The following is a 72,089-nucleotide window of genomic DNA, read 5'->3' on the forward strand; positions in this document are numbered from 1 at the left end:
CTGAGGAAATGAAGATGGGTGTACAGGTCCACATCCCCCAACAACAGCTCCACTCCGACAAACCTCCCACCGGCATAGTAGTCGAGTCAAAGGCCTCAGCCAAAGCTGAAGCAAGCACAGACATATTGTGCAAATAATTTATGGCTGATGCAGCGTTCATTTGAAATTAAGATGAAACACTAGGAGCTTCCTCACATGGAGTGGTATCTCATTAAACGGTGTGGCCCAAGCTTTGTGTACGCTGCTCATCTTGACTTGCTATTCAGAATATTCAGTCAATTTTGGCATTTTAAGGCCCTCGTATGCCATCATAAATCCCTTTTCAGACAAACAGTTTTTTTAATAAAAAGTTTAAGCAGTCCAGATATTAGAAACAGTTTGATCTGTTTACCCTGTCATGATAAGAAAAGCTCGGTTATTCCCACAGCTGCATATTTACTTCCTTTTTACGCTCCAGTAACAAATATCAACCACACTAAAGTTTGTTTGTCAGATCTAATTTAGCTTGTTCAAACACTGCATTCTGTACTTCTCAGTGTCCTTGGTTCTATATCTAATAGCTGCAGCCACTCCTTTCTCCCCCCCTCAACAAGCCCACCCTTCTTGCGTCGACACATCAAGAGGAGGCAGCTTGATCAACCCTAATAGGGCCTGGTAATTAGAGTCTTTGCATGGAACCTGTCTGTGCGCAGCTACTAAGCAGGTTGGGGAAGGACTGCCATGCACTTGACAGCGTGGAAAAAACAATGTAATGTTCGGTATATGGACCAAATTAGCCTGGCAGCGGTAAACACATTCCACTTCTAAAACAATGGTGACACTAATTAGGGAACCAATGTTTCATTTCAGAGTTCAAGTTTTGCCGTTGTGTGTAACACTTGCAGATCGTTAGAGAGCCATCTTGAGGTTTTGTGAATGCAAATTTAACAGACTGTCCTGAATAATGGCTGCAGGCTGTAGAGAAATAAGACTGCAAAATGAAATCTTGAAGATCACCTAGGAGCATTCAATAAGCTATGAAATAAAATCGACACCACTTAATATAGCCTAAACCGACGTGCTTTTTGACATTTTTGTTGCCTCAGCATGGACTCCACACTTCAGTTTACAAAAAATTTACACATATTTGGAATCATTATTGCATTATAGATCTAGTATGATTCAGAAAGAAGAAGCTAGTTTTAGGAGGAGTTTGTTTCATACTTTGTTTTCACATAAAATTGTATTATTGCAAAAAGTCAAATTTTAAAACCAGTCTCTAAGAAGAAAAAGCCAGATGCATCCATAAAAAATTATCTTAAAATAGTCATTCCTATCCATTGGGGCAAACACTGAAATTTATACCCATTCTTCTTCACAAAACAGCTCAATCTTGGATAATATCTGTGAATATACATTTTGAAGATGTGTTACAAATTCTCATTTGGATTTAGGTTTGCTTCGATTGATTGACTTTGACAGATCAATATTTTATCTAAACAGTTAGTTGTAAGGGATATTGCAAGCCATGTATCACTTTCATTCAATTCAATTCAAATTAAATAAAAAAAAATACTGTATTAATCCTAGAGGGAAAATAAACATAGCAGTCAATATTACAGTGAATCTGAAGAAGTCTCTGACTGAAGACTCTTGTTATATAGTGTTCTCGGACAGAGGATGCTCGGGAGTGTCTGTAATTTTCTTGATTTCACAAAGAATCCACAAACACATTCACGACACTGAGAGACCACTTAAGATGAGAGGGAATCAGAATAAAATATATTTGTGTAAGATGCTATTATATAGTATGGTAGTAAACAGTTATTCATTTTTATCTAATCTATAAACATTTTTATTTAATAAAAATATTTGAAGCAAATTCATGTAACAAAGGTTCTAGCTGACCCCCCACAAGGCAGACAAACAGAACTGTCGATCACCACTAATAAATTTGTTTCCCTTCTTTGTAGGCAAGTGATGAAAACCCTATCTTAGTTTGTATCCATTAACAGTCTGATTTGAGAGGATTCAGAACATAGAGAGGTCTCAGTTTCAACGGATAAATACTTGTTGGGGCTTAAATTATTTTTTGGGAAGCTTTCATCCCGTACTTCTGTCTCCACTCCTTGCTGTGCTTGTGTTTGTCTTTGTAGGGAGCTCCCCTGGTGACATCAGTGGGAAAAACACTATGACACGGGAATTGAGTTATCAAGCTGTGGCCAAAACATCATAACTGATTGGCAGACACTTTTAAGATGAAATCAAGCCATCATGAAGAGCAACTTGCGCAATATCTGAACATTGTTTGCGTTTCAAGCTGTGCATTTTAGACAGACAAATCAAGTGTCTTCAGCTAATGATGACACTGTGCTTAACCACATGGGGTTGGTAGACATCACTGGGATTCATTCCAAGATTAAAATAAAATTTGATCAAATCAAGTTTATCCATGCTTTATGAATGACAATAGACATACAGGGCAGAGCGCTTGCCTCCTTTGGTTTCAAGGAACACAATAAAGTGAAGGATTTATTCTGCAAGTTTCAAATAATCACAGTGTAAATGGAAAATAGATGTCCTCATGGTTGTGCATATCAAGTCTTCCAACAGTCACAATGCTGTTAAAAGTCATCATTTGTTCATTTGTCTTTGGCTTCTCTGAAGCAAGCTTTTCTTAAAATATTTTTAATTATCTTGTGCAAAATATCTTCCTTTTTTTTGGACATTAGTCAATGTTAGTTTTTAGCAGACAAATGCATTTATTAAACCTGTTTACACTGATTTGTAAATCGTTTAGATCTCCTGGGCTCTAAAACTCATATTATCATAAGAAACAAACTATTCAAAAAATTTTTTTAGCCAAAAACATTATTGTATGTATCCATAGTGGAATATTTTAAAATATAATAAAATAACTGGTGTGAAATGTTATTATTTATTTTCATTGTAGTCTTTAAAATATCAGAATTTCCAACTAACTTAATATTTTTAGGTCTGATGATATCATTGTAAAATATTGAATCAGATGTTACTTTTAGCTACTCAATACTTAAGTGCAGAATAATGCAGAATAATGTTTTACTCTTACCTGAGTATTGTCTTTGATGGCTACTTTTCATTTATTTATTTATTTTTTTTACCATTTTCCTTTATTTTAGTGAAGATATGGTGAAATAGTGATAGTTTTACTTGTTAAAGTCTGGTAGGTACTATAAACTAAATGAGTTTACACCAATGTTTTAGAAAGTCATAAATGGATGTCACAATGAAACATTGCAGAGACTTTTTGTGTTTGTAGGAAATTTCATACACTTGAAGAGGTTTCACCTCTCATCTAAAACCCTATTCATTTCAAAACATATGTTGAGGTATTAGGTTGATATGATATAATCAGAACAAACAATATGGCTATTCAGGTTGCATATATGGCTGCCAAAATCCCATGACTCACTGGGCATACAATCCCTTTGAATCAGTCTTTGACTAATTGTCACTTAATGACCCAAACATGTCACCGAATTATGTCAAGTGAATTGTTTCAATCATGTCTCAAAGTCTGATTGAGTCGACTGGGAATATTAATGAAGGCGTAGGTGTTAGAAAGATGAACCCATAACTCACATCCTCTGTTTATTGTCCAAGCAAATTGCTGGCCCTCAAATGTTTTAATATCTAGTACTACATAAGTAAATACTGCTTCATACTTTCACACAAAAAGTGACTTTAAACTGATTAAATTAGATTGTAAATAGAATAGAATAGAATAGAATAGAATAGAATTACTTTATTCATCCCAGCAGGGAAATTATTTCGCAGTTACAGCAGCATAGAGACAAGACACACAACAACCACCACTGAGTAGCAATTGTAGACAAGATAAAATAAGAATAAAATATGACATGCGGTCAATATGAAAAGCAGCTTAGAGCAGTCCTTGCAAGGATTCAAAAATGCAGAAACAGTATGTATATGTAAATATATGTACAGCAAGTGTGCCACAGTGCAGCTGTGCGAAATTGGACTGATTAGTGCAGAACAGTGATTTAGCTTTTATTGTACAGTGAGATGGCATGTGGCAGGAAGGATTTCCTGCCACATGCCATTTTGAGTGGTAACTAGTCCGAGTGTATTTATAATAATTTAAAAACATATTACAGAAAAGATTATTATTTGCAGCTGGTTGATGGTGATTGAAATCTTTTTTTTTCTTTTTACTGACACATCATGAATAAAGATAGGCCAAATGAGAATTTTATATTGTACCCAACTAAAAGAATACAAATCAAATTATTATTATTATTATTATTATTGGAGTGATGTTTCCCCTGCGCCTGCCTGGAGGATGTGGTGATTGCTGCCTTTTGATTCGCTGCATGTGAACACACACCGACTCAGCTCCCACAATTCAACAGGCAACAAAGGAAGAAAGGAAGAGGCCGTGAGCTACAAAGAGTTAGCTGACCTAGGTTAGAAGATGTACTATCAATTATGCCGTTGTTAGCCGACAACAGTACCCGTTTGTAAAGAAAATTACAAAGTCCGTCCATGTTTGTGTTTTTGTGCTTTGTTTTGCCGCAGAAGTGAACTAGAGGGACGGCGGCGGTTATGTTTTCGACATAAAACGCTAACAAAGCTAACTGACTTAGGTAGTAAGGTAGCAGTAGCTACGCTAACGTTAGCCAACAATCGCCAAGGACCATATATTTTCTCAATGTGTTTTCACTGACGGATAACTAAACATTAATACACTGCTTTACGACAAAAATAAAGCTGGGAGCGACAAGGTAAGAAACAATGTTGTATTCTTTCTTAGATAAGTTTAAACGTATAAAACATACTTTTCACAGGTCTGCTAACAGCAGTTTCGTGTTGGCTTCCACGCAGTCTTAACATTAATGGCATAATGGGCGTCTCTGTAGGATATTTTTAGGAGAAATGTATATCTTTAAATTAAAAAGCGACTGAAGGGATTTGGAGTATTCACACTTAAAGCATATAAGTAGAATGCTAACAAACGTAGCTAACCTCCAAGCATGCTCTTGTGTCCGTAGGCCTTTCCAGGTCAGGACATACCTGGCTAATTTTAGTGTTTAGCACAAGGCGTTTATGACTTTTGCATATCTTTAGGTGCTATGTTTTTTTATAATGCCTTTTATTTTGAGTTATATTGACAGACCTTTGCATATCAACTTGCTTTTGCTCATTTCAACAGTAAATGAAAGGTGGTGGAAGTGGAATTTGACCCAACTGAGTCACCATTTTCCTGCAGATAATGGTGAGTAATCAGATTGCAGCTGTCTTGATTTTCAAACAGATCTGTTTCAGAGCTTCACGTGGTCCTGTTTTGCAAAAACGATTCTGAATGTTGAAAAAACATATAACCGTAACTTTCACATGATTTGGGAAATACTTTCTGAAAGGCTGAAATGTTTTACTGTTGAGCCATGTTAGCATGATGCAAGGTAAACATGTGTAGGTGGGGTCGAGTCTGAAGGTAAATATCAGCTGCATAACCACCCATAGAGCAATTGGCATGTTATCAGAACCTAGAACAATTTTCAACAGAATTATTTATATATATATATTTATATATGTCTACAATATTTAATGATTCAAAATTTCTAATGACTAAAGAGTTCTTTTTGGAACTATACATGAACAGATTGTAATATTTTATTGCTGAATCCAGATGATCTGATTAGAAAAGTAAAACTTGATGAATGGCATTTATTTTAATGTTTAAGCAAGACTATATTATTTTTTTATTTATGTCAAAACAAACTAGTCCTATCCATAAACACAAATGTAGGACAATCCAAACATATAGATTGATGCAATGCTGTTCAATTTATTAGGTCAATTGGTAAAACCATTTTCTAAGAAAAGTCAGCCTGTTGCATTAACATACCTAATCATTTGAAGAGTATTCAGTAAAAGGAAATGTTTTACTCACCTTCCATATACATTTTTACATGTTTAAAGCGTGGGGCGGGGGTGTTTTTGTAAAATTACGTTTTTGAGATCTATATAATTTTATTACCTCATCAAAAACATACCTGGAGTGTTTACTTTGATTCTTTCATGCTTGTTTGAGGAGTCATTGATGTCCTGTGGTAGCCATTTTGGGGTGTCTAAACATTGCTCTCACAAAGCGTCGCCTGTTTACGCAAAGCTCCCTTTCTGAACTGCGGTTCCCAGCAAAGATTTAGCTTCACAGAGCAAAACTACCAACGCTTTCCCCACTCGGTTCCTCCAGACTAGCGACAGCAGCAATTGGCAAACACCTGGTGGAAGTGCTGGTCTGTTGAGCTCATACCAACAACTTCTCAGTCAAGTGCTCCTATGAACAGTCGTAAACAGCATCATAAAGGAGCATTGTTCCGATGACTTGTTGAGTGTTGAAAAGAGTAGGAGCTTCTTAAAGTGGTATAGGTCATTATCAAGGCACCACATTTCTTTTAAGTCATGTTTGATATATCCAGCATTTTTATAACAACTGAAGGTAACATAGTTACTAGTTGTGGTGTAGTGACTCAGTAAGATTTTTTTTAACTCTGAGGCTTAATTACTCAATTTAAGGTCCATCTAAGTTTTTCCATTACAGTTCAGATAGGTAATGTGTGAGGCTTTTAGCAGCTCTTACCATAAATGCTTGTTTTGTGGCTCTGTGCGTTTGCAGTTGGTTACAGTCTTCCCCACTCCCTGTGGATAACCTGTTCTTTTCATCTTTAACTCTTTTCATTAGTTGTTTGTATCTAGAGTTGACTTTTATGTTGTAGTGTAGGAAATGTGCCAAATATACTTTCAGAAAGACTAAAGCTGATTTTATTTTGTGTACATAATTGGGCAGTTTCTGTGATTGTTTCTGCAAACAAATCTTCTCTAACTAGATCCACACATTTTCTGACTTTTAAAATATATAATATTTTATTATAAGGATGCTGCCTCGTTATTTTAGCAAATTGCAACCCCCGCCTTCTATTTTGCAGTCAAACTTTGATTTTAAGAAAAAAATTCCTGTTTTTATAGATTGATACCATGTTTTTTAATAATAACAGAATGTCAACACAGGCAGGGTAAAAAATCAAAATCCTGGGATTGCAGTCATTCATGCATCGATCGCCCCAATTTCCTTAATTTTGAGTGATCAGTGATCGGTTGACGCTTGCATTTTGTTCACAAATTTTATCTACCTCTGCAAAGGTCTGAAAACCAGCTCTGTTCCCTAATTTTTTCTCTAAAAAATGAAAGTTTAGATAATTTAGTGGCTTGGGCAACATTTCTCTAAGCCTTTCATTTGTATTTTAGAGTACTACCTCATGCAAGTTTGCATTGTTTCAAGAGTTTTGTTCATGGTTTTCCAATAAAATAAGATTGGAACACTGAAGGTGAATTGTGATCTTGTAACATCTGACAGTAGGGCTGGGCAATAAATGCATTTCATCTATTAATCATATTTTGTATTTCTGAACATTTATTTTTTTGGAAAATCTGGACTTTTTTTTTTTCACTAATGTACTTCTGGGTATATTAGTGCTGGGTTTTCATAGTTTGCCAGCCCACCCAGGGCCTGCCTTCTAGTTTAACGAGCGTAATTTACAGCTTATGTTTATTTGATTTTGAATGATTTTGATTCATTCCTCGCATGAGGAATGATTGAAATAAAAATAATTTTTTGAAAATATTCTCATTCATTTGTAATTTCTTTTTAAGAAAAGAAAGCTAGGGGGAAAAATTATTATAAGTGTATTTAATATGAAAAAATACATATAATTGTATTTTTACGTCTTATCGCCACTCCTTCTGACACTGTTATAGAAAAAGAGAATCTGAATTAGCCCAAATTAGAATCAACAGGTACATATTTTTTTAAGATCGGTGATTGGCCAGAAAACTGCAATCGGTGCACCCCTACTGAAAGCCTTTTAATGTTTTAATAATTTAGATAATTAACTTTTGCCTTTGTATTTTTAGTTTGGGGTAAATCAGCAGGTAAATCAGGTTGTAATAAATAAATAAATCAGGTTATGTAATGTTAAAAAACCACAGTGTGACTAGAGTGAAATGCCATATTTTTCTCCCTTTACTCTTTGTCATTATAATACTTACAATGTTGACTATTTATCATCTCACCTTCTATAATTTATTTGTGATCCAACCTTGTTTTTTGAGAGGTCATTTGATCTGTGTTGCATCAAATCTAACCACTTAATAGTGAATGCATCCTTTACAATAACAATTTGGGGGAAAAAAGTCTTTATCTCAACTACATAGACTTTATTATCAATAGTTTAAACATGATATGGATAGAAATATTCTAAAGCATTATATCACTTTGTTTTGAAAGTAACCTTATCTTGCGTAGAAAAGTATCTCTGGCAAATTATGCGAGTTCTCCAAACTTGTTTTTTGTGAACTTTGAAATGGTATTTCTTTTATTAATTATAAAACAAAAAAAATTTAACCAGAAAATGTATTATTTTAGAATCTATTATTAAGCTGACTAAGATGTGTCTATTTTTGTCTTCAGGGATTTTTGGATCCACTGTATGGATGACTTGTTTCATGTGGCCTGATGGAAGGACATTGTGGATAGTGCTTTCATCAGGATATCAGGAGAGCCGTCCCATGCCCCCACATTGGAGGGCCTGTCAGAATGAAGAAGATAAGCCTTAAGACGATCCGCAAGTCCCTCAGCATAAAGGGCAAAGAGGAGGGTGACTTTGTCATGCTCCAGCAGCCTTCAGTGACAACAGAGTTTTCTAAGGAGGAATCACTTTTTGGAGGCTGCTACACCAAAGACCTTTCAGGGTGTGATCTTGGTTGTGAGGACGAGAAAGGAGGCCAAAATAAAAGTCGATCGAAGAGTGAGGGCCTAATGGGTTCGTTAAAGAGGAGGCTGTCTGCCAAACAAAAGGCAAAAGCAAAAGGTGGCTCATCAGCTTTGTGTTCGGCAGATGACGACGACAACTTTTCGTCATCTTCTGTTCCCATCAGCAATGAAGTAAAAGCCCAGAGACCCCTCAGATCCGCATCGTTGCGGAGTCACCATTACAGCCCCTCGCCGTGGCCTCTGCGACCGGTCAACTCTGACGAGGCATGCATCAAGATGGAGGTAAAGGTTAAAGCCATGGTCCACTCTCCTTGCCCGAGTCCCACCTTAAATGGTGTTCATAAAGAATTTCATAACTTCCAGATGGAAGGGCTCTTTCAGGACCAAGCAGAGTCCATAAAGTATCTCCAACAACCACAAAACGGTGAGCTGCATCTAAACATCGACGAAAATGATGTGCCTGTGGTGCTGGGGTTGACGCCCCAGGACTATATCCAGTACACAATGCCTTCAGATGATGGAATGTACCCAGAAGGGTCCCACTCCTTTTGCCTAGATAGTTCTACTCCCATGGAGGTAGTGACAGAGGCAGACAGCAGGTCCCTCCACACGGAGCAGGGACAGGACGAGCATGAACTGGTTAATGGGATGCCTGCGGACCTCTTTATGGAAACCTCAGTTAATAGTATTCTTTTAGGTTCTGCTGGTATGGTGCTCCAAAGCTCTCGGGTGGAAGTCCCACCTCCCCTCAGCCCCCTTCTGCCACCCATGACAAGTAACGGACACATCCCTAGGACTTTTTCCAGCTTCAGCTCTACAGACAGCCAGGTAGCAGAGAGGGTAAGACACCACCTTAACTTTGACCCAAATTCAGCTCCTGGAGTCAGTCGAGTGTACGATTCAGTCCAGAGCAGTGGACCGATGGTCGTGACCAGTCTGACCGAGGAGCTTAAGAAGCTTGCAAGGCAGGGCTGGTACTGGGGTCCAATCACACGGTGGGAGGCAGAGGAGAAGCTGATCAACTTGGCCGACGGTTCGTTCCTGGTCAGAGACAGCTCAGACGACAGGTACCTGCTCAGCCTGAGCTTCCGATCGCAGAGCAAAACCCTTCACACACGCATCGAACACTCCAACGGACGCTTCAGCTTCTACGAGCAGCCTGATGTCGAGGGTCACACATCAATCGTTGATTTAATTGAACACTCCATTAGAGACTCAGAAAACGGAGCCTTTTGTTATTCCAGGTCTCGCCTTCCAGGGTCTGCAACCTATCCCGTCAGACTAACCAACCCAGTATCTCGGTTTATGCAAGTGCGTTCCCTGCAGTATCTTTGCCGCTTTGTCATTAGACAATACACAAGGATAGACCTCATCCAGAAACTGCCCTTACCCAACAAGATGAAAGATTACCTACAGGAGAAGCACTACTGAGGACACAGACAGGGCAGTGGTAGCAGTTTGCACTTTTGTGTTCATAAGATTTTTACACAAGGTTTACAGACCACAGTTTGAGACAACTGGTTCTGGTAGCTCCTGATTTATGTTTAAGTGACCCTGTCTTGTCCATTCCACTCTTCTGTGATGTTTTATTTTTCTGGTGTTCAGAAGTTCTGCATTTAGTAATACTTAATCTATTGCAAAAATGTGGCTGAAGTGAAAAGCAAAGTAAGCGTAGTTGGAAACAATGAAGAGCAGACATTTGGCAGTTTTGATGGATGTATGCTGTTTGGCTGTGAACATAAAATAGAAGTTTCTTAATTATCCACAGTAAAGTTGAGCAAGTTGGGAAAAATAAAGTTCTTCTTTGAATTGAAAATGTGTTGCATTATCAACTGGATTGTACATTACAGAAATGAATGTTTGCTACAAGTGGTTTTTCATCTCTGCAGGCTGACTTTGCACATCTTTTGCCTATCAGTTTTCTAGATGTTGAAATGTCTTTTTTACTACTTTAGGCATGATCAAATTGCAACTTAAGATTTTGGATAGAGAAACTTTGCAGTTAAAATAACAATGTTAAAGTCTGATGTACAAACATAGACAATAAATGACATTATTATGTGTCAAAAATTCTCAAGCTAACTATAGTACTAAGCCAAGGACAAACTGTGTAAAGCTGAACAGCAAAAGATGTCCAGATTTTGTCAGCCACTAGGATGCTTTCAATAGCTGGGGCTGAGAATTAGCTTTAAAGTTGTACGGCTGCATTTTATCATTATGCATTTTTCAAGCCTAATGGTACTTCTAATGCTGGATGCAGGTGCTTTTTTTTCTAGAAAAGGCATCAACTAAATGTATGGACTAAAAAAATGTAACATTAAAATGACAATTCTGCATTTGAAATCTTGCAAAATCTCCACCGCAGGTTTAAGTTTTTCACTAATGCTTGTGTTGTCTGCATGTAGTAAAGGCTTTAAGATTGTCAGACTACGTGGGAGAAGGTGTTGAACAGGGAGAAAACAATTTGGTATCAGAGGTTATTCAATGCACAACTGCATTTACCTTGGGGAGTCTGAAAGCCTTGCCCTCATTCATTCTGCAACTAAAAGACATCTCATGTGAAATCTCGACTAAGTTACCTTTAGAGATGCACCGAGAATCATCAATTTCCAATTGGTGGTTTTTCGAAAGCTTTTGTCCACTGATGCAGATTATTTGTCTAAGTACTAAAATAGAGGAAAACGTAAGAACAGCTTCTGCCATGAGGGTAATAAGTAATTTTTTTTTTTAGTAAAAGAGATGATACCACATTGTGTTTGTGAGAGAGAGTCATCTTTGTACAAAACAGGGCTTTACTAATAACTTTAAAACGGTATTATTGAGTTGAAGTTTAAATTGCCTTTAGCATGTTAGTAGAAATGAGCACAGGTAGCATAACGATCTGCATCTAGACAATGTAGGATCTTCAGAATTTTAAAAGGCTTCAATCATTTATAGATTCAACATGTTCCATGACAGACGAAAGCAAAAGTTAAAGCAGTTTTGCTGTATTTTATTCAGCCTTCCACTTGCTCTCTCTGATTTTTGGTCAACCGTTTGACATGTTCTACAGCTGACTGTTTCCTGCTAAACAACCAAAAGCATCTCTGTACTTCCTGTTGCTTCTTTTTGAACGCTTTCTTCCAACAGCAATGACTTCCACACCGATCACTGTGCTTAAGCTTAACACCATCTGGTTAAGCTTGGGTATATTTTAGCTGATCAGAAAAAAATATCTAAATTTGTGTTTCTGGCAATTTAGTTTCCAGAACCAGAATATTGGGGGATTTACTGACTTCTCGGTGCATCTCTAATCTATTTGTAGTACTAGTGGTAACATAATGCTGGAAAGAAGATATGGACCTAGGAAAGACGGTGCAGGCCTTTGGGAAATACAGATTTGGGAAACATTGGTCAAGGAGTCTTCTCCAACGTGGAAGGGATGTCAGGGTATTGGCATGTGATAAAAGTTAAATCAAACCTGCATGCCATCGTTGGTGTTCTAAAGATTTTGAAGAGTTTTTTTTTTTGTTGCCGTTTTTCATATCGTCTCGAGTCTGTCCTTTCAGAGCTGCACTACCACAAGTTATAATGAGCTGATGGCGTCAGAGTAAAGGGAAGAGCACACAGTATGCTACGCAAGTGCTTTATTTGGATAATTGACAGGGAATTGTCACCTCACAATATGAATGGTCATCTTTTTTTGACATCAGTGTCCTTAAAAGTATTGCAAAATGTCTTTGGCAACTTTGGTAGGTCTTTAGGGTATAGTTTTAGTTGTAGTTAGCTGGAGAGGTCTGAGGAAGCACAGCGGAAACTAGATAGGATCTTTAAATGGTGTTTGCATGTTTAAACACTTAGTTTTAAAGCTTTGAGTTGTATAGGAATGAAGGATTTAAGATGTGTTTTGGTTGTATAGAGAGATGTTTTGTTTTTTTTTCCTTAATGTCACAAACTGGCTGGACTTTTTTCTTTTTTTATATTACAAGAAATGTATTTTTCTTTATACTGTTTGAGTTGTTTTTATTGTCGTTTGTGACATTTGCCATCTGGGGGATGGGGCCGTACAAAAGGAATGTACGCTTGTTTGAGGTATCCTGTTATCTGCCTGCAGACCCATTTCTGAAAGCATGGGGAACATAAGGACTACAATGACACATAATTTGCACTTGAACATTCATTGAACCTCTCTTTGCCTCAAATTTTCCCTCAGATGGAGATTTATAAAGAAAAGTCACAGATTTGTCATGATGTATTCATATAACTGTAAGAGTAAAATTGTTTTTTTTGTTTTATTTTTTCTTTGGGGGGGTCATATCTGTGTGATTTAAGGGGATCACATGCCAGCATAATTTCAAAGCTATTCCTAATTGGCTGTTAAGATATGGGATCATAGCGAGAATGTGGATGTAAATTGTTTTTTTTACCCTTTTGTGTATGTGAGGATGTTTTTCAGTCAAAATGTGAAGACAAAATGTTAGTCTCTTTTTCTTATAGAGTGTTCAATCCATCTTAATTATAATTCCATTTTAATTTTGAAATAATCATTTGATTTCGACACGCAAATCCTTTTCAGACGGTATGCTTGTGCATTAAAGCCTTCATTGTTCGATTCCAGAGGTTGACGATTGTTCAGACTGCTGATTTGAATTAGTAACAGCTGTTAAGCACTTAACATACTCTTTCTTTTTTTTCTCCCTTTGTGCATCTCAGTCATTGAAGGTAATTGTTTACGACATCATGTTTGGACAAAACCTTTTCTTTTCCTCACATTAACATCTTGGTACAATTTTGAAAATTCCTTTAATGTGTTTTACACATTCGTGCTGCTTTTGGATATTATTGCCTTTCTTGTATTTAACAATGGTGGAACTAGAATGTTGCCACTCTAGATGTATGTACATGTAATGACTCGGTTGTCATCTTGGGAGAGCAAAGCAAAACTTGCAATTTGTTAATGACTGTAGTCGGTTAAAAGAGAATTAGTATTAATTAGTAGAGCCTCTGTAGAATTACCCGTTCACTCCAGTTTACATTGGTTGTCAACTTTCCAAAGTAGATAGTCTTTTTGTATTTTCTTTTGGAGAAAAAAAAAAATCAATGATTTATTGCACATTTTGGATACAGTTAAAGAGTTTTTTGTATCTGCCGATTATAAATTATAAATAAAACTATATTCTAAAAAAAAAGGACGAATTGTTGTGTGTAGTCTTAATAAAATTATTACATGTATACATCAATAACTAATATCAAAATTCATGCATACTCACATGATTTTCTTCTAACATTAACAGAAACAATTGAATTACTGTGATAACTATTCTGTTTTAAATTTAAAAACTTTCTTTTTATCTAGTTAACTGCAAGTTTAGTGGAGGGGAAAAAAGTATGATGGAAACAACACTGATATGAGATATTTGTGATGTAAGCCTCTTTGAAGAGTTTGGCTAAGAGTTTCAAGGTTTTGCCTGTGGCTTGTTACAATCATTGTGTTCAGCCATTCCTGAAGCATCTATACTGGGCAAATCAGAAACGGTAACGGACAAATGCCCAGTGGTCCACAATTAATCTTATCAAAAAAAGTGGAATTCTGCATTTCAGTAAGACAATCAAGTTTCCAGAGTCCAGAGGAAAAGTGAAGACAAAAATGGAAGTCCCCGAGGAAGCTTCCTCATTCTGGTGTTTCCCGGTGTTGACCCACTGGATTTTATTAAGTCCAAAATCAGTGCTGTGGTTTACCAGGGGAGTTTTACAGCTTTAATCTGCTGACAAACTTTTTTATGATGCTGCTTTTTGTCAGCAGAAATTGGCATCTGGCTACACTGCCAAAAGCACCAATACCTACTATTAATGACCCTGGTGTTACTGTGCTTAAATGCCCAACAAATTTGCCTGAACAAAACCCTGCAGAGTCTGAAGTATCGTCAAAAGCAAAATGCGACACACCAGACTCAGCAATTTAGATGAGCTGAACGCTGCTTTAAAGGAACCTTGCCTTCCCTAAAATCATCAGAGTGCATATACTCTGCATTAAATGGATATACTTTTCAGCAAGCTGACGTTTCTATACTGAAATACTTTTTGTGGACCTTATGTAATACCATTTTTGAGAAACATGAGTTTGGGGTTTTTATTAGCTGTAGACATAATTAACTGAAAGAAGTGCTTACAATATACATTATTAATGTGTGCGATGAATCTCCATGAGCTTAAATTTTTCAGTTGAATGACTGAAATACCCTTTTTGACAATATGCTAATTTTATTGAGATCCAACCACAATTTTACATTCAGCGGAGAGTTTAGATGGTTTGCATCAGAGCAAAGCTTGGATGCAGCAACACCCGTTAGGAGCCAAGTCATGCCTGCAGCTGTGTTAACAGGTGATATTATGGTGGTCTGAACGAGTCTATCCGCAGTAAGTACAAATTGGCAGCTAAACCTTGAGCTCTGGCTGTGTAAGTTACAGAGGCAATCTGGGTGCTCTTTAAAAACATCAGAGTGAAGCAGACACAGGGTAAAAACGAACTGCAGTGTTGCCGTGCTTTCTTTAACTTGCCTGTTGAAAGTGTGAGATCTTTGGGGAAACAGTGGAGAAGGTTTTGAGCATGGTGTCAGGATTGGACTTTGGTTTACTGAAATGTGCTTTGCATGCTGATGAGGAGGTAGACTTTGTTAACTTCTTTGTCTGACAGGCCTCTCCAGGCATCTGAGGTGAAGATGCATAACTGTTTACTCTCTCTGCCCGGTTCAGTATGATTTATTCATGGCACGCACTGGTGGTTGCATGTCATATTGAGATGCCTTCATCATCACAAAAGGACTCCTCTGTTTTTGCTGTTTACTTTTTTTCTAATTTGCAACTTTTCAAACTCTTTTTTTCTTTTTTTTTTTTTTACCGTGCGCTCAGTTTAACTGGGAAGGGTTTGCTTTCAAAGAGATGAACTTGACATGAGGTGACATGCCATCTTTTCAGTGTTGAATTTTGTCTAGATAATGTGATGTTTGTCCCCCTAACCTTGGTGCTTCTTCCACTTAATGTTGCCTCCCTTCAGTGCTTCACTTTTGTGTGGCTGTTTGGAGGACACGTTGTTGCTACGTGTGTTTCTGAGTGAAATATTGAAACAGCAGCAGAAAAATGTCAGTTATTAACATTTATTGAGGCATGTTAAATAGATAGTACATCTCATGTAACATATAGGGACAAATTAAAATTCCTTCAGCAATGTGATAGCCTGAATCCATTTTACCAAATGCAAATAATTGGTTAATACTTTGGCTTAGAGTGTATGCTGTAACATTACAAATGAGTCAGAGAGTGGATGGCCTCTGTAGGATTTTGGAGAGCACAACTGCAATTAACAAAGCTTTTTTTATAGACCCGTGTGCACTGATTGGCTCAATTACGGTTAAAGAGTTTATTAAAAGGTAAAACAAAAAAAGGGTAATTCTAGGTTTTTTTAATTTTTTAATTTTTTTGCTTGTTATGTTACACCAGCTGACCTCATCCATCATTCATTAAGAACATTAAGAACAATTTTAAAGGGGCACAGTAAGGAGGGCTTTTTATTACACTTTAATTTGAATTATTATGCATGATCCATAAAGTAAATCTACGACTACAATTCCCTTTCCTCTGTTTAAGCTTTGTTTAAATTAATTTAGTGCACCCAAAATGAACTTCAAAATGCAAACAAATATATATCTATATAGATATGCTGTATATCTATATTGTATATCTATATAGATATATATATTAAAATAAGAGTTACCTTCTGCAGGTTTAACCAAAACAAGGACAGGGTCCACTATGAAGCAATAATAGTGGTAACAGATGCTGACCGAACCACCTTCTCTAGACCTGCTTAGTTTGTACAAAGCAACATTCCTTGAATAACCACCCAGTGGATATTAGTTTGAAACAAAAGATTCATCTGCTATTCTGCAAAAATACTAGGTTTAAAAGCACTAGACTGGTAGAGAAGAAACGGTGAATTGTCAAGTCTCAAAGTTTTTAACATCACCCTAAAAAGGTTGGGAAAGTGTCAAACTCGGTGTATATCAAATTATGATTTGATATACACCAAATCATAAATTTGGTGTATATCAATTATATTCAGTCAATAAATTTAATTTGCTCCATAAGGCAATTTACATACGATCATCATGCTATATAAACTCTTCAGCTAAGAGTTAAGTTTTCATTTTATGTCATTGCTATGACTTGCTCAGATACCTGACTTATTTTTTCACAACTTCATTATTTTCTGCAAGCATTCCTAAAGTCTTAAATTTAGCAATGTTAGTTTGCAGTGATAATTTTTATATTTTTCACACCCCTTGTTTCATGCCATCTGCTGCTCCTGTGAAAAAAGACGTGTTAGTAATAAACTTATTTCGCTTGCAGTTATCTATAATTTTTTCCCCTAAAAATTAAAGCATTGGTCAAAGAGGCATCGAAAGAAAATACATTATTGTGAAATAGCTCAATATTTTTGTCACTGACAACAAAACCAAGCAAAAACCATCGGATAATTTGCGGTAGATTCATAAGAAGTGCACTGAGACTGAAATCAGCGCAACAAAACCCACTACAAACGGATTCTACACATGCACTGCAAATGTCGGACTCCTCGTGTTCAGCAAACTCACCTGACCTGAGGCCTGTAGAGAATCTATGAGGTAGGTGAGTTGAAGGCCGCTTCACGTGTCCTTAGAAATGAACATGCTTTTCAGAAGCCTGACATTTCTGCTTAAAATAAGTTTTATTGATCTTATGTAATGGCTGCACAGTGGCGCAGTTGGTAGCACTGTTGCCTTGCAGCAAGAAGGTCCTGGGTTCGATTCCCGGCCGGGGTCTTTCTGCATGGAGTTTGCATGTTCTCCCTGTGCATGCGTGTGTTCTCTCCGGGTACTCCGGCTTCCTCCCACAGTCCAAAAACATGACTGTTAGGTTAATTGGTCTATCTAAATTCTCCCTAGGGGTGAGTGTTGTGTGTGAATGGTTGTTTGTCCTGTATGTCTCTGTGTTGCCCTGCGACAGACTGGCGACCTGTCCAGGGTGTACCCCGCCTCCCGCCTGGAACGTAGCTGGAGATGGGCACCAGCAACCCTCCCGACCCCATTAGGGACAAGGGTGGACAGACAATGGATGGATGGATGGATGGATCTTATGTAATATTCTCACTACCTGGGATGCTGAGATTCTGGTTTTCATCTTCACTAAGACATAATTATCAAAAGCTGAAGAAATAAAGGCTTGAAATATTTCACTCTGTGAAACAAAGCTATATATGAGTTTCCCCATACTGAAAGGAGTTATTTTTATTGAGCTTCTTACCCAACAGTCCAACTTTTTTTTTGGACTGTTGTGTCCAAAAAAGTGACCAGGTGCAACTCACCTGGAAGTGACCTACGGTAACTGTGGAGGAACTGCAAAGCTGTGCGATTCAGGTGGAATGTACTAATATTTGTTGTTCAAGTCATTCAACTTCTGGATGCCTTTTTAAAAAATTTTACAAGGTAATTTAAATCTCAAAAGGTGAACAGCTTGAATGTGTTTATACATTTCTTTTAGTGCATAGCATGGACACAAAACTGCTGGTTTGCGAGCAAAATGTCTTCCCAGTGTGGCTCATACTCTGAAAGTGTTTCCTCTGGGGGAATCCATACATCACTCGTCTCCTGTTTCAGACTGATGAGCCATTCCTGCCATCTGCTGCGCTGTGTGATGCACCCATTTTTCACCTCCTAACAGGGAATATGTTGACAGTCTAAACTGGCCAGCAAACATGTATATTGCTTAAAACTGGCACACACAAAAAACAACAACAAGAAAATGATGCTTGAGTCTAAGCTCGTAATGCTAAAGCAAAGTTGCCTGCTGGCAACAGATGACTTTGAGGCCTGAGTAAAAGGTTCAGCTCTATTCATGCCTCTGATCTTTTGCCAGCAGTTTCAGGCACCGCTGAGTCGCCGTCCTTTTCCATCTATCATTACATTCGATTTCTCTGAATCCCAATTAGTCCCGTTAGAGATGCGACTGCCTTCATCATTAGCAGGTCCCCGCAGATGCAACACCTCGTCGTGGTAGTCATTGTGATCATCCTTCACACTTTCCCTTATGTATGTGTGAGAGAGAGTATGTTTATTGAAGTTCAGCTTTTGCAGCTATGCGGCTCACGCCATCATGCTGTACGGTGCCCAGATCAAGATGCCTTTTATCGCGGTCCATTTCCAAAAGCGGCGTCTCTCCTGCACCACGCAACAGACAGAATTTAGCAAACAAAGAGGCGGAGGCTGTAAAGACTGAGTTAGCCAGCTTCATTTGCACCGAGAGAGCAAGAAATCGAACATCCTGGAGATGCGAGCGTGGTTAATGACCAGAAAATGGCCGATCCAGATGGCCCCAGCTCCAGGGTGTCAGGAAAGACGGATTTGGCCACTTTGATATCTGACTGATAATCTGTCAAGGAAGTAACTCCTCATGTGCAAGCTTTACTTTTTTTCCCTTTTTTGTAGTACATGATTGTTTATTGTCTTATTCTATGGCAATGCAAATGGATAATGCAAATGAGATTCTTGAGTGTTACAAGACCTCTGTTTTGGAAGAATCAGCGATGGAGAGTTATGATGACATGCTAAATACAACTTTGCATTTACAAGGTTTTTAAAAAACATGTGTCAGATCATTGAATCATTAATATCAGACAAAGATGGTAGAGGGGGTTAGAACTGGATTTACCTTAGTAACCTTTTGAGAAAAAAAAGTACTTCTAGGGGTAGCTTTAATGCATCATACTTAAATTCTACACTTAAATTCAAGTAACATTACTGCTAATGTTACTTGAAGTAATGTTACTCCCTGTCCAACTCTAGTTGCTTCACTGAATGAAGAACAAACATGTTTTAACCCCAAATTCACCAGACAGACACAAAATGAAGATTGCTAAATAGACTGAAGACCAAGAGGGAGTTACAAGATGATTATTATTATATAATAATTCAAAATAGAGGCATCTGGAAATAGAGGATCATCGACTCGCCTCCCTTCTTTACCCCACTGTGACTCAAACAATAGAACATTTCCTTTGGAAAAATCTTCCCATTGCTCAAACGAGAGCAAGGTGTGTGTGCAGTGAGGTAGTGGTGGGGAAGGGGTGGAAGAAGGTGAACAGGTGGCAGCCATCAGGATATAGACAGGGGGACAGTTCTGAATAGGAACCCTGCCTCCATTCCTCACGGAGTACCTGGGTGTCTGCCCTTCACCGGTGGTCCAACAGGCACAGCGAGCATGCAAGAGAGATGACATGAGAACAGGTGGCGGCTCGTCGTTTAACCGGGAATGGAGATCCCCCTGTAGGTCTGAGGCAACATGGCCAAAAGTGATGTTATAGACCATGTTTTTCTTCTACCCTAACAACAGGATCCCTGCAGCGTGTACGTCATGATAGATCTTTGTATCTGACACAACGCAAGAGCTCTTTAATGCTAAAGCTTTACTGAAAACAGAGCATGATGTTGGGTGGAATCTGTCTGTTCATTTGAAAATGGAAAATTTCCAGGAGATAAAAAGTGCAATGCTAGAAGAACATGAAAAAGGTGTAATTAATGACATACCTGCCACCAATTTGTTATTGGTCAAGGGCCCGGCTGCTATCATTTTGCTCTTGATTGAATTGCAGTCACATTCGTCACTCTTTGAACCGCCACTGTCCCGATAGAGCTTTCCACTCCTTCTTCTGCAGGGCTACAATTGACAGTTCACCCCCCCACACAAACCCATCTAACCTGTAGCCACAGCCTGCTGAAAACACAGTGCACCTTTTCTATTTCATTCCTAAATACAACAACAATGCAGAGCTGCTACTTTGTAACATTAAAATCTCTTAACTCTTAAAATCAAACCAGTGCTTTATTTGATTTTGTCCCAAATAAAGCATTGGTTTTACCTTCTATTCTTTTACACTTCAGTGTAAAAGTGATGATTCAGTGATGATCTGATACAAATGGTTGTATCAGATCATCACAGTTAATAGAGATAAATTGGGCTTTTTTATATCATTGATTAAAAGTTTCTTTAAAGGAAAAAGAAAAAAGAAAGTAAAGATGATTGATTCAACAAAATGTTGACGGTTTTGTTTGTCTTTGCCTTTTGGTGTTCTTGGATACAGTTTCATTGAACTTACACACAAAGTAAATTTATACTCTAGATGTAAAAAAAATAATTTCATAATTATTTTTATTATTTTGTGTTGTTTTATCTCATTAACCCCCCCCCCCCCCCCCCATCCCCCTCAAAAGAAAATACACTGAAGTCTGAGATTGTGACATGACAAAGTGTGAAAAAGGTCAAGAAAAGAGAATACTTTTGCAGGAAACTGCAACTGTAACTGATGTTAGGGCAATATTTCTTATAAAAATGACAGAAAAGACATTCATGAGCTATATAAAGATATCAAATCTTTTTAGACAGACTTTCATCATTTCTGGAGAATGATTCATCAAGATTTTGATAAATGTAGACAGTCTTTTATCATCTGATATGAAATTCCCTCCATTTGAGAGTGCCTCACATCTCACTCTATCTATCTATCTATCTATCTATCTATCTATCTATCTATCTATCTATCTATCTATCTATCTATCTATCTATCTATCTATCTATCTATCTATCTATCTATCTAGTCAGCTATACATAGTTAACTAGCTATCTATCAATCAGCGTTTTGGGTTCACAAACCCTTCAAAGTGTGGTGTTTATCATCTGCATGCTCCCTCTCTTTTGCAGTGATGGAGGAGATCAGAGGAATGGGTTCTATCTCTAACATTGATATAGATCTGAACAAACAGCCGGAGTAGCCAGCTTGAAAGTGGACCTGGAGGGAAGTCTTTTAAAAAAGATCCAAACTGAAGGGAATGTGAGGGATATTGGACACCACTTACAGGAGAGTAGCATCAGTGTATCAATCTTTCTCTCAGATTTCAGGCTTGTTTGAAAGTCACGAGTCAAGAAGAAAATGGCAAATGATTATGATTAACATCAGAATGTTTAAGAACTGTGTGAATGAGTCATTTATTATCTTCATTCTTACTATATCCCCTGTTGCTTGGGACTTTCTGATAATCGTACTGGCATTGTCTCTCCAGTTTTTCCATTTTCCTTTCTTTTTCTGTCCCTGTGATCATGAAGAGAAAAAACTCTTCATGAAAATGTTCAATTCCATTAGATCATATACGAATCAAGCAAAAATATATTTATTCTGGATCTGATTTTTTTCCCTTCTTACAGAGACAAACAGCAGTGTGGGACATGTCTCTTTTGATAACACCTCCTTCCTCACCACATAAAGGACCTTAATGTAACAAAGCGTAGAAAATGAAATACTTATTCATAATTCACTGTTAATTTGTGACTCCCTGTTCTGTAGTACAGTGTTTGTCAAATTGTTTCCAGTTTGTAAATAATGTAATGCAGTTTTAAGAGTAAAAGTGGCCATGGGTCATGAAATAGTAATGAACTGAGGGAGCGGGCTTAAGCATAACTAAGGAGATATCCACAGCTGTGATTAGACACATTTCCTGCACATAAAAGAATGCATTTCTTTATTTATTAATGTGACAAACTGTTGAGTGGTCTGTAGACATTTTGCTTATCAACACAAGGAAAATACATGGTAATGTTTCAATAAAGCAGCTGTCCCTTTACTGAATATTACTGGGGTTTATGGAAAACTAGTGTAAAAATCCTTAACATAAATTAATCTTTTGTTGCTGTATTTCTGTAGCAGTGAGATTTGAAGATTGCTATGTACTTTACCATCCACTCTATCGCTATGATTGCACATATGGGCAAATTTAGGTGATTATCTTCATCTTGTTACTGTAATGTCTAACTCATGAAGATCAACACACATCTGCCTCATTTGAAAAACATGTTTTTGTGCCTTTTCCATTTTGAAGTGTGATAAAGAGAATGGGCCTCTCTGCCATGACATCTAGATCAAACAGGAGAAACAGTAAGTCATGGGTTGTTAAATAATAGTCCTTTCAACATGCTAGTAATCTTTAAATAAGTAAAGTATACACTCACAAATAATTAATTTACAGTAATTATATACAGAACCATAAACTTTAATGAGTTTTAAGATGATTTTATGTGGTAGAGCAATGCAAAGTGGTACATAACCGAAGTGGACCAAAAAGGATTTACGCTTTACAAGAATTATATAAATAAAGGTCCAAAAAGAAGCATTTGTATGTAGTCTCCTTTACTTTAACACCCATAAATAAAATCCAGCGCAACCTATTGCTTTCATCTAATTAGTTAATGAAGTCTACCTATGTGTAATTTATTCTCTGCATGAACACACCTGTTCTGTGAAGTACTCATAGTAACCACTGGTCACACGTTGCTGCTTTGTGTGATGGTGTGCTCAGCACTCTGAGTTGATGAGAAGATGGATTGAGTTCAGGACAGTCCTGCATGAAAACCTTTTTAGGCAGAAAAAGACTTGAGTCTGTAGCAGGGTTTTCATGATCAACTGAGGACAATAGATGATTTGAATCTGACATCCGTCTTTCCTGTCAATCACTTTTACAATAACTGCTTAAAGAACGAAGGAAATCTGTCCTAACCATAGCTAAAATGTATATAAAATGTTGAAAACCTTACTGTTCTCACTATAATTAGATCCTAACACTGTATGCCAGATACTGTCAGAACTGCTTTTTTCCAATCAACCAATCACAAGTAGTGCTTTCCGGCTGTTATTTAGAATGCAACAAATTGAGAAAAATAATAATGAAAACATGCAACAAAACAAACAAACAAAAAATCCCCACTTTGCCTGCATTAAGATTGTGCTGCATGTAGAAAACGTGACCTTTTTGTGTGTGTGAAACAACAGAAGTTAGCAGATTCTTTGAGGTATATTTTTAAAAAAACATTAAAAAATTACCCTATTAAACCGTTTTTAAAAACTTTTTTGAGACAAGTCTGGAAGGCCAAAGCAAGTTCTTCAATCAAAATCAAAATCAAAATCAATGCTTGTACTGATTAAAAATGATGAGGCAAATGTGTATTTCTGGGAAATAAAGTATTCTTGATGTTACCAGTTTAATGAGAGTCTGTAGAGAAATCAAGTGGTCTTTGTTGAGAGTGAAGTCATTTGTGACACATCCACCCCTGCACACACACACCTACCCCCCCCCCCCCCCCCCCCTCCCCCTCCACCCACACACAGAGAAAAATAAATTTACCTTAGAGCAGTCTCTATATATCTGCACAAGAAGCAAACAATGAAATCAATGCTGTGTACGAAATTTAATTCTATTCAAGAGATTAAAAAAAACCCCTTCATTTTCAATTTAGTGTGTCATTTCCACTAAGTAGCTTTAGTCAATGCATGTCTGCTCCTCCTTCTGAAGTGTGCCACTTAGTTCTAAGTATAAAAATCCTTCCAAATCCCCCTGAGAAAATAGCAGCTTAAGTACTGTAGGTTAATGTTTGCCATACTTGCTTCCCCCACTCTGGGCAAGATTATGTTAGAGAACATGAATGACTACCAGCAGTGAGTCATGGGGGATAGTGGGTTTGGCTATATATGTAATAAAGCAGAATGGGATTTCTTTCTTAGCTTAAATTTTATTAGTTTAAATACCATAGAATGAATCTTTAGGATTTATTTCTATTCAGCCAGCTTTTGCTGTGATAAAAACAAAAAAAGTTGGATCAGAATGTCAGTCTTTTTGATTTCCCTGCTTAATTTACCCATACTTATCATAGCATAACTTGTTACATTTTATTTACGTAGTATTTTTGTGCTACAACAGAAAGGGAGAATGTGTTTTGATTGCTGCAATATTTAATTTGATCCATAGATGTCCTCATTCAGCAAGTGGTTCTGCTGTGATTCTGTTCTAAAATTAAGCTACCTCAGTAAACCCAATCTGGGGGAAAAAAATCCCCCAAAACAAACAAAAAAAATCTCATTCCTATTTTAAAAAATGTCTGATGTTATGCCTGAAAAACAAATCTTTCATGTCACTTTTTTTTATTGTTGCATACATAGATGAACATAACGTGAGCCTCTTGTTTTATTGTCTTTAAACATCACTTCCTCTCTCATAAGTTGCTGCAGAGCTCTTGCATGTCTAAATAAAGACGTGTTCCAGAGGGAGACCTATTGGAAGCTGCAGTGCAGGCTCATCTCCTCTGTTGCCTCCATAAAGGTTTCTTTAAGTCAGCATCTGAGACACAAGTTGATCCAAGAAAGTAGAGACACGTGTCTGCAAAGAATATGATTCACACATTAAATAGACAAAAACACTGTCAGTCAAAATCTCTGGTTTCTGTTTTTGACATGACTTACCCTTGAGATAGTTTTAGTTAGTGAGTAAACTTTATCTATTCAGCACCTTTACATTTAGATAAAATAAATAACTATATCAATATATATTAAGTCTATATATTGATATAGACTTATATAATATATCTATATATTGATATAGACTTAATATAAAACAAAGACAGAAAGAACTGATAACAACAATACCACTGAACTAATAGCTTGTCTGAATAAAAGTACCTTAATCTGCTTTTTAAAGGGATCAACTGAGTCGGCCCCAAGGAGAGACGGGGAAGGACACAGCCTGGGGGTTACTATACTGAAAGGACAGGTCACCTGGAGTTTTAATCTGGGCTTTAGGGACCTTCAGAAGATCAAAGAGCACAATCTGAAGAATAAGAGATCAACATTTCTCTGAGGTATTGAAGGTGGAGCTGTCCATTAGGAGCTCAAAAAAATCAGATTCGAAGTTTGAAATAAATTCTAAATTTGACAATGTAGCCAATGTAGAGAAGATAAAACTGGTGAGATGTTTGCCTTTCTGTCAGGTTTTGTTAAGAGCCTCGCTGCATCACTCTGAACTAACCGGATATAAGTAACAGCAGATTTGCTAAAGCAAGTGAAAAGGAGTCACTATAGCCTAAATGAAAAGAAACAAAAACATGAATAATCATCTTAATCATCAGATTTTATGCAATGTCGCAGTCAATTTAGAAATACCTCTCAACTGATAAAAGTAACTTATTACCAGAAGTATCTGTCTGGAGAAACTGACTGGTCAAACAGAACACTAAGCCTGTTTGGCCCAAGAGACTTTCTGTACAGGAGCAATGATAAAGGTTTCAGAATTTAACTGAAGACTATTGGATTTAATATTGTCAGCGCATAAATGGAAAGACACTTTATTATAGCTACTGCTAATCTTATTAAGGGGGCTGATGTATAAAAGGAACAAAACAGGACCTAGGAGTGAACCCTGAGGAACACCATTCCAACAACTCATTATGTTATTTGCAAACATGGAAAAAGTTGTGTTGCTCTGATAGGAGGAAAATCACTTAAAAACACTTCCAGAATTTCTTACCTCATTCCGCAGATGGTGTAGCAAAAGTTTGTGGTCCACTATGTATACTTTTCCTAAAACTAAGATAGATCAAACTCACTTTTCATGCACAAACCTCGTATGACTTTTGATTGACAGTGCTATATACTGTATCTATACATAAGTTTTCCCTTATCAGATCCGCTATCACCTGACAACCCCTCAAGAACAGGAAAAAAAAAAAAATCTTTTTTGTTCATTTTTCAAGAGCTTTCTTTCTTGAAAGTGGATAGCATAGGCTTGTATTCAGCTGCAGCAGCTAATGGAGGAGTATTCACAGGACAGCTGCCAGACTAGTACCATTCAAAGCAAAAACTAACCAATGCTTGATGCCTATAATTTTTGCTTTTGAACAAAATTAAACGTCAGAGAGTTCAGACCTAGCAAGTCAAGTGTGACAGACTCTATAGCTTTAATTTGGACAAAAGTGATTGTTGTTATCCAATGTCTAAAGTTACCTCAAGATTCTTTAATAGTAAAAGACATTATTAAACACAAAACTTTGCAGAAACTTACTTGAAGTGCACCAGGGTCCTTTAACAGCACTATAGATATACAGTGCAGAGAAAAGGAACTGGTCCTTCTGCACATTTCTTCTGTTTTGCTTTTTTCTCACTGTTAAATATTTCAAATCATCAGTATTAATTTCAGACAAAGATAATCTCGGTACACACAAATAATTAGATTAACTGTATGTTCTCATTTAATATCAGTCACCACATGCAGACCTGATAACTGCCAGGCATTTGGAACAAAAATAATAAAAAAGACACTTAATTCTTAAAGATATTAAAAAGCAACACATCATATCATAGTAAAGAAATTCAAAACAAGCTGATGAAACACAAAAGTCTATGTGGCATGATGACAAAACGCACATTTAATCTGAACTTGATATCAAAGTTACCTTGGGATTTTAATTGGATGACTTTTGTTAATCTTTCAGCCTTGGCTTTTACCTGTCTTTCTTTATGAGTGCAAAATTTTGTATGGAATTTTTGTTATCCTGGTTGTTATATTTACCTTTTCCTCATTTAGAAGTACATCCATATTTTACACATTCTAGTCAGAACATTTATATTGTTTGCAACATGCTGTCCTTCAATTTCTGGGTTGGAATAGTGAAGAAAAAAAAATATATTAGTAAAAGACTGTCTGAGTGATACATTCTGAAGTAAACCGATCCATTAATGAGTTTTTTAAAATTGGAGCAAACACTGGTTGTTAATAAAGGTGATTTTTTTTTTTTTGTGTGTACCTTTTTTCTGTCACACATTAACCTGCGATTGACAAAAAGTGAGTGATGACCGACAACTGTGCTCCCACGCACAAATCTCTACATTCACGAGGCCTCAGCATGTTTTTCCGTGTCTGTACAAAACAAGTGGGAATGTGTCAACCAACGTATACTCATGTTAATTCTATTTTTGGGTTCATGTGACTCACTGGTTTTTAGTTACATATTCTAGCCCAACAAGGCTAAAATCAAACTTCTCAAAATGAAAGAGTTTTGAGTTATTTAGTACCAGGGATTTAAAACTGTTTTGTTCTCTTTTCTAAATGCTAGCTCATACTAGAGACACAACATTTAAACATTTTGTCAAAGATCTCAGTGATTTTGCACAGCTCTGACCTGCAAATTTTGATTTCTCTTTATGTAATATGCATGTATACCAAGCTATTTTTTTTTGTTTTGTTTTAGAGGCTCTTTACTTCTTTTCAGCTTGGTAAATCATTCATACCTTTATTTTACCTTTATTTTTTTTAAAAACTATGCTAAAATGTTTGCATTGCTGATTTTTTAAGCAGTCTTTATTGCCTGATGTTAGTGATTATCACAGGTAGCAGGATTTTGTGCAACATCTAGTCACATTATTGAAGTGCATGTATTGTTTCTGATTACGTTTCTCTATGAATAATATGTGTATATTGGGGTCAAGAGTGTGAAATTCAGGGTTCTGCTGCATCAAGCCCACTTGTTCTTGTGATGTCTATCATGTTTATTTATTTTTTATTTATTTATTTATTTATTTATTTTATGGACAGTTAATCTGACTGTCTGAGAAAAACATTCTAATGCTGTCAGTTTCAAGCATCCACCAATTCAAGCGAGTGAATAAATCTGCATAGTATAAGATAGGTAACATTACTATTACGCCATTGCTGAAAAATATTGTTAAAATATTTCAGTCACAAATGCATTAACTCTGTCGGATTGGTGCACATCTGGAATAAACATGCAATGTAAAAAAATCTTTTATTCATGTTGTGGAAATGTTCCACAAGTCCTAACGATCCATGTCAGTCTGGTTTACCAGGTGATCAGTTGTATGTATTTCAGTGTCTGTGTGTTGCTGACTGGGAAATTGATCGATAGTTCATCTCTAGTACAAACAAATGCAGACAGTATAAAATGTATTTAAAAATGCTTATTGTAGCCTTGGGATTGCTGACCATTCTTCCTCCCACCTCACTCTGCAAGGATTTACAGACTGTGGTTTTAGGTCAAACCACAGTCCGTGGCTATAACTTTCAGATCTAAATATCAGCGCAAGTGTTTATGACCCTGCAAATTAGATCGATGGGTGGATGTCCAACTTTTTTTGGGTGGCGTTAATGTTTTATATGTAAATTGTTTTTGTTTTCTCATGGGTTCCTGTCAAAAATCAGATCTTGGCAACACAACATTGGCCATAAAGAGACTCTTATGGATTGGCTTGGATTGCAGAATTGATGCCATATAATTGAGTGGACAATGAAATCAGGAGTTGCACTTCATGCAGCCTTAAGTTCTTGGATTTCTAATCATCCACCAGTAGGATCCTCACCTGCTTTTAAACCTTAGAAATAGCCTGCTCAGATTGTAAGCTACTGACAAAACCTGTCTTTTGTCAGACTACCATCTTTCCTTCCTCTTTCTTTCCTGGTCATTCCAACTAGAGCATACTGTCTCACTGAATTTGATCCATATCCTACAATCCAAGAACAATAAAAAAACCCCCTGTGTCTTAAAAGATTAAAAATAGTGAAAAAAACCCAAAACAAAACTGACTCTGTTGGTCTCAAGCTCTCACGTTTTGTCTTCTCTAGAGCCAAATGCTGACTGTGACAAAGTTGATAAAATCAAACTGAAACTGAGGGAATAATGTACTTTATAAGCTGGCGAAGAGATTACTTAGTTATGATTGTTCAGTACAGCACATTCCACACTTATTGGCAACCTTGAGAAAGATGTGTTAAAAAATCTTAAAATAATTTTAAATCTTAATGCAGGTCCTTAATTCTATGCAATTATTTAAAAAGCAAAAATAAAAAAAACAACAACTTTAATTTGTGACAGTTTGCACTGGGGAAAAAATCTCAAGCTGAAAGATTTGAGCAAAATCGTCAGTGGCACCGTAATTGTTTTTTGAATGTATATTTTACTTTTTAAGTTGATTGGGGTGTAATGGACTGTAATTAGTAAGCCACAACTTTCTGTTTGCTGGGAGTAGAAAAATATGACACATGTGCCCATTTCTTCTCAAAACGGCAGAAACAAAATAACACAGCTTTCATTTTAGGCTGATAGGTGCCATCTTAACTTAGGAATGACTGCGATTCATTTTTCAAACCTTTTTTTATGCTGCTGTAATGAAGGATGGATTTATAAACACCAGAGCATCCAAAATGTGCTGCGAGTGCTCTGACTCTTTATCAACAAAGATTAATAAATGTGATTCTGCCTGCAGTTCATAAGTAAGTCCATTAAAAATGCATTTATTAAAAAAAAAGAAAAAAAAGTATGTATTCATTCTTCTTAACAATTGTTTTGAGTTCAATATTATATTTCACCATTTTCCCGGGTGGCAGATATACACATTGAACTGAACTGGGAAGCTCCAGCAGAAAGCAGTCATGTGAAATATTGATCAAACCATTCCTGACTGGTCAAGCTGACAGTGCTGCAACAAGCCCGGGCATCCTTTGTGTCAACCAGAGGGAGTTTTCATTTTGGTTGCTGCCTTCCTCACAACAGGGCAGGTGAAGGGTCACCAATACAACATTGTCCATGGAGCTGGCTGAGGTTCAAAGTGTTTTCGGGGAAACTTCAAAAGCGCCGGGGCAAACCAGATCTTGAATCTGGGTTCACCACCCTGAGGACAGTGTCCCTGCCACCTGCTGCAGGCTATACTCATGTACTTGTTAAAATGGATAGCACATATCCTCGTAGAAATTGTATGCAGCACCTTGCAATGGTATTCATAATCCCTGGAACTTGTTAACATTTTGTCACATTGCAACTACAAACTAAAATATATTTCATTGTGTGGTTTACACATGTATTCAGCCTTCTTTAATTTGATATCTCTAAATAAATTCAATTAAAATACTTCATTGATCCTAAAGTGAATTTAATCACTTTGTAACTCATATTACTCGAGGTTCTTCAGAGTGTTGTTGATGGCTGTGGGCAGGACGGAGCTCCTGTAGTAATCTGTATTACATTTGTTCCCAAGAAGCATCTGAATGAACACAGTTTGTTGCTATAAGACAGACTCATAAAGAGGATGCTTTGGGTTGTTTGTGATTCTCTTGATTTTGTGAAGAATTTTTCTTTCTTAGAACAGAACCAGCCTTTTTGAACAGCTTGTTGAGTCTTCTTTTAGTCCTTGGCTCTGATGCTGCTACCCTAACAGATTATGTCAGAGGAGATGATACTCTCCACAACAGACTTATAGAAGATGTGCAGCATCTTGCTGTGAACATTGAAGGACCTAAGCTTCCTCAAAAATACAGTCTACTCTCTCTCATCGTGTAGATGGCTTCACTGCTGAGTGTCCTCTTCAGTCTGTCGTCTGAAGTGGACAACAGACTGAAGACTGATATTTTTTTTAGTTTTATACTCAAAAAAAAATGTGCGTTTTTTTTAGTATAAATACAGCCATCATGTGAAGACAGAAGTCTGTTAGAGGTCAATAGTAAAGCACAGCATTATGAGGACCAAGGAATACATGAGGCAGGTCAGGGATAAAGATGAGGAGAAGTTTGAAAAGAGCTAGGCCATAAAGCAAAATTCCAAGCTTTGAAAATTTAACAATTAGCCATATTATTATTAGCTGCAAACCTACAGTACATGGACATGGCTGTCCAAGGAGAAACTTTCTTGCTGGGATGCTGCCTTGGGCAACCTCTGCTTTCTGTATCATCAGAAAAGCAACAAAGAGGACAAAGAAAGTTGTTGTTTCCACAAATCTGGGCTTCAAGGAGGAATGGAAGCCAACTGTAGGAAGAAAGCTGGATGAAATCTCTAGTTAAAGAGTCGAACACATCCACATGATTGTATTGTAACACAATTACAATACTTAATCAATAATCAAAATATTGACAAGGATTACAATCTCTAAAACATGCCAGGATTGCGCTTTCCTTATTCTTGGAGGAAAATTAAGTTTGTACCAGTTGCTCTTTATAGTTCATTCAACCTTAGGGAAGAACAAATTCCTCTAAAGAGGGGATGTTCTCTGCTGTCCAGAATAGTTTTGGCCTTTTTCACCATCTGTCTGTTCCAGGTATGTGTCGAGGTACTCTGTTGAATGTCAATTCAACTATGCCAACTGTGGCAGAATCATATTCTGGGAATGTTTTTTTTTTATATATCAGAAACAGGATAGTTTCCAATATGGGATAAATATCTCAGAAAATGACCTAATTATAACTGTAGGCCCCACGTTTCAGATATTCATTTGCAAAAAAAAAAAAGAAACAATTAAAAACTACATTTCTATGTATGAATCTATGATAACATTTAACTTTAGTTACACAGTTTAGTTATGTACAAGACAAACAATTTTTGTAATATATTACAGAAATATATTTCTGTAATATATATATATACATTTCTAGTTTTTTCATGCAATTAGAATTTGACATTTTCAGTGTATTCAGACAGGAAATCTACTTTCACAATATAAGCCCTTTTTTCATACAAATTATATTTAAGCTATGTCTTAGCAAAGATTTCCTACCAACTGACTGTATCTCTGTGCCAGTATATTTACCCAGCTTGAGTCTTATGTACAGTGCTCTGCAATATTTGTTCAGGTGTGCTGATAGACATCCAAAAGGAGCAAGGGAGGGCAGAGAAAATATAATAGCCCATTCAAGCAACTGACACTGAGCCTCTTGAGAACAAGCAATGGTAACCTAATTACGGAGGGGAGACAGAAAGCCATTGTGCTGTTATACCTAAGCTCACCAAATGGAGAACATGTTCATTTACATTTTGATACAGAAAAGCAACAACTAAACAACCTCTCTATAGAATTACACAGATATGTTATGATTCTTTAAAAATTTGCAACCCAAAACAGAGTTTAGCTCATAAAAAATGTGTTTATGCCTTTCTCCTGTGGAAAATGACAGCAGTTAATTTCATATGACAGCTTTTTAGTGAAGCTTTTTAGTTGTTTCCAAACTGCCACATAATGACAAAACAGCTGAAAGCACCTCAAACAAAAATCCGACACCTTCTACCTTCCTCTTCCTTCCTGTTACTCGTCTTTGTCACTAACAGTCTTGCTAATCCTTTGACCTGTGGGGTGCTACGTCAGTCTCTTTGCAGCAAGAATCAAGGTATTCTCCATGGAACCAGCTGGTGCACCACTTGTGCCTGTTTGATCCTTTGGCAGACTCCCAATCCCGCTTCAAGTATATTTTTAGGATATTAGAAAACTGAAGAAGCGTTGTGTTCCCTGCAGTAATGTTGGGTAGATGTGTCTTTTTGCTTCCAGTAGTTGTCAAGCAACTTCTCATTAGTTTCTCATGGAATGCCAGAAAAAGCAAGCAGAATGCTTCCTCTTTTTTTGGAAGAGTCTTGTTTTGTTCTCTATGTAAAAGTGGCAAAGTCCAGCAAGGATTTTAGCAGTAACAACTAGAGGTTGTTTGTTGCACATCCAGAAACTGAATTCGGTTGACATGGTACATTATTATTAAAGGTTAATATTTTACATTCTCACAAAAAGAAAATACAGACACTTAGAAGTGTTTCTTGCGTGAGTGCTGCCCAGGATAATGTTAGCTTTCTACATCATATGTATAAATAGGTATAGAGTCGCATAAATTTAGGTTGTCCTATTGTCAAAGTAATAAAAAAAAAGCTCTCCTTGTAATTTAGTAAAGACAGTAAACACTTTTATATTTTGTAAATGAGTTTTTTCAAATCTCAAAGAGTCTTTATTTAGTGTAAAATAATTAAGTTGTGCTTTGACCAACCTAAGAATTTTACATTTTGAATTAACAATAATGTATAGAAGCACTTTGTTGCAATATTTATATTCACCACAATATGACAAGAACCTTTCATGTTCTTACGATATAATTTATATGTCGTAAGAACATGATTATTTACTATGCAAATGTCATATAACTGTTAGATTGGTATGTTTTTGTAGTTCAAACATAAAACATGTCACGTTCAGAAATTCCATGAATCTCTCCATCTATGCAAAAGGAATAGGGTTCAATTTGTCATAGAAATCAAGCTGGCACATTAACTTATTTGAAGTAATCTTTGGCCAACTCTGTTTTTAGTCAACCGTATCCAGATATAGCTTGGAGGTGGTACTCTACTTGACAATAAAACTTGCCTGAAAGTGGTTCAGGAGGAGTAGCTTGTATCCATGGAGTCCCCCGTACCCTTCCGGTTGATTAATTAGCTGCTACCTCAATCAGATCAGACTGGTTATTCCTCCTGTAACACCCTATCCCTATGTGTTTTAAGTTCCTTCTCAGCACACTCAAAATAATCACAGTACTGTCTAAGCTGCTGAATAAAAGCAAATTAAAGCAGGTAAACACACCAGTTATCTGCATTTCATCAAAGTTGCAAGGTAAATATTATATCCCAACAATAAATGCTTTCATGTTTTAATGTTAAACCGTTATTGTTATAACAATGTATTTTTAATATTCGCACAATATATTATCACATCACTGCAAAATAATATTTAACTTGGACCTCCCCTGACAGAATGCTTCCCTGAGTGGTGAACCAAATTGTGAATATAAAAAACAACCATTGCAGTCATTTTTACTTACATTTTACATATTACATAATAAATCATTGCATGTTTAACTACTAATGAGTATTTAAAAGACAGAAAAAACTACTAAAACAGTACATAATACTAATTCAAAAATAGTTAGTGCTGATTTTTAAAATCAATTTAATTAAAGACTAATATGGTTAATAAACTGTTCTAATATTCCCTCTGATCTTGTGAGTGTCGTTCAGCAATTTTAGCTATCCATACAGTTTATAACAGTATTTATAAACACCTTGTGCCATTCAGTTTCTCAACGCTGTCAGCGCTTTGAGGCAAAAATAAACTTGTATTTATACATCCTGCTTGGAAGATTGGTGTCTAAAGTGTTGGCCACTTATCAAAACTAAAATAATTTCATTATTGATCTCATTACACTGATGTGTTTTAGAAATTAAATTCTCTTTTATGGTTTTTTTCTTACAAAAAGTTTTTTTTCATTTACTTTCCAGTATCAACCTCCTCCTAGTTTTCAAGATGATTTTAGCCAAAATTTTAGTCAAAAACACCAATCTTCAGGGCGATGGTTAGAGTGGGTGTCCCATATATGTATGTCTTTTCCCCATTTTCTCTCAACCCTCCCTGTTGGATTATTGTCAAATAAAGGCCACCAGTGCCAAAAAAAAGAACACCAATCACTCATATTCTTACTTAAAAGCTCATGTTCAACCCTCATTGTGTTATATTAGCAGCTATGTTGATCTAAACGTCTGTTAATCAGAAGATATTTTTTCTTTGCTGATCATATCTGTATTTGGAAAAAAAATTCTGATTAAGTAGATGATTTAATCAATGTTAGTATATTTAAAGTGATAAATGGATTTAGACAAGGAAAATATTTGCAATAATGCCTAAATTAACAGATTTATTTCTATCCTTGCATGATCAATAAACTTTAATGAATTCCAACCTGCTCATATTTGCTAACAGTGAATAATTTTGGAGCTTGAGCATGAAAAGACAGACTTTTTACATGCAGAACAATCATGATAAGCAAGATATTGATCTGACTCTGGAAATCACACTCAAAAGCTGTGTTTTTGCACTTGACATGATCTCTTTTTGTGCACCGGTAGCAGCTTTTATTCAACAACCGATAAAACATGTTCAACCTCCTTCTTTTGTATCTGATTATCAGGAGCAATTTAAAGGAACTCTTTAAGTATTTTACATTAAAAGGTTTGACAGCAAAGATTATTAGGACACACCACTCTCTTTCTCTTTCTCATCCACTACCTTCCCCTTGTTATTTCCGCTGTGTTAAATTTTAGCTCTTTATTTCCTCCCCTGTGCCTCCGTAAGTCTCCTGGGCTTTGAATTTCTTACCGTGTTTCTGTTGTGGTACTGTGACACCTCCTTCACAGTACCTGGTGCCACAGTCTTGACTTCCATTCTCTTTGTTAATCGGCAGTAAACAACACAGCTGTCTGGGGACTCCACACTCCTTGCATGGAATGGGATTGTGTTTTTACACCCCATAAAGAAGGGGAAAAAAGAACTAAACAAGAAAACATTGCATGATTAAGAATATCTTTCACACTTTGTGTATCATAAACAGTGGGGCGGTACCCCAGTTAATTTACCGCAACTAATTGATGGTGCCTCAGATATTTAAACAGTTTTTATTTGCTAGCAGGCAGAGTTATTCTCAAAATTGTAAACTAAGTATGGGTTCTGATTTTCCAGCTTCAAACAGCACTTACCGGCAGCAGTTTGACATTTATGTGCAATGTTTGATGCCAGAAAAGATAATAGTAATTGGTCATCAAAACTATTAAACTGTACACCCCATCACTCAATAATTGTGTATACCTTCTAACTTCTGGAAAAGTAACCAGAAGAAAGTCATTGTAGAAAGAAAGTCTGGATTAAAATTTGCAAAAAGTTACCTTGAGGAAATTAAACATTTTAAAAGAATGAAGATTAATATATAGATTTTTTTCATTTGTGCTTTCATCTGTAAGGATTGTTTGGAATGCTCATGTCCTAGAGATGCTTTGGGTCAAACAGACATTTTAGCTAAATACCATCCATAAAACTGTGAAAGAATTGGTCATTTCTCCTAGATTTTAAGGGACTTTGAGTCTGCTGCACTACGCTAGGATTAAACATTACTTATATGCAAGTCTGAGTGCAGTCATTGTTTTGCTCTCTAAACACTCCCACACGATTCTTTAGAAACTGTGACATTTGTCAGTCTAATCATTTTCCGTGTCAACTAAACCTGCAGAGAAAACAAACACAAAAGCATAGAGACAGATTAGCAACCTGAAGGTTAGAGGCATTAGCATCTGAGATTTCTAATGATTCCAGGAAGAATTTCAGTCAATGTCAACAAGCAGTGATATTAGGCAAGTGGATTTAGATGGTTTGTGTGAAAGAAAAAAAAAATCAACCTGTTGGAGAATAATACAAGAATGCAAATAATTACAATTCTTCTGGATAAACCCTACATAATACCCAAATCTTACTGTGTTGGATCAAAAAGCCTCTTACCAATATGAACATATTTCTTACTAAAACAGATCTCTTTCTTTGCAACAGTGTGTATGCGTTCTCCAAGAACTCTTTTCAGCTGATTAAATATTTGAATATTTAAAAATGACAATTCTCAGCACAGCTGCATGTAGTCGGCAGGTTTGTTCCTGAGGGAACCGACAAGCTGTTCCTCCCGCATTCAGCACCACGCGCCTGCACTGCATGAGGAGTCTCCAGCGCCACTGGAGGGGACTCCATGTTATTTGTAGAATCTGATTTTCCACCATAAATACAGACCACTCGGCACGCTCCTTGCACAAAAAAAGACGGACCCAGAGGGCTGTGGAGTGGCGTGTTTTCAATTTGGCAGACCCTCCCCTTCTCTGGCTCCACCGCTTGCCTCTGTTTCATTGTGGCGAGCGTGACAGAGTGGCCGTGGCTAAAGCTGAGCTGTGATTATTTGCGGAGGAAGCCAAGGTGGTGACACGTTTGGTCTGCATGCAAATATGACCCTATCTATATGACATGGATTACAAGCTTACAGCAAATAGGTGATCATTTAGAAACTTTGGAATAATGTTCACATTAATCTCAGAAGGTCTAACGACCAACTTAATTCAAAAGCAATGATTCTGTCATCTTTTTAAACCTTCACTGACCTTTTTGCATTTCATTTGCATAAACTATTTATGGTAGCAACCGCGTCACCTGTGCCTTTGCTGTCATAACCAATTGCAAAGAGAGAAGATGGAGACCTTGCCCTGAGCACTTTGTGTTTCGCAGAAAGAACACCAAGCATTTGTCATATTACAGTATTGCAAAAAAATGACTTGGAGTTTTTAGCATTAAATGAAATAATACCAGGACACGTCTTCTGAAGTTGGCCTTGACCTTTATGTTATGCTACATCACAACTATAAACGTTAATGTGTTTTATTTGGCTATTATGTTGAAGACCAACACAAATAAGTATTTATTTATGAACTGGAAGGTAAGTTAGGCATTTCACTAATTTTCACAGCATTTCAGATAGAGTTTGAACATTTTGGTTATTCTCATTCTACTTAAATTTTTCTCTGCAAAACACAAATATTTTGCAATATTCAAAATTGATATTGTTGCCAACAAAGTAGCTGGCTTGCAGCAGCAATCTCTGACAGACAAGTTTGGTTGTTAATACCGTCCAGCCTGGACTGAACACATTTCTAAGAAACACACACTTCTTTCTCCACTAAGAAGAAATAGTTTATAATTGGTGCAATTATTAAACAAATGTTACTTTGCATTTTGAACTATCAGTGCTGCTAACTGACCTTTCGTCCTGCTTTGGTTCATGTTTGGTGGCTTTATATAGTTTTTTTATGCACCCACTTTTATTGTTCCATTGTTTTTATTGATTAGTGCTTTAGTTGTTTGTTTTACTATGTTTATAAAACCAAATTACTGCTTTGAGCGCCAATAAAAGTTTAGTGAATTAAAGTCTCTGAGCTATAGTATATGCATTTTTGTTACTGAGGAATGGTTGATACTATGAATAACAAATCTGTTTCATGTGTTCAGGCTTAATTAATTATTAAGCAGGAGTGATCTCTTATTTTATTATAGACTTGTTATACACAGTTATTTTTTATACTGTTTCTTCCACTATCATCATTTTGTGAATTGTTTGCAACTGGATTATTTGCAGCTGTTTAAAAAAAAACAAAGAAAAAATTGTTTTTCTATTTCTCCACCATGGATGCAAGAACTGTAAAATCACAAAGTTTGAAATACATAATCTATCTGCCTGTCTACCTGCATTTTTCAAACAGACAAATCAAAAATGCATGAATTAACATATAAACACCGATAGAAATGATTAACTAAGAAAACAAACGCAAAAATCAACAGCATTGGACAAGGAATAAGGAAATTAGGAAATACACTTGTGCATCTGACTAAACTACACAATAACAAATACAACATAAAAATTGAAAAAAATTGACCCCCCCCCAACAAATTAAAAAAGATAATGCAAAATACTGTAGAAATTGTACAAAAATGTTATATAGTTGTTAAGCATCTAAAACCAAAATAAGATAATGAGTGTAATAATAAACTTTAAGCCAAACTGAACAGATGTTTCCTTAGCTGTTTTGAAAGTATCCAAACTCTTGCCTTCCCTCACGTCCTCATGAAAACGGCTCCACAGGTGCGGGTCATAATACAAAATGAATGCCTATTATTTGGTTCCCTGTCTAGGTGTAAAAAAACAAAACACAAGACAAAAAAAAAAATTTTTCAAAAGACTTGAGTCTGGAGGGCAGACAGACAATCCTACGGAAAATCCAATAAAGAGGATGAACTAAATCTGGTTATAATGATGTGGCATCACCTCAAACAAACTGTTTGTGCTCAAAAAATTCATTTGAATGAAAAAACATTCTGCAAAGAAGAGTGGACTAAAATTCCTTCAAGGCTGTAATGTTAAAAGCAGAATCAGCCAGAACCCAAAACACAGCCACAACAAGAGGATGGTTAACCAAAAAGTTTTATTACAAAAGTAAATGGTGTAGAAGTGTGTGGTCACACTGGTGGGTCAGGGACAAGGAATCCACAGGGGTCAGGAGTCCAGCCGGGGGAGGGTAGGGTGAATGGGCAAGGGGAGATCTGTGGGGGTCTCAGGGGACAAACAGACGACAGGGACAAAATCCACCAACCAGAGGCTGAGTCGTGAAATGGTTCAGGGTCATGCACGGGAGGATCTCAGGCAATGAAAATCCAGAATCCAGAAGGCAGGGTCAGAAACAGGCAGGGTTCAGCAACAGAACTTTCAACAGCAGAAGGATTAGGCAAAAATCTGTGGTCAAAAACAGGCAGGATCAGAAACCAGAAAACTCTTTGAAACATGAGACAACAAGGCTTGAAAGCTGTGACAGTGGCAACAGACAATCTTGCACTGAGCTTCTTCTTCTTCTTCTTTTCCTTTTTTATGGCGGTTGGCAAACAACTTTTAGATGTGCATTACCGCCATCTACTGGAATGGAGTGTGGATCGGGACGCTAACTATATACACCCCCCTCAAAACAAAACAAAACAAACAAAACAATAAAATAAAAAATGAAAATAAATAAATAATAAAATAAAAAAATAAAAAATAATAATAATAAAATAACAACACTTAAAACTTTTCTATCAATTTTGTTTTCTTAAGATAATTAATTAAATAACTTATATCTTTAGAATTAGAAATTTTTCCCAAAATATCTTGTAAATTTAACTGTAATTTATTTTCTTGTAACCGGCCAACTAATTTCCTTCTCTCAACAGAATATTTGGTACAGAACAACAAAACATGTTTTACTGTCTCTTCTTGACCACAAAAATCACAACTTCCAGTTCGATGTTTTCCTATTTTAAATAAATTACTGTTTAACCTTGTATGTCCAAAACGCAACCTAGATATAACTGTTTCCTCTTTTCTATTTCGTCCCGTTCTCCTCATTGCACCAACTTTTCTTTGAATACTGTACAGCCATCTACCAGTTCTATCTTCCTCCCACTGTCTCTGCCATCTTTCCTTAACCTTTTGTTTAATAATAGATTTGATTTCTTCTCTACTAAATGGAACTAATATATCAATATCACTATATTTTGAAGCTTGTTTCGCATATTTATCAGCCAACTCATTCCCTCTTATTCCTATATGTGATGGTATCCATGTAAATATAACTAATAACCCCATTGCTTGAATTCTATATGTTATTAACTGAATTTCTAATAAAAGATCCGGTCTACTATTAGCATGATTATTTTTTAATGAATATAATGAAGCACTTGAATCAGAGCATACTATGCTTCTTAATGGACGGACTTCCTCAATCCATCCTAAAGCTAAAATAATTCCCATCATCTCTCCAGTATAAACTGATACTCCATCAGTAATTCTTTTACAGTTTTTAACTTTGAATTCTGGAACAATGAAAGATACCCCATTACTGCTATTTGAGTTTTTAGATGCATCTGTAAAAACTTGGACATATCCATAGTACTTACTGTCTAAATATGATTGAACCAAATATGGATCTGAAATGTTTTCTCCTTTCCTTTTCTCCAACAAAGTTAAATCAACAACATTATTATGAAATAGAGATGGATAAACTGGTGAAAGAGGAACTGTTTGACTAATGTTTATATCAGATAAACCAAAATCTTTTACAACATTTTCTATCTCCCATCCAAAAGAATTTAATTTCTTCTTTTCTTTTTCCCAACTAGATTTTAAAATGTCTTGACATGGATGATTTCCATCATGGCCCTTTAAATTACACCAATAATTGGACTTTAACTGTAATCTTCTGAGATTAAGTGGCATCTCTCCCATTTCTATTAGCAAAGCTGACGTTGGAGTTGTTCTAACTGCTCCTGTACATAACCTCAAGGCTTGATACTGAATACTATCTAATTTTTTTAATAGTGTTTCTGATGCTGACCCAAATACAATACTTCCATAATCAAATACAGACCTTATTAACCCAGTATATATTGATTTCAATGCCTTCCTCTCAGCACCCCATTCACTTCCCACCAAACACCTCATTACATTTAAAACTCTCTTACATTTATTCACTACTTTTTGAATATGATTTTTCCAAGTAAGTTTTTCATCCAACCATAAACCCAAAAACTTAAATTCCCTTACCCTTTCTAATTCATGATTATATATTTGCAGTTTTAAATTTTCAGACACTTTCTTCCTTGTAAAAAATAAAGTCTTTGTTTTGTCTATAGAAATTTTAAATCCCCATTTAAATGACCAGTCTTCTATAATACTAATTGCTTCTTGTATCTTTTTAACAATAAACTTTGCACTGAGCTGGTGACGAGCAGCTGTTTAAGTAGGGACCAGCTCAGTGCAGGAGAGGGCAATGAGCAATCAGCACAGCCAAGGCAGAGCTGAAGGGCTGGAATCATGACAAAGGCAATGAAAGACTCACCACTTGTTATAACAAAAGTCTGATTGCAATTACATATTTAGAGAGTCAGGAAGGGCAGCTAATTTTTCTTCATAAATTAAACAACAATTTGAAAACTGCCTTTGGATTTAATCAGGTTAGCACTGTTGGGTATTAAAACTTTTTCAAAAATCTGAAATATTTGTGAGAAGAAAATGAAAAAAAAAACAACCCAAAGAAATATCATGCAATAGCACTGCAGGGAACATAAAAGCTGAAGGTGTCACAGTTCACAGATTATTTCTCAAAGAAAACACAGTTTGAAACTCACAAACAGCAGGTCAATATTTGTAATACAGACTTGTCCAGCACTACAGATTTTTTTTAACAAGCACTAAAATCCATTCCCTGCGGTTTTACAGTTCAGTTTGCATGCACCGTCTGTCTACATATTGTGAAAGACAAAAAGACATGTGATTCAGACCATTGCTAAGACAGCACAACCCTTTGCCCCACCCCCAAAATATTTGCCAAAGGTAGAAAAAGAAAAAACATGGGAAGAAAGCTGCAGCAAATAATTGCTGTAGATATTGTGCCAGAAATCATACCGATGGATTAATTGATCCACACTATCATAACAATTCATCCATCCATTCATTATCTTACACGCTTCCCTATTGTGGTTGCGAGGGGTTCTGGTATTTATCTCCAGTGGTCAATGGGCAAGAGGTGGAGTGCGCCCTGGACAGGTCGCAAGACCATTGCAGCAGTCATAACTAAATGTCCACAAAAATAAGAACATCCATTTACTTTTCTAGCTAATTCTGTTGAGCTTCAAGGGTAACCATCGCATGTAACCAGGTATCAGATGACAGAAACCCTAGATCTGTTGCCAGTCTAAAAGCCAAGGTGAGACAGAAAACCACAATGCCAATTTATAGGGCAACAAAGATAGATATTGTGATGGTGATTCTTAAAGAGACAGTGTATCTTTATTCCATAGTACCTATAAAGAGACATCAAAGATGGAGGATGCAGAACTTGCTCAAATTATGTTTTGACCATCCAGATCACTTAGGGGACAGTACGAACTGATAGTAAGCAGTAAGAATTGTAAAAGTAAAAAAAAACAAAAACATACAAACTTAGATCAACACAAAGAAGCAGGTTACTGGATAATTTGTTGGTTTTAGCAAACACTATGTTCGAAAAGCCACTATAGACAGATTCCGACATAAATTCTAGGGCATTTTCACCAAGTCAAATGATTTATTTCACTGACATATACAACCTGATTAGTGAGGGCTGCAAGGACAATGATAATGATTGTCTTTGGAATGTAAACTGGAAAAACTCTTTTTAAATTCCCAGTGAAGTTTTTTGTCTGATTACCTGCTTCATGCAGGCAACACCAAATTCACTGAGTGTCACCTCAGCTAGTTATGTGACATGCCAATAGAGCAGTCTAGCAAATCACACAAATTCAACATAATATGTAAAAATGATCCTGATCACAGCATAAACACAGTCGAGGACTTAATTGTGTGACTTTTGCATAACTTAATCAGATTCTTGGCGATCATTCATGGCAGTGTTACGACCCGGCTCGGCTAGGGAAAAGGGAAGCAACATTAAAGAAACCTAGATGGTAAGGTTTAACAGTTTATAGGTTTATTGTTTGGGTTCAACAAAAATAAAGGGGGTAAAATTAACAATAGTCAAAATGTAGAGACTAACAAAAGGATACTAAACAAAACAAGGCCCCAAAACAATCAGGTGTAAGTCAAAGACTTTAACCAAACAAAATAGACTTTCAGAACAGGGTACACAAAAACAACCTACAAATCTCTAACAGAGAATCAAAGATCCCACACGGGGACAAAGTGAGTGGCACAAGCTATCCAAGCTAACAAAGGTTGTCAGAGCTAACAAAACAAGGTTACAGCAGTCAACCAAAAACCCCTAACAAAGTGGCAAGCTGTTTCAACAAAGAAACAGCCACGCCTTCTCCCAGGATGTCCTTGGTTCTTAAAGGGAGGCCTCAACTGTGATTGGTGGAGCCGGCAATTGATGACCCAATCACGGTAGGCTGTAGGGTGTAGCACAGGACAAGCAGGGCAGCACCCACTTCCAGGTGGAGTCAATCTGATTAGCCACTGAAAAACAACAAACACAGAAAGAAAAGGCCACTGGCCGTAACAGCAGTTATAGTGGATGATGCAGGAGTTTTGCAAGTCTGCAGGATAAATAGTCTGAAAAATGAAATAATAGTCTGCACATAAAAATTAATCCTGGCCATTTTGTTCCAGTCAATGATCTTGCTTTTTTAATGTTTTAAGGAACTTAAAATATTGTTTTGTTTTGAACTGGAATGTGAAACACTGGCTTGTTTATGAAAGTATTTGCCACTGCTTTGTTATTAAACTTAATTTCCTCTGCGTTGCTTTAAATAATCTGAGAGTACTGCGTGACCTTGCAATTTCCTTACAAGCCATCAAACTTAAAATGAGACTTTCATATTTTGTGGAGCTTATTTTTTCTTTTTTAGGGAGCATCACTCAGGACTGATTTCTTTGTGGATTTTTCTTTTTTATCCCCCGCTCCAATATTCCAATTAAAATTCTTAGTTCCCTTAAAAAAATGTCTAAATCTCTAGAAATACATTAATAAAAAACTTCTCAATTTCTCCTCTCTCACACATGCTTGGTGATCACATAAGTCTGACTTTAATTAAATATTCCAAGTAAAAGGGTTTATGAGCTGCACACTTGTGATTATTCTTGCTAATGATCAACCAATTTGAAAAACAGATGTGTTTGTCATCATAAACCACAGAAAATAGACAAGAATACCATTAAATCTGGGTTGTGATAAATGGTTGTAGTTGAGTTTTAGCAAACAAAATACATCATTTAATGGCTTCCTTCATGACAACATATTATTCTTAAAGCCACCAGACATTACACTAAAGTGAAACTTTCAAAAATATTAAACAAGCATCTTCTGAAACAAACACAGCTAATCTGGAAATATAGTTTCATGAAGCTGTAATAAAATTAATGTTTTTGGAATAGGGCACTTTGGTATCTTCATTGTGTTGTATAGTTCAGTATATCAAGTGCTTTAGGTAAGAAATGTTAAAGATATTTCAAATGTTAAATGATGAATTTTTCAATAAGATACGTTTTGAATTTGTTTCAGGAATATGAATATTCTGTGAAATACATTGTACTTATATGTAATGAAGCCTAGGCGCAAATTCAAACTGGAAGACTCTTTTATCCCCACCGGGACCCGTTAATTGAAGCGACCTGCCCACAATCGTCGACCTATCAACGCCGGACCAAGCCACGTCACGTCCAATCATCGACCAAGTCCCAGCTGATAAGGACCTTCATTCATCGTATCCTTCGCTCTCCAGCCGAGCTCAACCCACCACCACCCCTTCTCCTCCATTCGCCCGGTCCTGAGGCCCGCACCCTTCTTCAACCTCCACCACCAGTGCCGGGCCCTGGGGAGGATGACGTTCCTAACAGCATCGGGGATGCTCATCTGAAGCCTATCGCTAACGCTGCGATAACCGTTATCCCCAGCCGGGGCCCGAGCGCCAAAGACTTTAAATTCTGTTTGTCAATAAACTCTTCTAATTGTCTTCTTATCTCCGTCTGAGTCTCTCCAGATTGAATTATATGTACTTTATTATATCTAACTGTGTGAAAGAAGCTGCAAATCCAGAAGAAAACTTAATGACTGCAACTCAAATGAAAACTCCAAACTTTTCATCACTGCAATAATTAAAAAAAACGTATAAAGTAGCAGACTGGAGATTAGGGAAATATTAAATTTCCATTTCAAATAACATCTAAAAATTTTTTAAATGTGAGTTTTTGACAAAAACTGTAAAAAACCCCAATTTGGTCAATGGAACGTGTGTGTTTTAGGGGGAACTCTTTTTTTTTTGTTTACCGAGATCTTTGAATTTTTTTATTTATTTTTTTTGTTTTACCTGCTTTTGGATCTCGGTAAAGGAAATGTCCTGAAATACTGAAAAATAAATGGAGGATAAATGAAGAAAACGACTTGGTCCTTTGAATGGAATCGAGTTGATAAAAAACATCTGCGTATTTGTATCCATCCCTTTTCAAGTGGGGAAGCTGCACAAATTAAAGGACAATCTGACAGTTAGACATCAATAGGCATCTTTAACTGATCCTGCTTTCAACTTGAAGTTTTCAATCACATTTTTATCTTGTTTGTTTGTCATGTTTTTGATGTCTTTTCAATAAAATTATACTAATGGAGCAAGATGGAGATATCCTTGCCAGGTTTACTTAATGCAATGCCAATTATAGCCACACAGGTTTGGACCAAACCTGTGTGGCTATACAGAGGACCAATAGATCCTGTGTAAGGATCTATTGGTCACTAAAATGAAGAGTGCTAGGAAATATCACAGTACATAAGTTAGGTCTTAAAAGACCACAGGAACCTCCCAACTCCTCTCCTTCATCAAATTCAAAAACTTAAGTAAAAACCTAAACATACAAACACAATCCTATAACAACAGTGAAAGGCAGATTTGGTTACTAACATAAAATATGGAGGAATATCAACAAAGTTTCTCATATGTTTCAGTCCTCTGTGAGTTTTATCAGAGAAGAAATTGGTAAGTGCAGCTATGGGGGTGACAACTAAATATTAAAATATTCCAGCATCTTTAAAAAGCCTATAGTCTTTCTTGATAAACACCAGATATGACCAGCAGTAATCTGTAACATCCATAAAACAGAAAAAAAAAAAAAAGCGTGTTCCAGTCTGAGCCCTCACAGAAGCACCTACACTTTCACACAGTGGTGGTCTGATATGGCATATCACCCACTCACACTACAGTTTATTTGCACTTTGAATGCTGATTTTTTTCAGCTCCCTCTGAGGTTTACTGGAGTCGTGCTTCAGAGTTCTCAGCTCTCCTACTGCTCACACACATTCCCTGCTGAGTCCATCTGTAGACTCAGCCTCCGCCGGGCCCCTCTGGGCCCCCCTGCTTGCGTCAGGCGTGCCCCTGAATTGTCCCACTCACTCTCTACTTTAGTGTACCACTGATGCCCGATCACACCTCAAACACACACTCACACGCTCTCACATGTCCACCCCGCTGTACCCACGCACCCAGAAGAACAAGGGAGAGGAAAGGGGTCGGTGGGTCTCCTTAAACACAAATAACCTCTTGAAGAGTACTGAGAAGTTTGCACTGCACTAAATTACCCTTATTTGATTTTTGACTTCTTTGGTGATTGGCTTGTTAATGACAACATAAACTTAAATGCTTCTTCCTGGAGCTGGTTCTCCACCATAATGTTGTCTGACAAAATTATGGATACCTGTCTCCTCATCTTTTTGCCTGTCACTATTACTTGGCAACAGCCATCCTTCTTTTCTTAGCGTGACTTCTTTTTACCAGTTTTTTTCATTTTTTCTTTATCTTCCTCCTGCCACCTCTAATATCTGGCACCTTTCCTGGCATACTCAATTGAAGCTAGTTCTTTTGCAGAATTATGAGAGGAAAATACATCAGTGATGAGATGACAGGAGTCACTGAAATATTCCTAGCACAAATCTGGAGTAACTGCTTTAGATGATTTCAGATAGTACTGAACCTCCTAGTTTATAGTTTAAGCACAAAATATTTACATTCTGTAAATGAATTCAGAATGAATGATTTGTTGCAGGAAGACACATGCAATCACATGTGATCACATGTGAAAATATGTGATTTTTATGGGTTTTTGTAAGGAGTGTACCTTTGATATTATTTACTAGAGAAACTGTAAAAATATTTAAAATACATAAATTATATTTGGCCTTTCCATAGTTTCTCACAGCTAATAAGTAATATTAAGAACATTTTATGCATTTCTCACAATTTGTATAGGCATAGGCACTGTTGCCTTGCATCAAGAAGGTCTTGGGTTGGAGTCCCGGTCCAGGGTCTTTCTGCACGGAGTTTGCATGTTCTCCCTGTGCATGCGTGGGTTCTCTCCTGGTTCTCCTGCTTCCTCCCACAGTCCAAAAACATAACTGTCAGGTCAATTGGTCTCTCTAAAATTCTCCCTAGGTGTGAGTGTGTGTGTGCATGATTGTTTGTCCTGTCTGTCTTTGTGTTGCCCTGCGACAGACTGGCTACCTGGAATGCCCGGAACGTTAGCTGCAGATAGGCACCAGCACCCTTCCTGACTCCACTAGGGACAAGGGTGTTAAAAAATGGATGGATGGATGGATGGATATATAGGTATGGATAAATTAACCCTCTGATGCGTAAGTGTATCCATTTTGACCTGGTGAGGTCATCTTTTTGCAATATCTTTGTAATGAAAAGTTTTCATCACTTCATATTCCAGGTATTCCTCAAAAAATATGTTACTGATATCATGCAATTCAAATTTTTTATTTACCTATACATTTTAAAAATATCACATTTTATCATTTAAAAATGACCCGCATTCATTTCCTATGGAATTTAATGGGAATCTTTGCTTTTTACCAACTGTGACTGTCAAGAAAACATTTTTTTTGTGAACCATACACACTGAGTCCTAAGTGATATCCAGGAGGGACTGAGAGTAGAGCCGCTGCTCCTTCACTTCGAGAGGAGCCAGTTGAGGTGGTTTGGGCATCTGGTCAGGATGCCTCCTGGTTGCCTCTCTGGTGAAGTGTTCTGGGCACGTCCCACCGGGAGAGGCCCCAGGGAAGACCCAGGACACGCTGGAGGGACTATGTTTCTCGACTGGCCTGGGAACTCCTTGGGATTCCCCTGGAGGAGCTGGAACAAGTGGCTGGGGAGAGGGAAGTCTGGGCCTCCCTATTTAGGCTGCTCCCCATGAGACCTGACCCCGGATAAGTGGAAGAAGATGGATGGATGGATGGATGGATGGATGGATGGATGGATAGATAAATGCACACACATACAATACATACACTCACATGTGTGATACACACACCATAATAGAATACAGACAGTAATGTTTGCTAGCTTGGTTAGCCAGCTAGTTTCAAGAAACGTGCTCTTTTGAATCCCCCATGCCCACACACCCACACACATAATGGATGTTGACATTGTCCATTACTGACATTTCATCATTGCAGTTGTAAAATTGCTATTGCTATCATTTTGTTTTTAAAATGTTCTGCAAATTGTCACAAATGTTCTACAAATTGTTCTAAAAACATTTTAAAAAGTGAAAAATGACAATATTTCAAACATGGAAAAATTCTTGTGTGAAATAAAACACAGTAGAAAGTATTATACAAAACATTATTTTGAATCAAAACAACAAAAGTAGCATAAAAACACATTGATTGTTACCCGGGTCAAAAAAGACCCACTCACAGAAGACTGTATAGTCAGTCACTCACGCATCAGAGGGTTAAACAAGTTACCCAGCATCATGTATCTTGGAAAAGTCAGTTCATAGCCAAAGTTCAGAAGCTCTAAGACATCTTGACAAAATGGAGATACAGCTGTAGATTCAGGGTTGTAGTGACAAGCAGACACCTTCTATTCATCAAGGGTGTCAAGATGTATTCTGAGCAAAATGTGAGGTTCATTATAAGGAACCTATGGCTACCAGCTGCTGACTTTATGGCTGGTAAAATCTTCAGATAATTTGAGCAATAGAGTGTCAAAAAACTGCGACCAAGTTGTGAGCGAACTCACACCAATGGCTTATTTCATGGTCTTAGAAGTCATTGGAAACTTTTAAAGATAAGCTTTCTTTCTATTTTTTTTTTTTTTTGGAACTGAAACAATATTGAATAAGATAATATTTGTAATTGGTTATGTTTAGGTATTATCAAAAATGCTTTTTTTTGTCATTTCTAAAAACTAGAAATCTAAATCTGTGAAATGAATAATTTTAGGCTTTCAAACTGTGCTTTATTTTTGACCAGCACAAAAATATTTATTTCCCCTTTTTTGCTTCTCTTGGTCTGAGTCCCTTTCAAAATAACTAATTGCTTGAGCCAACGTCTCTTGGAAACAGCTGTTGGAAACACCTTCAAGAGGGAATCATTTATTTTATGAAAATTGCATTAGTCTTTTGTGGCACCAATGAGTAATTGCTGCTGTTCCATTTACCTGATATTGTATGTGTGCATTTTGGGGCTTTTGAGGCCTGGTTCAACACACCTGGATGAAATGATGGCTTATTAGCAGGCCTGTGCACAACATTGACATGTTGAGGAGGTAGCTAAACATGCAGCATACTGGCCTTTGTGCATGGATTTTTCACACCCCTGATGCCCACACATGCAACAAACATTCTACATTTAACAAACCTTAAAAAGCATTAAAAAAAATTAATCTTCTTTTGCAGAGGAATGTCTTATTCTGAAAAAAGTTGTAACAGTCAATAAACCTTGAAGAGGTTTTAACTTTCCTTCGGTGTTAGGGTTGGCAAGATTAACCTTTGTGCTTGTCCAGCCTTGTTTTGTTACAATTTCAGCACTTTTAAACCCTTCACTTATAGCTCTGACTGTCGATCTGAATAAATGTATGTGAGTAGATATGTCTTGTAGATGTTTCCTGACTTGGGAGAAACGACACATCTGGCTTACTTGAAGTTAATGCTCACTTTTCTTTCCCATTTTTAAGAGTTTAAGTAGATATGGTTTTCTCTTCACAAGGAAGGATAGAAATAATGAATTACATACTGAAAGTTCCTCAGCACTCTGATCCAAATAAAAAGTGTTTTCAATATATTTTGAAGAATTGGTAATATTGTCAACAACTTTAATAATTAAGAAGTATAACATATGCCTAATGAATGATTTGTTTAATGCTGAATAAAATATATTCCAAGTAAGAGTTTAGCTATTAAAAATCTGTGGAAGATAATAGTGTATTACTATGAAAGATAACTTTATCTTAAGACTGTTTAACACACATCTACCAGGAGTGCCAGAATCATGAAGAGTGCTGTAGCACAAATTGTACTTAGTATCTGCTATTATAAAATACCACACTGAAGTATAATTATATTGTGAAAACATTTGCCTGTCTTTTAGTAGTGAAAGCTCTCTAAAAGCATTTATTTTGTTTAGACTCTCTCTATGACTCATTTTATTTGCAGAGCAGAGTCAAATAAGATTAGCCATTAACTTACACAACATTGCATAATTTTGTCATCTTAAGATCCAAGCAATCCATGTTTTAGTATTTGTGACACAACTTAGTCTCTTTGTAAACAATTTAAAAGGTTTAGTGATATAGATTTCACTTTAGACATAGATAAACGTACATTTAGCAATGTACATTTTCAAGGTAAAACAAACTTTGATGTATGAAGTCAAAATTCTGCATTGAATTCCATCTCAAAATAAATTACAAAGGGGAAACAATTAAATACAGAAAACCCCTTCTAATTAATTCACAGTAATAAGGGGGAAAAGCTTACCAAACTGATCTTGTGCAAAAAAAATGATTGACTCCTAACCTAATAACTGGCTGTGCAACATGAAGGCAACTTCAACTGGTTAGAAATAATAACTAGATGACAGAACCACCTTAACTTGCCTACTAAAGCATTAGTGTTGATTGGCAATGAGTCTTTCACATCATGGATCAGTTTTGGCTGATTTTCTGTGTAGATTTTCTAAAAGGAATGTAGTCATAATCGAGAATTTTTTATTATGAATCGCCTGGGTGGTTCAACAAAATAACATATTGTCAATAGATTGCTGAAGATATTATAATATATTAACAAAAGAATACATTTGGCCATGTCACTGAATCAAATATTAACAAGCAGTTGAGACCAGAGGCTAAATCGGGGCATTCTGGCAGATTTGGTCCTTCTTAATATGCCATTCGATGATAAGTAAGGCAAAGTGTGGAACATTTCCTTGCTCATAAATTATAATCTAGTTGACAGCTGCACAGCAACACAGCAATGATGTGAATCTGCCGGGTCTCGGAATATTTTCATAGCAAATGAAACAGTATTACTCAGATATTAGACAGCAGTTTGTGGGCCATTCTTTATTAAAATCCTCCCAAATGTGATAAAAATTCTTGGAAGGAGAGAAGTGACAATATATTCCAAGTTAGAGCAAATGGTTCTTTTATTATTCATCCGCAAAGTGAGGTCTTTTATTTAAATAATTTTTGTGTCTTGTTTTTTGTTTCATTTGTCATTGTTTCACAAGTGATTTGATTAAAAGTATGCCATTCCTTTTGAAATACCAGAGGCACAGAGTTGGCGGTAGACTGGGGGTATGGGTGCCTGCTGGGCCTCCATCCCCAGGCTGAGAGCCTCTCACCTTCAGGCACTGCTCTTGATGGATGTTTGTCCTGAGCATGGGATGAAAAGTCATGAGTTGGCTTCAAATGCAGCTGTGCTCTGCTCTGAGGGGGGTGTGGCACCATCAAAGGTATCCTAACTATCTTCTGTGGCAGGGGGAAAAAATAGATCCACTATCACTTATCACATACCTAACACACCAGATATCCATGGACACCCACCCCCACCTCTGATTTTTTTTTTTGTCAGGTTGTCTCCACCTTCGGTAAGCCGTTGTGCCTGTCACTCACTCTCTGCCCTGCAAACTCTCTTCTTCCCTCATTTTTTTCTTTCTCATACTGTCACCTGCCTTCACCACCTACACAGCAGGCAGGTGTACATAGCAGCTTCAAGATAATGCCGTAGCCCAGACAGTCAGACACCTCATTTATCGACTCATACTCTAGTTATTCACTGTAGAGTCGGGAGGCATTCCTGCCCATTCCCCCTTAATTATCTCACATTAGAAATTAGAAAGTGGAATCTGTTGATACAGCCCAAATAATAACCACTGAAACACATTTTTTTGGGTTTACAGAAACTTTATATGTTTAAAGAAAAAGAGAAATGCTGTAGTTTGAAGTCTGTTTCTGTACATCACATCACATCACACAAATGTAAATTTCTGCAGTTATAGTCTAGGAAGCCTTATAGTTTGCTTTATCACCTCACTTTTCATATTTGGAGATACACATGTGATGGAGAGCTGGGACAGACACAAAGAATCTTGTGTGTCAGGCATCTTTGTTCTCACATTCCTGAATGGCCCTTTGATATTTAAATGAAGTCGGTTAACGGGTAATTACAGAGACGGGAAAACTTGAGCTCAGGTGTTCTTATAAGAAATAAATATATTTTACTTTTTGAAGACTGACAGCTCTTACTGTAATCTCATGTCATAAAGACTGCAATCTGAAAACATAATCAAGGCATTCTTCCTTTATTGAAAAAATAAGTTAAATGACAGTACAAGAGATTGCTGTCTGTTTTGATCACTATGGATATCTCCTGGTCACTTTCTTGGAACTGGAAAGCTGTCTTGTTTGTGCATTCCTTCATGTGTTGTCATGCATGTTTTAACAGCCAAAGAATTAAAGCAGTCTACTGTAATCCATTATATGCAGATGTGATTTTGTGTATCCAACAAATGATGTCTAAAAGTAGGAGATGGTTTATTTTGGTTCATATTCTCTCATATTTTCAATCCAAAAGGGATTAGAGCCACAATGGATCAATTAAGACGTGGTATTTTTTCTCTCTGTCTGCCGAGACAGTAGATAAAACTTTTTTAGATCGTTTTTAAGAGTTTGTTGATTTTCTTCAAAGTCAGAAGATACATATGATCACATGAATCCATCTTTAAAGAATTTGGGAAAGCTCAGTTGATAATGATGTGGCATAGTGTGATACAAAAAAAGTGTTTCCGTTTTACGAAATACATCTATTTTGGTATGGCCAAAAGAAACCACCTCATCCCATCACAAAAGATTTTTATTTGAAATCGTGTTTTTTCGAAATTGCAGCGTTTCCATTGATTTCAATTTGCCCTATTCTATGGTTAATGGAAACACATCTTCTGGTAGCAGTAGAGAACAAGTGGCAACCCATGGTGTCTGTGCTTTCCAAAATTTAATAGGGGAAAAACAAACAACAAGCAGTTAGCTTTTTTGTTTCTAACATTTGAAAAATCATAGATTAACTAATGCTTTATTTAGAACACAATAAATAAAAATGGATTCATAAAGTATTGCCATAATTGTCTTCTGAGTTGTAGCTTCTTCTGTTTGTGACGTTTTGCATATACTCCTTATGTCTGTGTGGGTTTCTTCTTCTAGATAGGCATGCCCTGGTTATTCCAACAGTCCTCTAACATGCATGTCAAACTAATTGGTGTTGGGTTCTGCAGGGGAGTGGTTTCTCTACATTTACAGGGTGGCAGGCTGACGGGATCCAGCTGGTGCTCATCAGGACCAATCAGGGAAGGCCTTAAATAGGAGTGGCTTCCCTGAGGCAGATGCCAGATGATTTTGCTTCAATAGTGGTACACTCTGGCTCTCGGTGCTGCTGTTATTGTGTTTAACTTGTTCTGATTCCTCTCTCATCTATTCCCTCCTCAGAGAACCAGCTCTGATCATCCCCTGGTGCTCAGACTTCCTGAATTACCTGATCCTCGCTGCTCCGCTAGGCCTAGCTCCTGGATCCCTCCACGACCACCAGCCAACTGCTGCCTGTCCACCCTCAGTCTCGTGATGGAACTCCTCCACCTGGAAATCCCACACTGCACTAACTGCTGGAAAACCCATGTACCCACCTCTGCTCATCCTAACCCTCAGACAGTAAGCCATCACCAGGTTACACCATCATTCCCTTCATTTGCTTCCCTGTTTAACCGCTCACCTTTTCCCAGTTCCGCCTCTGGCTCAGTTCCTCCCTGCTGCTATTCTCTCCCCATTTGCACTCAACTATTCAATAAATCTGTTAAACTGCGTTTGGTGTCCGTAGTTGTTGCTTGCCTTCGAGTCCTGGTAACCTCTCGCCATGACAATTGGTGAGTAGTCATGATTTTCTGTCTTCATATTTCCCCAAAAGCAACTCAGCGTTCATTCTCTATACTTGCAAATGCTATTTTTAATGCTAAATGAAAAACAAACATATCGACAACTATCATTACCTGTAAATCAGTCATTTGTTTAGCCATTTCTAGATTAACAATACCAAAGCATTTAGGGCATCTTTTGCCTGTACTTTCATAAGCACAAACCGGAGAAAATAAACTGACTGCTTGTCCTTGAGACGGATCTTTGTCAGATCCTACAAGTGCTGTTATTAAATCCAGCATTACCCAAGATAAAATTGAAGGATTTATGTCCTTTGGAATCTCTATCAACTTAGTTTGTAGCTTGAATTTATTCTGTTTATAGATAAAAATAAATCTAACATTTATGGAGACTAGCAAGCAAATAATTAAATAAACATCAATAAAACACATTTATTTTCACATTCTAAGTTTTTCATAACTTTATAGAAATGTAGAAACTTTGTAAAGCATAATTACTGCTCTTATTGCTAAACTTCAGAAAGCTGATTCATCTGGAAACGCACTCTTGCATACAAAAAAATACCCTCAAATGAAGAGCTGAAGGAGAGTTTTTGTTAATTTTTTTTAGAGCTGTTTAGTTTTTATCAGGTGCTAACTTTCCCATTCAAAATCAGTTGATCCGAACAGCCAGAAACATTAAAGAGTATTGCTATACACTAGCCATGAACCTGCTGTTTGACTCTCAATATGATAACCGCATGGCGTTTATGGAAATTTTTAAAAAATGTATCTAATTGATTTAACTTAAATTTGAAAGAAAATTCGATTGTTGCTAAATCTAAAATAGACTATTCATTTAAAAATGGGTTTCAGCAATGTTTATTTCATTTTACTTGGATTTTAGTAGTTTTTAAGTGAACTTGCTTAATGAATGCAATTGTGCTCCTTATTGCTAATCTGTACTTTATTAACAAGCTTTCATTAGCTCGATGATTTCAGAGTTGCTACCTGTTGCTTGCCAAAGAAATGTTATCTTAATACACATGAAGGCTTCTTTAGTTTCCACGGTAGAACTATTCATATTTTTTGTGACACTATATATTTCTAAACACTCAAACTTTGTCAAAACTTTCCTTCAGTCAGTTGACTGGTTAGACATGATAACATGTGGGGGTAGGGCATCACTGCCAAAATATATTGTTCATTCACAAAACTCACATCAGTTTGACACCTTGAAAAATGTGTCTGTTGTAAACTGCTTAAAACCTTGTTTCTGTAGAAATTGGTAAACAGATCAAGTCTACTCTATACTTATAATGTCAGCGGGGTTCACTTATATTATTTAACAGGAGTGGGATAAACAAAAAAACGTTTCTGCCTTTAGGAGCTGAAGGTGTTTTTCTGACATGTGCTTTGGTGGTGTTTAGGACAGTTTAATAGCTGTTTTCACTGCCAGTGACACTGAGAAACACAGACTGTCCAAACGATGAAAGACTGGTGCCTTGTCAAGCAGTTATGCAGCCCTTCACTCAGAATCACCTTATTAACGTCCTCCTCATTACATAGAAAATTAGTTGATCTAAAAGCTTGAACTCTCACAATGCACTACTCCCGTTATAATGAATGGTTTCTGTTTGACATCTGCTTTATGTTGGTAATGTATGTAATATGACTTAATTTAAAAAAATCAAAGCATTTGTTCTAGTGCAGTTGGTTTGAACAATGACTACATTTGCATTAGATTATTTGCACAGCAAATTCTGCAGAGTTAAATCAACGCTATGCCAAGTCTAATTTGTCCTTATCAGAATTGGTGTTAATTTAACTCTTTCAGAGTTATTTCAACAAGAAATTTAGTAATTTTAACACTTGAAATAATTATAACTACTCAAACTATTGTTGAAATAATAGTTAATGCCAATTCTGAAAAGGACCAAATAGGCTTGACGTAGTGTTTTAACTCTGCAGAACTTGTTGTGTACAGAAAAGCCAATAATTATTACAAGGGTAATTATATAAGAGGCTGATAATTACACTGAAGATACTGTGGTAAAGTAAAACTGAATTTTTGCAATTTTAAGTAATTTGCAATTGAAAAGAAAGGCGCAAGTCAATTTAAAAATGACTAAAAGCATTTAAAAAGCTTAAATCCCTAGATTATTGCCTTTTAGACATATTTGCTTTTATACAGAACAACAAAATATCACAAAACTTTTGATATTGTTGTTCAATGTTGCAAACAGTGTAGATTGCTATGACATTTTGACCACTGACATCTATATCAGATGTGGGCCAAGAAGACAATGGAAGAGTATATAACTGCTCTAACATAATATCAGCCAAATAAGGCTGGCTGTTATTTTGTGAATGCCTAACTACACACCTTGAAACTATGCTAACAATGGAACATCAATAGCTTGTGCTTCCCTACTTTTATACCAGGGAGTTGAAAGTATGAAATATTTTCAAATTTTGATTCATATATAATGTTCTTATGAAGTCAAAAGACAGTTCATGCAAATGAAGAGCCAGGCTGAAGGTTATCTCAGTTTGTCTCGGCAATCGTGTGACAGATTGGCTAAAAGAACGCCCTGCACCTGCCACACACTCAGGCACACGCCGTCACGTGACTTTTTCCGTCCTGAATTCTCAAGCCCACTCCCTGCTATGCCGCCTTGTCCATCCATCCATCCATCTGATTGACAGGTTATGAGCCAGCCCCTGCATAAATGACTCAGACACACCAGTAATCCAGACCGGCTGGTCTCAATCAATCTCTGTTAAAGAATTTTCCATCACAACCAGGCTCACTAATATGGTGACAGCAGAGACAGCAGTTCCACCATAATACATTCAGGTCTCTGTGGTAGGGCTGTGAAGACCTCTTAACTTTGTAAATGGGAGGGGAAGGGTAATGACAATATGTGTAAAAAGCAGAACGAGAAATAAGTGTAAATGCAATTTTATTTTTGTCTTTTTGGTTGCGAACTTCAGCAAATCTTGAAAAAGGATCAAAGACACATAATTTTATGCATCAGGTAGGGTTGAGGACAGAGTGATAACAGCAGCTCCACCTCTGTTAATAGGGGTGATAATACTGGATGGATTTAGATGAGTAATGTGAAACTAAGGACATCCTAAGGGTTCTGTTACTGAAAACTGTGAGGATAAACACTGGGAAAGATTCCTTCAGACTGTACTGGCATTTGTTGGCATGCCCAGGGTTCACTCCCTTTGTTCCAGGTCTGCTGCCATGGGGAAGGTAAATTTAAACTCAAATCCTCAGTGGTGAACAAGTGAACTTTCATTATTGCAAATTCTGTTGACCAACAAATAACTTCACTCAAGAGACAGAATGATTGATATTCTTCATCATCTCCGCCTCCCCCCTCGTGCTCCCCTAATTCAATTCCACATAACGGCGAGGTTGTGTCGCCCATACCAAAGAACTCACCAACGTAGCAATATTATTGATCCACAAACCACCACAGAACCTTAGGCGTTTTCCCAGAAGAATATATATATATAAAGAATAAAGCTGTATATCTATCTATCTATAGATATAGATATATATCTATGCCGCCTTGATATATATCAAGATATATTGATATATAGATATACTGTATATATCTATATATATTGATATATATATAGATATACTGTGTATATATAGAGAGATATACAGCTTCATTCTTGATATATTTAGTTTCAAGCTCAAAAGAGTGAGTCATTTTAATAACAAATAATTTGATGACAATAAAAATGAAAACATCCAAAGAAATCAAGAGACACTTTTTTTTATAATTCAATTGTCTAATTTACTGGGACTAATCTACAGAGCAGATTAACTGTTTGAGTGGCTGTGCCATTCAAACAGTTGATCAAAAATGCTTCCAGTATTTTTGAAATTATTGTTTTTTTTTTTACATTTAGTTACTTTTGGTTGGAACGGCTATTGTTACCTAATGTGCACTGAGACATTATGTGGGTAATGGGGTCAAACTATACACAAAGACTACTGATGTACTAATGCTAGTTATCGCTTATATGGGATGCAAAACAATCACAGTATTTAATCATTTTGTCTTTGTTTTAAATTAATTGTAAAACCCTGTTTTGCTAATATTTTTACTGTTTTACTGTAATTCTTAATGTTAAACAAAAAATCTGAACAAAAACTGAAGACCAGGGGCCTCATGCATAAAAGAATGCGCAGCTTTCACACTAAAACTTGGCGTACGGAAAAATTTAGAAAAGTGTGGCGCACAAAGAAAAATCGGATGCATAAAGTGTGTGCTGCGGACCTTTCCTTTATAAATCCTAATTTGGGGAAAATAGAGCGCAGCTGCTCGTTCGCCTTGTCGCACCCTTAAATACACATGTAAAGTAGTATAAATACCCGAAAGTCTGCCACCATGTGAAGCAATAGCCATGGCAACGTCCTTGTTTGCAAGCAATAATGACACACTGTGTATTGTGAGACACTGTGAGGTTCCTATTAATCAAAACCATCATTTATTAATAATCAATTCAAGTGAAAGTAGCACTTCAGTTAGAATGGACAAAATTGATAGCCATTTGTGGAACTATTACTAAACTATCATATAAAGACTATTACAGGGACTATTGTTTCAAGAAGGCCCCAGAAGATTGCGGCTGATTCAAGACTCAATCATGGAACAACACATACACGCACGCACTCCACTGTACGTGCATGCACAGACCACACTCAAACACAAACACACCCCCACACATGTGCACACAGGCTCACACAGGAACACGTTTCAGCCTTCATTTCACTGTCCTTTGCCTGAGGTTACTACCAGTCAGCATCCTTCTCTATTCCAAGTCATCATATTTCAAGCCACAGCGGTATAATCGGCCGCGATCAGGAAGCCCCCCGGACTCTGAATGAAGCACTTTTATGCAAAGAAGCCCGGCAGCAACAATCTCATCATTCTGTTTTCAAGGTGGAAGAGGAAAAGAGGGGCTGGCATGCGGGATTGGGGGGAGCAGGGGGTTGAACCACACGCAAATAGCGCTACTGTGTTATTGGCAAAAATCTCTCATTTGTGCGTGCTTGAGTCTGACTTGAAATTTATCACATCAAATACATGGCAAGTTTCTACATACTGTAATTCAGTTCAGATGATGTCTGCCGAGACTGATGAAAAAAACAGTTTTAATTAAGCAAGAACACATTAATTTATATCAAACAAGATTGTTCTGTTTCATTTTTGTTCAGGAGGATGAAAGTTATCAGTGATTTTATTTATTTATTTATTTATTTAATGTGTGTGTGTGTTGACCATCTAATTTCATTGGCTGCACTGCAGAAATCACATCTCCCACGATGCTTTGTGCTCAAACAGCTTAGCTCAGCAACCACAAAAAAATAATAAAAAAAATAAAATCATTGACAAGGCTCCAAATGCGCACCCAGAAATACAACATCTGGCTTATTTTTGGTTTCCTTATCTGTCCCACAGTATTCATCGACACAAGCACCAGCCCCACAACTTGGAGTTTGTTTTTCTCCCTTGACATCAGTGTACAAAGTTAGTTTATGACAGATCCTTGCATGATTTAATATTACTGGATGACATAATGCATTTAACAATGCACCTGGGTGAATAATATCAGCAAGGAATGGCTCATAAAGTGTCATCAGTCTCTGCGAGGGATGCACAAGTGTGAGATTACGTGATGTTGGCGATGAGAAACTGACCTGATTAGAACACTTTGATAAACACTGAGAGGATTGTCTCTCGCAGTCTCCGGCTCTACCTCACTCGTTAGCAGCCTGAATGGCATCGCAGCAGAGCTTATATTCCAAATCATCTCCACCTTCCGCCAGCAGAAGAATACAGCCCTGATAAAAACAACAGATGCACTGTATTTTCATGCAGTCCTCCTGGAATCATCTAATTTCAGACCTCTGTGTTTATACATCCCACTGCCTCTTAATGCCCCTACCATACTGTAGTATAAGGGCGAATGTAAATGAAAAATACATTATTCATATTCCCCAGCAAAGGCAAGAAAAGAGAGTGTTTCCTGTGCCACGATGTCTCAACTTCACAGAGGGAGAAAAAAAGCCCAAAAAACACAAAGCTTGCCTATACAATCTGTTTTTGACTTCATTGATTTTCTTCGTCTTTTAGGTGGGTTGTAGATGTCAGCAACTAAATTGTACCTTAAATCAATTTTGTGTGCTTCTGAAGTAAGCTATGTGTATAAAGTCTGACTTAAACAATATCCTTCCGCCTTTTATTTTAAAGGGGATGCACTTGAATAGCAATGAGGAAAGAAGTGACATTGGCAAAGACTAAGTTGTAAAAATGTAGGACAGAGAAAGAAAAGGGAAAGAAGCCTTCCTTCCAAGTATGATTTATGACTCAACTTGAAAATTACCCATAATGATTAAGCATGTTGATCAAGGGTTTGTACAACAGTGCATGATCCAGAAATATTGCAGTGAAACCCTGAGCAGACAGCAACTCAGATCAATTACCCCACAGGTTTCACATTGTGCGTGCTGGCATTCTACCTGTTTCTGCAGTCTCGCTCCATCAAAGGAACATTTACCCAGAAATCCCCTGCAGCATGGAACGAACATATGCATTTTCCCCTCACACAATTAACGTTCCTCTCCTCTCCTTGTGTCTTAAAGTGGAAAAATCATTGTCTTGGCTTGCAGCAGGAATGCTGTATGCTCCATGGTTTAGCTGAAGTTGGCTGAAAAATGGTAGAAATATTCTTTATTGTTCCACAGTTAGTCAGTTAGTCTTATGACAAACGTTTTAATACTATTCCTTCCATGAGAGGGTGAGAAGCTAGTATGAAAAATGTGGTCTCAGCACCAAGTTGTAAGCAGTGATACCTGCTCTGATTTTTATTTGGTGTTCTATGGGAAAGTAAAAAAGACTTTTCTAGATTAACCATGTAATTCATGTTTTTTGTTTTTGTTTTACACAGCGTTTGAAAGAATTTGAAAAGGGAAAATATTGCTAAAAAAAGCCATTTCACATGTGTTGATTAACTACTTTGTCAAAAGTGTGAAAGCAGGAAGAATTTGTTTGCAATAGTTGTGGAATGTAGAACCTCAGAGTAGAAGTAGATTGGGTGATGCCAATGTCGGCAAGTTAGTTTGATCAAAAACTTACCAAAATGTTATAAAAAAACAGTAAGACATTTTAAAAAGTTGAATCATTTAGTAACATCTAAACATAATTTTATGAACTTGAAGTTTCAAGCATTCTCTTAGATGAGTTGGCCTTAAAAAAGAAAAGCTTGCTCCATTCAGTCACTGTTGCAACAATAATTTTGGAAAGAAATAAGTATTAAAAACCAGAAGCCAATTCACACATCTGCTGAATGAGTTGAATTTTGCTGAAATAGATCATTTTGTCAAATGTTGGTGACCAAGAAATTCTAACAGGATCCTAAAAGTGTAATGGTTCGTATCACTTACACAATTCACACAAGTAACTTTTTGTCCAATCCCAGGTGGTGTATCTGCATAAATGTTTGATGCAGTACCTCTTACAGTTATATGTATCTCTGTTAAAATGCCAATTTTTTTGAAGTCTTAAAAATTAGACTAATATAAATTCTTAATTTTTTTTATGTGAGATATATCCTGAACAATTCAAATGCAAAAAGAAAGGCAGGATAGGGTAAAAATAATAATAAAAAAAAAATCCACAGTGTTACTATGTTATAATTTAATGGAACCAAACTTAAACTTCTGGACCACTGTTCCAGAAGGGTTGTTTTGACACAAAACAATATTTCCAAGTCTACCTTTATGAAGAAGGAACATGATATCTATAATAAAATATGGAGATGCATCATGCTCTTACTTTTCAATTGAAACTGATGCATTTGTCACAGTGGACACAGTAACAGTCACCCTTAGCCCAAAACTTGTAGTTTTCTGCTTGAAAGCTAAGGATAAGAAAAAAAGTTCCTTCTTTAGTATTATTTTGAGTCTAAGCATACATTCAAACCAACAAAATAATAAAATCAAGAGAAGAAAATTAAAGTAAAGCTCTAGAACGAACCAGGTGGTGCAGGTACAAAACGATAGTTCTTTACCCAGTTGTTAAATGATATATTTCTGTTAATTTGTCTTTCTGCAGACCAGCTGCTTTTCCAAGACAGCAGGCTTGTTGACTCCTATTATTATGACTCCTAAACAGAAAAGTACCTGAATGATTTATTCATTATGGATGGTAAAGAGAACCTGATAACAGTTAAGTAGTAATCCAAAGACACTTTCTGCAGTTTCTGTTCTATTTATTTTAAGAGCATTTTCATTAGTCTATTGAATAACTACCTTAATGCCATGTTGTTACAGCCCTGGGTTGTCAGAGGCATGAGGGTATTTTAATATGTATTGATTTATATGGCAGCCTTTGTGAAAAAAACAGCTGAACTCATAAATCCCTTGGGAGCCCTGACATTAGTTCAATCAAATTGTGCTTTAACAAAAATATTTGTTTAATTCAGACCAAGTAAACTTTATGAGGAATATTTAAAACATCAATATATTTACTGCCACCAGTTTAATCAATGTAATTTTACAGATTACATCACATTAATCTGTGATTACCTCACAGATTAATACAATTAATTTGTGATTACATGTTTCAGAACATTTTATCATTGCCTACTTTTTTACAACATTTAAAGCTGCCATTTTAACATGGACGTGTTAAAATTTAGGGAGCTACGGTGTGTAGAAATGAGGCAGCAGAAGTACATGTAAATTATTGAGCAGTGACTTGGTCACATGGTCCTGCATCTACAGAATGAGCAATCACTTTGTTCCTCCTGAGACCAGAGGCTGCTTATGGTGCAGGGTGAGAGGTGAGGTGAAACTCCAAAGGGTAAACTAGAATCAAATCCCCCCATTACTGATTTATCATATGCTGCCTGGGCTGAAATGGGACAGATGTATTTGTATTAGCAGTGTAATTTTATCTCACAAAAACTGTGGGCATCCAAGACAAAAAGGTTGTTGTTGTGACGAAAATCCAAAATAAATAAAAAAAAGAGAAATAATCTAAAAGATATCTAACAATTGTGGCAAACGCTGAAACTTGTTTATTTCTTGCATATTTATCTAATTTCTCTCTCTATTCTGTAAAAATGGACTCGTCAACAATGTGTACTTACAATAATTATTTTTTTATTTGAATTCTTTAGCCAACCTTTGCTTTGCCTCTAAGCACAGTTGAGTATCAGGAGGCAACTGCAAAAGGTCACCTATTTATCACTGATGAGTGGAGTTGATGGAGAGGAATGGCATTTACATTTTAGGTAAGAATAACGCAAGTAACGTTAATTTCAAAACACCAAGACTCCCCGTATTCTTTGCAAACTGATTTTGATTACATATCAATATGTTTTCAGACTAAGATACTAAGATACTAAGATAAATCTTTATTGTCATTGTCACAAGGACAACGAAATTCAAAATGTTAAACAGGATTAGGGTGTTTTGGTTTGTCACTCACATAGATCTGAAAGGATACTACAAAGATTTGCAAACAGTCCCCCACAGTTACAGCATTGCTTCGCATTATGAATCATGACTTCAGTCACAGACTTGATGGCATTGGATTTGACATAAATAATCTCCATCAATCCACAGTCGTACTATGTTTGAAATGCAAAATTACCCCTATCCTCCCAAGAAGTCCGTAATATATTCTAGATCGCTTTCTTCAAGGGCAAGGTGTATAAAAGTCAATGAAGACCAGTACAGTTCTTTGAAAATGTACTCGCATTTCTGTATTTGCCTCACATTTCTGTATTTGTCTCACATTTGAATATTGATTAGGTGCATTACAAATTTCGACATACTTTACTGGAGCAAATAATTTGTAGAACCACCTTTTGCTGTACCTCACACCTGCAAGTTTGTGAGGGTTGTGCCTCTACCAGCTTTTGCACACCTACAGATGAAAATTTTAGTTTATTTTTTGGATTCTATGAATTGGGAACATTTTTAATTTTTTTTGTCATACTACCAGAAACAGTTCAAGAAACCAAAAAAAATCACAAAACTGGAGAGTGTTTGGAAAAAGTATACATTCAGCTCTTGAAGTTGCAACAAATCAATCCAGAAAAACAGCTCCTTTCCTTTTGTGTCGTTATAGCAGACCTTGTTAGAACATGGATCTGTTTTGTTAATAGGCTTAAGGAGGAAACACCTTGGGCCATCTGTATCCACTGAGCCTCCACTGCACCAAACCCCAGGTGTTTTGGAGCGTGTCAGAGTCTCTGCAGCAACAACAGTGATCTGCTACCTTAATCAGAGGCAAATCTCGTTTTCAATAATTAGCAGACAAACAAAGAACAAAAAGAGAGAAACCTCATTTTCCTACAAGAACGGATGCTGATAACAGGTCAATGTAATGAATGTCTGATGGTGGTCCTGATTTGCACCAACAGGAGGATTTTTATGTGGAATTAAAACATGTCAGAGTTGTTGCACGTTACTCCACTGGTTTGCATTAAGTCTGTACTGGCTACACCACTGGTTATTGATTTGCTGTGACGAATTAACAGAGGAGTATTAATTATGCTGTTTTCTTAACTGTCCTTGTCGGATAAGTACAGATTTTAAATTATTCTAGTGTCACTATCAGTTCAGCAGATTTCAATGGATCTTCCACAGCCTCGACTGGATTAACTCTGAATTCCCCACTACGTTTCACATAGCGTCCTTTCAGTGGTTCCCTGTTTCATTATTGCATCCAGCTCCATGGTATCTGCTGCACTTTTACCCACAACAAATGTGCTGAGTGTAGATAACCCACAGTGACAGAAGCCCCTGGAATTGGGCGTACGAGACAGATCATAAAGGGTTATACACCTTTGGAGGATATCAACTTCTGATTAATGCAGTCAACTCGCAGCACATTGACAAGATTGTGTGGGGGATCTAGAATAAAAAAGTGATAAAGAACTAATTAAAGATGGTAAAAGGTGAATATAATTTTGCAGATCTGTCAGTAATTGGGCAAATGAAAGATACTGGCGGGGTGCAGAAGCCACCGCTGCTCTCCCTGATTAGGCTCTGATACGAAAGGTAATGTGTTTTGGGCTTAGGCCCAAGCTCATGGAGGATGGTTGTGGCATGGCCAGCTGTGTGCCTCACAAGGTTAGAGCACCACAGAACCCATTAAAAAAGTAAAAACTGCTGCAATATTTACAGTGGCTTCTACAAAATCTTAAACATATGTGGAGATGCCTTTACAGCATGTTTGCATAAAATGACTAAAAGCCTTATGTCATAATAAAAAAACGTTACAATTTTCACATAATTCTTCCTCATTTACTGTGAAAAGATGACATTGAATACCCTGACAGCTTAGTAAAAGGATGGCACATAACAATACAACCTTTTATCTATGCTTTCTGCCATTTATATGCTGCTCTGCGTTTACTCAATAATGTCTAAATCTATTTAAAATTACATATAAACAAAATTGATCTGCTTTTTGCTGTCAAACAGAGGCTAAATTAAGTACAGGTGGTCTATTTAGATATAACATCCAATAAATCCACACATTCAAGATACAAATTAGCTAAATGAGGCACAATTGAGCATAACTCTGACCACTTGATGAAAACAAAAGTGCCGTTGAGAAACAATATAGTTTGGCATTTTTCCTCGATGAGAGAAAAAACCCTTCTTTTTTGAGCTTTCAGAAAATAAAAAAACGTATCAAATCTAGACAACACAACCGTTTGATAAATATCTTTAACCTGAAGGATCTGGAAGCTGAAATCTGATGGCCACCAGATTATGTGTTGTATATATATATATATATATATATATTCCTTGAATGTGCCATCAGAGGGAATCCAGTGACTTCATCCAGGTATGTAATACAACAGAGGCTGCTCTTCTCATTCTATTTCCGTATTTTCCAGTCAGGAAAAGGTTGTGGATGGAGGTGCTTTCAGGTTTGGTGTCAGGGTTACATTGCTTATACAGAAGCCTGCAAATGTGCAGACTGTTTTAATTCAGCTGCTCTGTTGCTGATTTAAATTCACAGGTGAAAGCAGAAAGTGTGAGCATCTCGCTGCAGCAGCATGAAACGTCTCTAATGTGAAAACCTATGGCTTATTTAACACCCGTGCTTGATTTAATTATGTTGGCAGAGAAGATGTATATTTAAAAGGTACATTGTGTCATTCTGACTAGTAAAGAAAAGTATGTATTATAGCTTCTTCAAAAATAGACATAGCTTAACAATGCTGATTCACGCTCAGGGAGATATTCTGCTGTATTTAATAACAGTAAACAAAGTGAATGGTAATTACTGCTTTTATTTCACTCAAGATAAAGCTGCTTTTTGATTTATCTTAAACTCAGCCCACCAATGACTGCTTTCAGATTCTTTGAATGCATGGTCCTATTTCTCCCATAGTTGCTTAGTTTTTACCGATTACCTTTTGAGGTGTGCAAAGATCAAGTGGATTCATTTACAATTCATCTTCAGAAAATGTAAGAAAATGTAGGACCCAGAAAAGGACACACCATCACATACTTTTATGCAAATTTGTGAAAAAATCTCTGGTCAAATCAACAAAAGCTGCAATTTTTGGTCCATAAGCAAAAAGCTTTATGCAACAGAAACTCTTTACATTACATACAGTCTCCATGGCGAAACAGGGTGGTGGCAACATCATGCTATGAGACACTTTTTAAATTTATTTTTATTGCCAACAACTTGAATATAGGGCAGATATTCACATTCCAGCTTACAGACTTGAATTCAACTGAGAGACTGTGGTAAGATTTCAACTGATGCTTTATAGATGATCTCCATCCAGTTAGGCTGAGGCTGAGCTAGCTTTCAATAAGGAACGGGAAAATAGTTCAATCTCAACATGTGCAAAAAGTGGTAGATAAGTTAAAATGTGAAGGTCATCTGCAGTGGCAAGGAAAGCAGATTATACTAAGTGTTATTTTTTTTACTGTGATCAAATTACACATAGGTCTACTCAAGTGATTTTTTAAAAATTAAACATATTTAAAATGATTATTTTCCTTCCACTTTGCAGTTTGCTCACTACGTTGGCCTATTGCAATCAAAATTCCAAAAAAAGTACATGAAGGTGTGTAGATTTAATGTGACAAAATGTGAAAAGGCTCAGGATATGAGTACTTTTGAAAGCCCTGTTGTCTCTCATTATTTACAAATTTACCAGCGGCAACTTTTCTCACAACATTCTCAAACTGCATGGCTTTTATTGCATTGAGCACGTTGCTACATCTATAAGCTGTTTCAGCAGAGTCTCTGACCCTTTTTCTCCCAGCTGAGTTTCATAAAAACCATTTTAATAAAGCTAGACATCATCCTGGAAGAAATGAAGGGGAAAAAATGTAATGAATGAAGTTTGTTTACCAGAAAACAAAAGATAACAATAAAACACACCACCAAATTGTGTGATTGGATTATTTTCTGCAAGCGGATTTTCACTGTAGGGTTGCTTATTGCAGCCTTCTAACATAAACAAAAACTCAGCAAAGTTTGAGCTGCTGAGTGGAAACTTGGAGCTGGTCCGAAATCCAAACGTTGAAAACTTAAAGCAGATGAGGCAAGTGGCATTGCAAATGTTTGATTCCCCAGTTTTGCTAGGTTTTTTTCCCGGTTTGCTAAAGCCAACAAATGAGGGAAGTGTCATATACGGATTGTGAGCACATCAGGAAGGATGTAGAACAAAGACTCACAATTCAGTGCAAATCGAATTTTCCCTTTGGGCCAGCATGAAAGGAATTTACACCTAACTTAGCAGTTTTTCTTAGCATGTGGTCGCCTTCCTTCACAGATCAAACGATTGAGCCCAAATGTGGATGAAGCAACACAAGGAAGCCTTGAGGCCATGCCACCCGCAAGCTCTTTGCTAAATAGAGAGAAGATGCAGAGATTTCGTTGTTGGTTTATTCTGCAACCTTTTCAGCATCCGACAATGACTGTGCTGTCATATATACAGTTATTTCAGCTGAGCATCGAATATACCTGCATGGAAAAGGGTAAAGGGATGCGGGGGGGAGCAGATAAAGCCTTAGAGTTCTGAGGAGTTGAATCATCCGGTCGATATTTTGGGATTTCATCTGGGGGAGGGGGTCCTCCATTGTTCTGTTTTGCACTACTGACTCACAGTGTGTGTATGGAACGCTGCTAACTTTATACTTGTGTATGTTTTCTCCACAAACAAATCTAGTTCATAATTGGCAGATGCAAGGGGCGAAATATTGACTAGGTTTGTGTGTGTGTGTGTGTGTGTGTGTGTGTGTGTGTGTGTGCATGCAGATAGCTGCAAGCGGGTGTCTGCGTGTGTGCATGTGTGTTTGTTTTTGGCTGCTATCCTGGTTTCATCTCAGTGTGCTACCAAGGAGACATAAGCCACTTCCATCTGCCTCGTGTTCCAAGTTTCTTTTTGTTCCTAATAAAAGACAGGAAGTAGAATTTAAATCCAGTTTTTGACACCACACCAGTCTCTAATGAAAGGCTAAATAAAATGTGACAAAATAACATATTGTTTTTTCTATTTTATCTCACAAATAAAAAACAACCACGACAAACAAACAAACAAACAAACAGTGATTTTATTTTATGGGTTAAAATTATGTTTTTTTTTTTATTCTTATGATTATGTGCTGTAATAGAGTTTGCTTTACTGGCTGTGTTTAGTGTGCACATCTGGCTTTGTCTTACAATAATTTTTGTTGCAGTGGCATAATCTCTTAGAAATGTAGAAAAATCAAATTTGAATAATTGCGAGCTCTGTTGATTAACGTCTTGGTGCCTAGACACGAATGACCCAATGAAGTCATATTCTTTCCCAAATTTCGGGTCAGGATATAAATCTAAACTCTATTTTATTGCATAGTGTCTGTTCTGTGTCTACCCAGGACACATCTTGGAAGTTATGTTTTAACCATCTTGTAATGCATTGTGACACACTATTTTTAGTTAATATCAGACCCACAAGATGTTGTTTCAACATTTATGGTACCATGAATTCTACAAATGGATCTCAGGATATTTAAAAGAGAAACAGGATTACTTTATTATGTATCCTTTGCCATTCTTTACCAAACAAACCAAATCCAGCCCACTAGTACTTCCTATGTATTTCCCTATGTTATCTGCTCCAAATATTTGCAAAGCTTGGATAAGTAAATCTTTATCAGTGCAGATAAAATTGCTGCACAGCATAGAATGGCCTTAAAAAATAATACTAAATTCTTTCTGCAACATTTAGCATGGCAACTATGTATGGTATATATAAACTGTAAAGACTGATGTAGATGTAAATCTACTTTTTTAGGCCCTTTGGTTGATTAATCTTCATTTAAATACCACGATGGTCAAGAGTTTTGTTGTTTATTACGTCAATCCAGTTGTGACCACAGAGTACCTATTGTCTTATTGCTACTTACAACAGGATCATGTGCATCATTACAACACACAAATCATCCCAACAGGGAACATGACAGTGAGTTTACCGTACGGCCACTACAATCACCAGAATTGCCATTTTGTGATGTGGTAGGATAAGAGGTCCACTTAGTAGACATGCAACCAAAAAAGAAAAAAAAATCTGTACTAACTGAGTAATTTTACCTAAATATAGATCAAATAATCTCTATGTCATAAAGAATTAAGACTGCTCTGAAAAAGTAAGTTGAACTCCATGTGGCTTGTGAGCGTAGATCGATAAACTCACAATTTTGTGAAAATAGTTGTAGAAGAAAAACGTAGCTAATCACGCAGTCACATATAGGTGTATTCCAGCCTTGTACTAGAGTGGCATTTATCACTGAAAAGAGGCTTTTCAATGAGAACAGATTTCACTAAGAAATTTAATATCCACTTGGACTACAAGAATAAAGATTAATAGAATAATATACAATTTAGCACTGAACAGCAAAAACATGGGTGCACTGATATTGCTTGAAGTGATTGACAGAAAGAGCTTTGGATCCTTGTATTTCAAACATAGAAATTCTTGGCTAAGTTCTTTGTTGGCTTGTTTCTGTGTGAATATAATAATGCTGTCTGACACCTAAAAGAAACTGTGTAATTGGACTTAAATTCATCTCAAACATGGCCTTGAATTTTCTTTTTTGACAACATGACAGCAGTGCCTCAGTTCAAATAGCGCTAAACTTATTGTGCATGTTTGAGAAGTCCTGACGATGGTACAGCAATATTGCTGCTCAGAGAAGCCTTTTAATTGTTCATTGTCACAGCAATAAAGTTTTTAAAACATAATGCACAAAACTTAATTAACTTACAAGAAATCTTTACAGTCTTGATGTTTTAGTAATTAAAATTTTTGAGTTTTAATTTTCCTATTATTGAATAAAATTGTAACTATATGACAGTGATGATACTTAAATTTTCTATTGATAAATTACAGTGATATATTTAAGTTTTTTTCTGATCATCTTTACAATTATGGATAACAGTTCATTACTAATATAAACCTGAAAATCTATTTTTCAAACAGTTAGAATATTATTACACAAAGGTCTAAAAATACTAAGTGTGATGTGAAAGAAGTGGACTAGCCTTCATAGAGTTTTTGTGTTAGAAGCCTTCTAAGCATTCAAAGAACTGCTGGAGCTGTCATAATAGATTAAAAATTGAGATTTCACCCAATTTAGTTTATCATTAATCCTTGTGACATAGGTTCCGGTTTTTGAAAATAAATTACAGAAATAAATATCTTTTTGATGATACAGATGCATCTAATTTATTGAGAAGCATCTGTATGTGTTTTTATGTCTAACGATAAGCTAACTTTCTCTCACAGTGTGTCACTGTTTAATACCTACAGGAAACAGAGACAGATGAGACATAAAATATGGCCAGAAGAAAACAACAAAGGGTTCTAAATCCATTGAATTAAATATTTGTTGTTGACAATATGACCCGATTAGAAAGTGCCACATGTCAATGCTGTCATATACTTACAACTGCAGATGAAACAGAGCCTGACATTTTGCCATTTGAGTATTGCCAGTGCTTCTCTGGTGTTGTTTTGATTCAGAATGACCAGATGTGATCTGACAGACTTTGAGGGCTGGAAGTAATTGTTATTGTCTCTACATGTCATGTACTGTAAGGTTGTAATGTTTCACTGTGCTTTTATCACTGGGATGAATCTTTCTGCAATGAGAAGAATCAAAGTCCAATTAACTGACCAACCACTATCCTTACTCTTTAAACCAGTAAGATGGTAAGAAAATCCTTGACTTTTTGACACTTTAAGATCAATTATTTATTAGAAAAGTTTATATTCACACCTAAAAGTCAAACTGAAAGAACATGTAACTGTTGCACTTAATTATCCCAGTATAAAATGCCTATCTGGTTATTGTAAAATAATTAAGAAACACAGCAAAGACAAGAGACATTCTACTTTGCACTTT

General features: G+C 36.6%; 1 protein-coding gene across 2 annotated transcripts; it reads left to right on the forward strand.

Annotated features, from left to right (window-relative positions):
• The first annotated feature begins 4,335 nt into the window (after positions 1 to 4,335).
• On the forward strand, positions 4,336 to 13,982 carry socs6a (suppressor of cytokine signaling 6a). Of its 2 annotated transcripts, XM_028005323.1 has the most exons (4): positions 4,336 to 4,448; positions 4,561 to 4,766; positions 5,195 to 5,257; positions 8,513 to 13,982. In XM_028005323.1, the coding sequence occupies exon 4, from the start codon at positions 8,639 to 8,641 to the stop codon at positions 10,244 to 10,246; it is 1,608 nt and encodes a 535-aa protein (XP_027861124.1). In that variant the 5' UTR covers positions 4,336 to 4,448; positions 4,561 to 4,766; positions 5,195 to 5,257; positions 8,513 to 8,638; the 3' UTR covers positions 10,247 to 13,982. The 2 variants fall into 2 exon arrangements, with proteins under 2 accessions (XP_027861124.1, XP_027861122.1); XM_028005321.1 differs by having other exon boundaries at positions 4,369 to 4,766.
• Positions 13,983 to 72,089: the final 58,107 nt, after the last annotated feature.

The sequence above is a fragment of the Xiphophorus couchianus genome, chromosome 21, assembly GCF_001444195.1.
Source record: "Xiphophorus couchianus chromosome 21, X_couchianus-1.0, whole genome shotgun sequence".
Taxonomy (NCBI): Eukaryota; Metazoa; Chordata; class Actinopteri; order Cyprinodontiformes; family Poeciliidae; genus Xiphophorus; species Xiphophorus couchianus.

Excerpts from the sequence above, each read along its gene's own strand:
- socs6a (XM_028005323.1), top strand. The coding sequence starts at position 8,639 with ATGAAGAAGATAAGCCTTAAGACGATCCGCAAGTCCCTCAGCATAAAG.